General features: G+C 37.9%; 3 protein-coding genes across 7 annotated transcripts; 2 read left to right on the top strand and 1 right to left on the bottom strand.

Annotated features, from left to right (window-relative positions):
- Positions 1-10162: 10162 nt before the first annotated feature.
- Positions 10163-14856, bottom strand: LOC131006824 (phytochromobilin:ferredoxin oxidoreductase, chloroplastic). 2 transcript variants are annotated; one of them, XM_057933983.1, is made up of 8 exons: positions 14566-14856; positions 13654-13773; positions 12540-12634; positions 11704-11797; positions 11471-11602; positions 11252-11356; positions 10620-10670; positions 10163-10502 (listed from the first exon to the last, which is right to left on the bottom strand). In XM_057933983.1, exons 1-8 carry the CDS (start codon positions 14767-14769, stop codon positions 10317-10319), a joined length of 987 nt encoding a protein of 328 aa, XP_057789966.1. In that variant the 5' UTR covers positions 14770-14856; the 3' UTR covers positions 10163-10316. The 2 variants fall into 2 exon arrangements, with proteins under 2 accessions (XP_057789966.1, XP_057789967.1); XM_057933984.1 differs by lacking the exon at positions 10163-10502 and having other exon boundaries at positions 10620-10729.
- A 26269-nt stretch (positions 14857-41125) lies between these two features.
- On the top strand, positions 41126-58916 carry LOC131006823 (protein CHROMATIN REMODELING 5). Of its 3 annotated transcripts, none has more exons than XM_057933982.1 (30): positions 41126-41578; positions 41919-42673; positions 42802-42866; positions 44069-44512; positions 44857-45081; positions 45274-45357; positions 45459-45622; positions 45812-45863; positions 49060-49123; positions 49272-49365; positions 49478-49565; positions 49651-49785; positions 50544-50735; positions 50825-50892; positions 51420-51513; positions 51661-51785; positions 51874-51937; positions 52491-52703; positions 53326-53568; positions 53659-53769; positions 53985-54071; positions 54160-54342; positions 54489-54569; positions 54652-54885; positions 55944-56099; positions 56187-56364; positions 56546-56727; positions 57441-57785; positions 57873-57966; positions 58098-58916. In XM_057933982.1, exons 2-30 carry the CDS (start codon positions 42013-42015, stop codon positions 58490-58492), a joined length of 5121 nt encoding a protein of 1706 aa, XP_057789965.1. In that variant the 5' UTR covers positions 41126-41578; positions 41919-42012; the 3' UTR covers positions 58493-58916. The 3 variants fall into 3 exon arrangements, with proteins under 3 accessions (XP_057789965.1, XP_057789964.1, XP_057789963.1); XM_057933981.1 differs by having other exon boundaries at positions 42799-42866; positions 44860-45081; XM_057933980.1 differs by having other exon boundaries at positions 42799-42866.
- A 3178-nt stretch (positions 58917-62094) lies between these two features.
- LOC131006822 (serine--glyoxylate aminotransferase) lies at positions 62095-66359 on the top strand. Of its 2 annotated transcripts, none has more exons than XM_057933979.1 (5): positions 62095-62596; positions 63041-63260; positions 63632-64283; positions 64356-64566; positions 66095-66359. In XM_057933979.1, exons 2-5 carry the CDS (start codon positions 63056-63058, stop codon positions 66230-66232), a joined length of 1206 nt encoding a protein of 401 aa, XP_057789962.1. In that variant the 5' UTR covers positions 62095-62596; positions 63041-63055; the 3' UTR covers positions 66233-66359. The 2 variants fall into 2 exon arrangements, with proteins under 2 accessions (XP_057789962.1, XP_057789961.1); XM_057933978.1 differs by having other exon boundaries at positions 62434-62596; positions 63041-63355; positions 63604-64283.
- The last annotated feature ends 5730 nt before the right edge of the window (positions 66360-72089 follow it).

Genomic DNA, 72089 nt, shown 5'->3' with positions numbered 1-72089 from the left:
TATATGAGGAGATTGAGTCTTACTCTTATATTCACTCCAGTGAAGAAGAAATTTATACCCATGGCAAATTGGTTATACCCGCGGCAGCAGCAATAGTCTGCAGTGAAGAAGAAACTTAGGGCTCGGTTCCTTATTTCATTTTGAAGCAAAGTTAAATCTACAACAAAACAACCAGCTCACAGATCCAAATTACGTGAAGTGTTTTCCAGCTCCCTCATCAAACCTTCAAATTCTCAACAAATAATATCTCCCACTCCCCACCACAAAATTCACTTTGTACAACACCAACCATTAGAATCCAAAGAAAAAATTAAGGTCAATTACGTTCATAACTGATACACAAAACAAAGCTGCTGATAAGCTAATTCACCTCCTGAAACCCTATAGTCTTCAAAACCCCTGCGTACAAAACAAAGAATTTGAGGTGAAATAGAAATGCTATAAACAACTGGAGCAAACCAAAGCATATCTAAGTTAATAGTTGCAGGGCAAATATTGACTTCTGGACCAAACTAGAATAAGGAAAAATTCACAATCTAGGAATCAGAGATTAGAAACATTGAGAACTCAATTTCTTTCTTAGACACATAACCACTCATCCATGGATGTTTGCTCCTTCACACTCCAGTATACTACTTGCACACACAAACTGAGTGCAAATACAATCGAGGATAATTCGGAGAGAGAGAAAGAATACCGTTTGAGGCGGGCATAAGCGAGGGCACGGCGCTGCTGAACAGCGAGGAATCTAGAAGCTCCAATTAACTGGTAACAAAAGGAAGAAAAAAAAATATTGAATTACCCCAAACCATGGTCGCCTCTCCCTCTTCTCCGGTGGCGTCAGCCGCTGCCGGCTGCCACGGTCACCGCCATCATCGCGCCTCCCATCGTCTCTACCCCCGTATCTCCAGAACGTACTTACGCACACACATGAGCCCTAATTTTTTCCCCAAAATTTCAAATCCGCTGCCACCGCCGCCTCTAACTCCGGCGAGGCTGACAAGGCATAGCCGTCATCTTCGTGAAGCCAGCGACCAGCTGCCGCCGATAACATCCTCCTTTTCCTTGCTTCGCATCGATGTGCCCTAGCCTTCGGTGTTCCCTTGATGGAACCGCCTCATCCGCGTTGCACGCGAGTTCGACGGTGCCATCATCCTTGGCTGACCCGCAGAGGCATGGCGGACTTGGGGAAGGCCGAGAGAGAGAGTTAGGGTTTGGTGGTTTTGGGTGGCGCCGCTGGTTAGGGGGAGGACGAGAGAGAGAGTGACGTTTTGGGGGAATTAGACGAGAGAGAGAAAGAAAGGATTTGGGGGAATTTAATATAAAATAATATGGGTTTAAAAAAAATTAAAAAAAATTAATAAAAATAAATATGATTATACATAACACTTATATAACGTTTTTCTTAACGTCGAAATAACCGTTATAAAAACATGCTCATAGATAACGGTCGGCTTAACGGTTTTGTAGTACCGTTATCTATGGGACTAATAGATAACGTACAAAGATAACGGATTAACTTAAACCGTTGTCTATGAGTATGGATAACACTACATAGATAACGGTTTTTTGTCAAACCGTTATCTATACCTAAAAGTGCGCTCATACATAACGGTTTTTTAAAAAAACCGTTATGTATTGAGTGTTATGTATGTGAAATTTTGTAGTAGTGACCATAAATTGGGCAGTTTGCACTAACCCATCATAGAAGAATTGCATTAACATGACATTTGTGAACTGATGTTGAGGGCATTGACGGAGCAGTTCTTGATATCTATCCCAAGCTTCGTATAGGGGCTCATCCACTCCTTGGGTGAATTCCATGATTTGCGTCCTGAGCTCCTATGTCTTGTGGCTGGGATAGTACTTGAGCATGAAATTTTCACACGCTTCTCCCCAAGTGGTGATGGAGTTGGGCGGCAGAGATAACATCCACGTCCTTGCCCGGTCTTTAAGTGCATAGGGGAAGCACTTGAGCTTGAGTTGGTCCTCCGTGAGACTAAGCAGTGGTATGGTTTGCACTTGGGTGCAAAAATCCCGGATGAATTGCAGGGCGTCCTCACTCGGCATCCCATGAAACACCGGCAGCAAACTTGAGTCATTCGGCTTTAGATTGTAGTTTCTCACTACAGTGGGGAGCACAATCGCCGAAGTGTTGGTGTCTCCAATTACAGGCCTGGTGAAGTCTCCCATATACTCCATATTTTGCGCCATAACCTCTTTCTCCTCGTTTGTATTCTGCTCTACTTGGTCAGATTCAGAGCTGGCTTCTTCCTCCTTCTTTTCTACTGTGTACTCTGCCGTGTCTGTAGTCTGCTCTGTATGGGCAGAGCTGGCTTCCTCCTTCGTGGGCTGCTCTAAAGATTCAGAGTCAGAGCTGGCGGGCGATTCTGGTTCCTCCTCTTCTACGCTCTGCTCTGGTAGTTCAGAGTCAGAGTAGACACCGTCAGTTCTGGCAGAGTCAGACTCAGCGTCGTCTGCTCTGTCCTCTACAAATACTCCCTTGCAGCTGTACTTCCTAAAAATCCCTTCGCTGGTGCTATGTAGCGGAGATACAAGTTTGCCTTTCAGATTACGGCGTCCCTGCATGCACAATACTAAACGAACGGACCAAACGTACCGGCGGGAAGAAAGTTAAAAACAAAACGAGAAAAACTGAAAATTAAATAAAGCAAATAAAAACGACACAACTAAAACGCCTAAAACCTTCCCCGGCAACGTCGCCAAAATTTGACTCAACCTAAACACTACTCTAGATTGACTCGCAATAGTACGAGATCTATTGGAGCGTGTAAGTTAACCCAAGTCGTCTCTCAAGGAAGATCTTTAAGGGCTTCTAATTGTATCGCAGGAAAAACAGTAAAGAATTTGATTTAAAAACTTGTAAAATAAACTTAAACGTGAATTTAAACTTAAACTTGAATTTAAACTTAATCTAGGCGAAAGCTATAAAAACCCTAGGCAATAATTAAACAACTTAAATTAAATCTAACTTAAGAAATTAAATACTTGTAAATTAAAGACTTCTAATCTAGGCGTGAAACTAAAGTGCATAATTTAAATTGCATAATTGAAAAGAAAACATAAACGTAAAAGCACGGTAAAGACATGATGAAACGAATTAAATTGAACTGAAATACTAAATACCGTAAAATCCTTGAATATGCAATCGTGTCACTCAATCACAATCCAAGAATAAACTAAAAAACTGAATCGAAACCTATCTAAGAGCAATGAAAATTCGAACACTATGAAAGCACTAAGGAAGCAAGTAAATTCCTAAGTTTCGGCTGTCAACGAAAGAAGATCTCAAAGGCGACAAAAACTAGGGCAAAGGATGATTTTACAATGAATAACTAAGCCCTATTTATAGACTTCAAACCACTCTTGATAACCATGAAAGTTGCCATGCAAAGATGAACTCTAAAGGCAATAGAATCGTGTAATAGAAGGCAACTCCAGCTGGCAACGCACTCTGCAAAACACCTCCACTCTGGCGACAATTGCAGCTCTGGCAGCATACGCGAACTCTGGAGAGTCGGCTCTGCGAAGGCATAGTGCAAAGCTAAAAGTCAGCTCTGACAGTAGCGAGCTCTGGAAGGTGCAGAGCTGAAAAGTCAGCTCTGCATAAGTTGACTCTGAAGGTCCTTAGCTCTGCTCTGTCAATCTTTACTCTGCTCTGTCAAGTTATACTCTGGCGCGTAAGTTAGCTTTGCTCTGATACGTTTGTTCTGCTCTGGAGATTTCAGCTCTGATAGGAAAGTTCAGCTCTGAAGACTTCGGCTCTGACTCTGCAAGTTGGCTCTGCTCTGCTACAGAGCTATCCTCGCAGCTCTGCTCTGACGAGCTTCTTTGCTCTGCTTTGCAGCGCGGGCTTTTCTACTCTGGCGCGGGCTTTTCAGCTCTGCAGCCCAGAGTACGCCTAAAAACACAATTCTTAGCCCAAAATCTCCAAAATTACACTCTTCCATCCATAAAACCTAAATCTCCTGCAAAGCATAAAACAACACATAAAACGCACCAATTTCCAGAAGATTTGACTTAAATTATGCACTTGCAAACCCCAAAATTCAGAACAATTAAGCATAAATCAAAGCCAACCCTTTTAACTGGGAGCATGCCTACCTCGAGTTGCTTTGCGGCTAACCACGCAACTCCAAACCTGTCAATTTGCTCCGACAAGGCAACAGGGTCTCGCATATCATCATTTATGGCATCAGACATCTACCTCATATCTTCTGGTCGGAGACCTCGGAAGTAACTAATCAAATCCGCCTCTTCAAAGTAGCGAAGGGAGGACCCAAACCCTCCAAGAAGTCAAAGGTAATTGACATCTCGTCACCTAAATCTGTGGAGATTGAGCCTATTGAATCTCCAACTGAACCAAGTCTCATTCCTTCTCCCTCTGCCACTCAAATACCATCCCATGCTCTCTCTCTCACTTTAACAAACTTTCCTCGTCATCCCCGCTCATCACCCAAAAAGACAGTTTCAAAACCTGCCTCTCAGACTATCTCCAAAAACCCCTCCAAAGCTCAGCCTAAACTTAAATCCAAGGGCAAAGTAGTCCAACAATCATCCTCTGTGCCAACTCGGTATGGCACTTCAGAACAATTGAAAGTTGTTGCAGCAATGCAAGCTGAAGCCAAGAATAATGCTACTCAGCATTTGAATCACCTTCTTGGTGAATTCAATTCATCTCTAGAAGTCTACAAGAATCTTCATAGACTTCTCACTTATACTTTTCTCAAAACTGCTCCCTGCTTAGACATCAATGAGCTTCAACTTGTTGAGACTGATGACTCTTTTGCGCTTGAAGAAGCGACACTGTTCAGTATCTTCAACTTTTCCCGAGTGTGGGATGTTATTTACAGGTTTGACAAGTTTTCTCTGGACTACCTTGAGTCCCAAGGCAACACCAAGAGTACCATGATCTTTGATGCAGGTGCTGGCACCTACTCCTCTAAGGTTGTTGAAGAGACCACTGAAGTTGTTGTTTATGGCTATGTTGCTCCTGTGTCTCCTGATCATCAAAGTCCGATCCCTGCAGCCACAATTCAGGAAACACCTGTTCCTAACTCTGTTCTTCAGGAAAGCCATGTTTCTGTGCCGGCTCCATAGGACACTCCGGTCTTTACATCATCCGATCGACAGATGACTGATTCCATTAGTCATCCAACTGCAAATGAAACCACTGTTGCTTCTGCTTCAGATCATCATTCACCCCGAACGACTGAACCCATCAGTTGTCCTTCTTTTGAAGACACACATCTCTTGGATACTGATCCAACTGAAGTCTCCAATGTCTCTCCCATGCTGGATATTCCAACAGTGACTGTTGAAGATCCTTCAACTCCGGAAGGACTTGTAGAGGACATCACTGCAGATTCGTTGCCATCATCCTTCCCACCGGCATCTTCTATTGATCCTTCTCAAACTGAGAATGTCAACCTCAGACCTTCTTTTGCTCCTCACTTTCCAGCAAATGATAAACAGGTCCTTCCCTCAGCTCCAACCACTGTAACTGATCCTTCCACCTCTCTTCAAGGAGCTTCTTCCTCACAACAGCCACACATGGCACCTCATGTTCCTCCTGAGCTCCCTGTTGAATTTATTGAGATTCCACGTAAGCCCAGAATTATCAGATACGATTCTGATGTAGACACAGATGGCATGATCACTGAGTGGAAAGGAAGACAACCTCACAAGGTTACCTTCAAAATCCCCGAAGGCGCGGAAGATCCAATTCAAGCTTTACTAGATATCATCTCTGAACAGCAAACGGAGATTGCGACACTCAAGCATGAGCGGGAACGTTAAGACATCTATGGCGCAAAATTCCTCAAGCATCTAATCGCCGTTGAAAAATAGGCAACTGATGACATGATCGACCATGATGTTCGCATCAAGGCTCTTGCCCGCAAGCTCGACGAACAACGTGTCATGCATATCGAATATGTTCAGGAAATGGTTCCCGTTCAAGTCTCCTTCCCAATATTGAAACAGAACCACAAGGATCTTCATACTCACGTGCTAGAAGTATAAATCCAGTTTAAGCAACAGTTTCTGGAATTACACCAACAACTTGGTAGTCTTCGCATTGAATTCATGAAGGAATTCATGACTGAAACAGATGCCAAACTGATGGTGGCAGAAGCACTTCTTCCAGTCAATGTTCGGCTTACCCAACTCAAAGGTAAACTTCGCACAGTTCGAAATTCCTTCGACTCTGCTCTGATTCAGTCCATGCTCATCGACACCCAAAAGCTCCAACTTCAAGTCAACTCTCTCCCTTATGATGATACCAAAAAGGGGGAAGAGAATTTGGATGATCGTTCCTCTGATGCTCTCCTTGAAGAACTGGCACACGCCTTTGCCCAATCCCAAGCTCTCATCTCACGCACTGCTCCTACTCCCTCTGTATCAGGAGAGTACAAAAGAAAGAGATCCAGATAAGAAAGCTCGACCAGAGATCTCGAGCCTAAAGCCAAGAAGGCTCTCCAACTCGGCAACATTGCTCTTCCTCCACCTCCAACTATTAATCTGCAAGAAGAACAAAGATTAAAACCATATGTTCCAGAAGGTCTCTTGGTATCCCATCTGGACAGATATGATAGAATTGATATTTGGGTACTTGCTGACATAAACGACTGGTGGGAAAAGTTAAAGGAATGCTACACCAAGTGGGTAATCTTTGCAAATCTGGATCGGGCCCCTATTTTTCAAAGACAAGCATGGAGTTACTTCATGGTCAATTAGGTTGAACGCCGCTTGATCGAAAGACTCTGGGATGCTCAAAAGGAAGCTAAGATTTAAATTATTCCTTATCCACTGAAGAAGAGTGTCTGCCCTCTGAGATTTAGAAATGGTGTCAACAAAGACATCATCAAAAGGGAAGCAAATTACATACGTAGAATATGGAATGTTACCAAGGACAATAACCCCAAGGATTACGAAGAGATCTGGAAGACAGTCTTCGCTTTGTATGGTCAAAAACCTTAGCTGTTAAGTTTGTCTTCTCATGTAAGTTCTGTCTTGTACTTTAACGGATTTCTCATCAATTCTCATGAAATGAAAAGAACTTCTTTTGATCTCAACCTGAAGACAATTCATTTTTGTCCAGGCTCTGATTATTTACTTCAATTTTGTCTTCGTTCAGTTCATTTGAACTGTCATGTTTTTCCTTCGAGAATGCAAGTTTATAGGTTATCTTGTTAAGGGGGAATAGTATTCACCCTGTTTAGCAACTTGTTGTTCTTACTCTGTCTTTTCTTGTCTTAGAACTACTGTGTGGTTTTGGCATCATCAAAAAGGGAAAAATTGTTGGGAACTTAATGAAATATCATAATCCTAGTTTTGATGATACCAAAATCAATAGGTTTCACTTGTAATAGATTAGAACTGTTCGAACTCAAGTGTTAGAGTTCTTTTTCTAGTTTAGTTGCTGTTATGAAAACTGAAGACTGAAGCCGGAGGACTGAAGACTGAAGTTGCCAACTGATGTAACGATTAAGGCAAAGTCAAATACTGATATTTGACTAACCAGTCCAATAATCAATTACGACTGATTATTTAATGCGAGCCACGTGGATTCAGCGGACTAATACTAAAGTCAAGTATCAGTTAAAAATTCTTCATCGGACTGAACCTCTAAAGTTTAAAGAAAGCCACGCACTCCAGAAGTACAGCCGCATTAAATGCAGAGATCTCAGGATCGTCCTTTCTCTGCAGAGGCCATTCCTTTTTGGTGACTACCTCTTCAGAGATGTCCTATCTCCTGCTCTGTAGTAGCCGTTCTCACCAAACAAAGGAACTTCAAAGATTGAAGCCTCAGTCCAAGTTCAAATTACTCTTTAACGGAATAGTTCTTGAAGACCATTTCAGCCAACGGATCTATTCAAGACGTTTCCTATAAATAGAGCTCGATGATCACTTTAATCTTCACCGATTCAACTACATAAGCTGAAACACTGCCGAATTCGTTGCTCAACATTCAAAGCCCTTCCAAAGTTTGAATCGAAGAAGAGAATCACAAAGCCAAAAATCAGTCACTGCTGATTACATATATTCTCTTAGAACTTAGGCAAATATTGTATATCCAAAGCCTAGGTATAACTGATTACATAGAACTTGTTCTTTGTAATCTAGTTGGCAAGTTTTCGAATCTCTTTTCAATCGAGCGAATCGAGAGTTTGAGTTGTTAGGAGTTCAGACCAGTGCTCTGTCTCCGAAGAAATCTTAGTGCCCAGTGTGCGCTAAGAGTGAGAAATCCAACCAGGTGTGTTGGTACTGAAGATAGGATCTTCAGTTGTCCAGGTTTGCTGTGCACCCGTAAGCACACGCCCAGGTTTGTTGTGCACCCATAAGCACATGCCCAGTGAAGTTGTCGGTCTAATCAACTGACCGTAGATGTAGGAAGTGTTTTCCGAACCACGTAAAAATTTCTGTGTTATTTACAGCTTTCAGTATTTACCTTCTTACTTGTGTTCGTACTTTCTTAAACTGAAAACTGATTAACTGCAAAGAGAAACTTAACTGCTGACAATATGATTAATCTCACAGGCTATTTCGAAACAAAGTTTTCCGCTGCATGTGTTATTAGTATAATTGATCTATCTTGAGATAGTCAGTAAGATTCATAACATCTCTTTGTTTAACAAACTCGACTGAAGCCTTACGTGTATCAGTTAAAGTCTTTGACTTAACTGGTAACTCTTTACTGAAGAGTATTCAGTATCAGTCGTCAACCTTGTTTTGATAAAACTCTTTTAACTAAAAGGTTGAGTCTGTTTGTGTTTCAAGTTTCATTTTCAAAAATAGCCTATATGTGTATTCCCCCTCCCCCCATACACCTATTCGAGACCCTCTGGACCTAACAACGATATTTAGAAAATAATTAAAATATTAAAAAATAAATTGAAAAAACAGTACAAATTGGTGGAAGAAGAGAAAAAAAATAGAGGGAAAAACTCTTTATATATATATATAAGGTAGGGCTAAGAGCATTTCTTAAGATATAAAATAAGAATAATTTTCAGCCCTTAGATCATCAAGATCTACGGTTAATTCATAATCCTGTTGGATGGATTTATGGTCCTGAGTTTGAATCCCAAAGGTAGCAAAAATTTATTTTTCACAATTCATATCTTTATAAAGCGAATTCATACATGTTCTACATAAAATTCATACATTAAAAATTGCTCTTATTTCTTATTTTAAAATGTGCTCTCACGGTAGCCCACCCCTATATATATATATATATATATATATATATATATATATATTAAGTTAATTGTTATTGGGCTGATTTGTAGATAGTTGAATATGTGTTTGATTTTTGTAGTTATGATTTTAGTGGGTTAATGGTGTTGGTTAGTGGGATGCGCCAATGATGTGGGATGTGGAGTATGTGAATTCTATAAATTGTCGTTAAATATCAGTAAGTTACTGTTAAAAGTTTAATGTTAAAAAATTTGTTATTAAACTGATTCTTCATATAATATATAGATACCAAAACTAAAGCTCGTGTGCAATTTAGGAATTATGCATTATAATTTTGTTACTCCGATCATTTTCAAACCATCATTTTTATAACACTAAGGTCGAGTGGAACAAAATCCACTACAAAACTTCGACTGTAATTCATTGGATAATCGTTCGTCGGCAATAAAAAATACCAACGAACTAGCGATAAACTCCAACCGCTGCTGATAAACATGTCGGTAAGTACCGACAAGTTACCGTTGGAAACATGTAAAAAATTAACATATTTCGCAAAGACAACATAGAAATTGTGCATGAGGATATGAAAACATAACATAGGACGACTTTGCTAGCACCTTTTCATGCCTAATATAATCAGAATGCTCATACGTATATTCCCACAAAAGTCCAACATTATACATAATAAGAAACCAATAAATTGCTCTTGCTCTATTGATATTACAAAAATGTGGAAGGAATAGGATGCTCTCCCTCTAGATCAGAAGTCATACACGAGCCATGAACACGTTATCATACGGAAGATAGTGAAAGTCAAGGTCGTGTGTGCATGTGTAGGCCGAGTAGTAGAGTGATTAATGTCTGGAGCCAAAGGTTCTCATATTCGAGTCGACCGTTACGAGGTCTTTAAAAATTTATTTATTCAACAACAACAAAAATGTGGAAGTCACTTTGAAGAGGTCTTTAAAAATTTATTTATTCAACAACAACAACAACAACAACAAAAATGTAAAAGTCACTAATCTACACAAGTAGGAGATGAGAAAAGCTCTGATATACAAGGAAGCTAAGAGAAGTGTAATACATAATGCTCTCTAGCTTAATCTGTCACCAATGAACTCTCCTTGTGTATCCCACGGGCGACTCTCAAATGATTTTCCGATCATACTGCGCTTCTGATTTACAGTCCCATCATCACATTTGTACTCGGGGAAGTAATCAACAAATGTTCTGCTACCCAGTTCATCAACTCCAGAGAAGAGAAAACTCTTAATTATTTCCTACAGAAAAATCAAAAGGTCAACTAGACTGACAATTTCATCGTGTTCAAAGATGATAAAGTGTACTGAATTCTCAATCTAACAGACACTTTGAAGCTTAGCAAACAAGATATTTACCTTTGCTTGAGTCTCTCCTACTAATCTTCTCAGAACTTGATGGCCAGGATCCTGTATGTACGAGTTTTCGACTTTTCATCAGAAACTTTCAAAGTTGAAAAGGCTTTGGCCTGCAATGTTATGAGTTCTTCGACAAATATGCAGCATGGATCTTAAGCCAAATAAAGACGGATGTAACCCACAAAATTAAACCATGCAGGTTTATTTTACTCGAGCTAAGAGCACATGTAAGAGAAACCATATTCCTTATCATACTAAAAATATTCGAGCTACATGTTATTTTCTGGTTATATGAACAAAGAGAGCCTTGCCTTTGGATTTTTCTTGCTGTTAATATGAAATACATGTCATAACTAATAAGATTACTCTTCTTTTATAGCACAGCTCCTGGGAAATAGTTTATTGACAAGATGTCCAGGATTAACTTAACATGGTATAGAATTGATTAATATGAAACCTTACTGATTATACAAAAATTATAAGGGCTTCATGATTTAATTTCATCCATAATGTAGTTTTTTCTATGGAGACAAATCTACAAACTGCTCAATCACACACACTCAGTTGTTCCGAGCCCACAATAATGGCCAGGGCAATTTGGAAGTAACAGAACAAAAAACATTTCCACCTACCTTTTCAGCTCTCCAAGTGAGATACTTGTGTTGCGCTTCAAGATTGACCATAATCCGAGAAACATCAGTTTCTCCCGATGCCTGGTCCATCAGTTCAAGCCATGACTGTGAGATAAAAATTGGAGGGGAAAACAAGAAGTCAAATGCATGTCTGAGGTTGTTGCATTTATAGTCAAAAGAAAAGGAAAGAAAACAATTCTTTGCATCTACTAAACCTACCTTGAGATAATCCATGAAAGCAGAATATAAAAGATGATGCTTATGCTCACTTGGAGGAAACTTGGTCCATATTACAATTGGTGAGAAGAATTTCATAGATTCGGCAGTAATCTTTCCTCCCCATGGTAATAGCTGCATAATATCCATGTCAAACCACCATACTTGGTTTATATGCCAGCAAGCACATCTCTGGAGATACATTGTAGTGCTGAAAATACTAAAACTTTGCTTACCTCTCCATACTTAAGTCCAAGAGGAATCAAGTGTGTGTAATATTTTTTCTTGTAATCCTGTTGACTTATGACGTCATGTAATGGATTGAGGTCCCTGAAAATGTTATAGAATCATTGATTAGCAACCAAAAGTTAAATGATTAAAACCAGATCAGACTTGATTCTTCTATGAAAGGTTATGTAATAGTTTAAAGCAGATTGCACTAATCCTATAACAGCAGATTAATACTGAGAAGCAAATTTCAAGTGAAACTAATAAATCTTTCATTGAGTTTTATTGATGATTTCCTTTTCAATTTGTTTATTTCATAGAAAGAAATGCATTTTGAGTAATTTTTTAGTCAGAGTTGTCTGATTCTTTTAATAATGCAACTGAAGGAATTACTACAACCCAAGATCAGTATTTAGAACAGCAACAGATTATACTTGATCTTTATTTCAGTAGCAGTTCTATCTTTTGATAAATTTATATATTTTAGCTAATCATGAAAACTACTGAAACCAGGAAAAGAAGGAAGAGATAAAAAGAGAATTGGATAGCATGTCATACAAACATATGTAGTCTCTGAGAGTATTGGAAAGATTAAGACAAGAAATTTGTAATAGCAATTCATAAATATTTCTTTCATATGTGCATACAGGATTTTCTGGTTTATTTCAAGCATGCCAAGAATCCATATATACTTTACTTTTATTTCTTCAAATATGTAGTTTATAAGTATCCATTTCATTTCACAAACATGAATCAGGACTGAGGAGCTAACTGGTCCATTATACACCAGAGAAAGGAAAATGCAATTTCATTCAAAATATATTAGGGAAAGAAGGCGGCGTACAATACGACTATGTTGATGACTGCAGTTGTAAAGAAGTTAGCACAGAAAATCGGAAGATCAAATTCTGCTCTGGGAAAGATGGCAAAATCCAAGACCTGCACATAGTACATGTGAACAAGAGTTAGTGTACACGAGGGGGCAAGAAAGTGTAACAGAACAATTCATCCAGTTTTCATTATTTTAAATTGAGCTAACAAAATTTGGTATGTTTTAGCAAAATGTTGGTTTCAGTAATACAAGTAGCGTAAATAGAAAAATTTGAACTCTCATTTCCCGACCTCTACCAGGTCTTGTAATTTTCCCTTCCATCCCTTTGCTTTGGTAAAGATATGTAAGATGCAGAGATAATAACAGTCTAACGCAGGGAGTAGAAACAGTGACAATAAAGAAGAAGTGAAGAACGAAGGGAAGCAATATTAAACAGCTAGTAAATAAGACCAGAAAATGACTAAAAAGGGAAGAAAGACAAACAGCTGATGTGACCGAAGTGGAGTAGTTGGCTAAAACCTTGAAAGGGATGTATCAGGAGCTTTGTGAATATTTATGTGATATAGTAATTGAATCACATGAAAACAGTAGTAAGAAATTTGATCAGAATATAAATATGAAAACAAATATTGTAGAACATTTGAGAAATAAGAGAATGGATCTAGTTATTAGTCATGATGCTCGTAGTTATTACATAGAAATGCTTGTTTACAACATAGTATATTTTCTCCAGAAGTCTCATTAAACAGAACGTTAATGGCACCTGTGAGATAGAAAGTTGGTTTGTACGATAACATAATGATCCAACAAATAATCCAGTACCAATAAAATAAGTGATCTAGTAAAAATAGATAAATAGCGGTCACAATAACAAAGAGCAAGGAAACTTAAATTGAATGCTCATAAAAAAGTATACAATTTGCGGGCGTAAATACAATGAAATCGAAAACATGATGTAAATGTATAAATGAGACATCATAAAGCCCCCATTCCAATAGGGTTTTCTATATATCTACTTAGGGGGTGGGGGCGTGGAGGCAACTTGTTTTGCAAGCCATTAGATAAGTTCATTGGTCATCTGTAGCCAAAAGCAGCACCAGGATGTGAGAAACTTGAGAGACCTAACCTGCATTCCATCACTCCCTTCTATAGACAAACTTCGAAGTAGCCTAATTTTTGGTGATTCAAAAGAATGCACTTGAATTTGTGTTCTCCCATCCATGGAAGACAAGCAACCAAATCTTTCCTGCATAAGGTTAGTGAATGATACGAGTGTAATGTGCCCAATTTAAAGTGCTGAAAACAATTTCACATACTCAATTCAATTCCCTACAGACGTGGTTTATATTCGTCAAAATACCATAAAGTTCTCTATGATAATAGTCTACTAAAAGCAGCATCTTAGAGGGTGTATGGATGAGCTTAGAAGCTTTTTAAAACAACTTATAAGCTATAAAAATAAGCTCCAACAGCCTATAAGCTCCCCTAGAAATAAGTTTTTCAACCCCAACATAGTTTTTCATAATCTTATAAGCAACAATCATTTTAAAATTACAAACATACTATGATATGTTATTTTACATCATATACCCTCGCAATTTCATCTCTCCTCAATTTTCTCTCTTTAACTAGGATTTTCTGTCTTTAACTCACAATTATCGCTCTCTAGCTTATAAGCTCAATTATTCAAACACTTTGACAACTTATATACTCTTGAGCCATTACATCTTAAAAACTCTTGAAAAATCTTATAAGTTATAAGCTCTCTAAAACAAGCGCAAATCTTGATACATAACCTCCACAAAAATCCGAGTGGCGCACACACAAATTCATCGAAATCCGAAGCACATACACAGCATGCTTGAATGTGGGCCACCTTCCTATCTAAAATAGTACAGAAGCTATAAACCACAACCTACATCTTACTCTTACTTCAAAGTAGCAAAAAAAAGATTCAATTTTTTTTAAAACCCAAGTACCCAAGAAGGGAACTTTGAACATAAATTTCTCAAACACCACAAGAAGTTGAAACAGTTACCTGTAATGTAGAAGGGGCTAAGTGGGTGTGCTTTCTGGTTTCTTCCAGAGCGAAATGAACAAATTTCTGGTAAGTGAGAGAAGAAGTTGCTTCGGCCATTGCGGGCCTCATCCTACTGCTAATACTGAACCATTTTCTGCTAGAGAAATTAATGGGAGATGTATTCGTAGGTTGTAAGGGATTATTATTGACAGTTGAGATCATTCTGAATGAGGTAAGATGATACCATTCGATGAAGCTCCAAGGAATTGGACTTTCTGATTATAGAAGGATGGGATTGTACGGACAGATTCTATGCGGAGAAAAAGGCAAAACGCGACTTCGACTGTTTTAGAGAAGGCAATGCGATTTCCATAGAAAAGGCTCAAGGGCATTTACTTTCGAGTATTAGTCTTGAAAGATAAAAATAGTAATATTAATTTTCTTATTTATTTTGATGGATTGATATTCGAATGGCCTTAATTATTTCTATCATTTAGTCATTGAAGGGATGAAATTAGAGAAATCTTACTTTTGAGGATAAAAATATTCAATCATGCAAAGTAAACGTCCCCTCAGATACTTTTCCTTTAATACTTGAATAAAGGCCTTGTTTGGTAGCCCCGAATAGCCCAAGATAAGAAAATTATCTAGACTAATACATTGTTTGGTATCGTGGATACATTGTCATGAAGGGCCGATATATGAACCGAGCGCATGAAAAAAAACATTGTTCCTATTTTGTTAAAAATCAGTTCATCACCCTCCGATAGCTATTGCGCCTCCAAGCAGGGTTCATGATTAGATTATTCTCAATCCAAATTATCCTTTCATCTTAACCAGTGCTCGCCCAAAATTCGAATAGCAACATACAAGAGTACACGATTCTTTCATTGTCTTCAAAGTCAAACTGGTGTCAAAGAACGTGGAGAATAAGATCAAGGAAGTTGGCGGTGCCGTCATGCTCATTGGTAATTAGGGTTCGCTTTTACTTTTTATGTATTCATGACTTGTGATATTTTAAAAGGAATTTGAATATAAGGATTTTGATTTATTAAAAAAAAAAAAAAAACCTTGCTGAATGAGTGTTTCGAATTTTGTTATAACAATGGCGATGGATTGTAATTGATGAAACATTGGTTGAAATTCAGTATAACAATGGCGGTAGGTTGTAATTGAGGAAATAAAAGAAAAATCGTCGAAAAATATGTGACGATAGACGATGAGGAGAGTTCAGGAATTGATGAGACGATGATTGGAGATGTGTTCAGCAAGGAAGAAGGGGGGGCCGGGTGGGGAAGAGACGTAAAGAAACATAAGAGGTAGCGAATAGACCATACATGCTCGAACTTGAATCATTTCTTATATTTTGCGTCTAGCGCCATCAATTCTTTTGAACGAGTAAAGTGCATAATGAATAAAAAAATGTTAGAATAAGTAAGATAAATAAATTTAAAGAAATGTATATGTAACTCCTTACAATATCATTGTTTAGCCCTATTTTGTGATGAATCTCTGGGTGTTTACGTGTTATATTGACTTTTATTTTGGTCTCTTTCACTTAAGAGTTGAATGATTTGAGCTTTTGTGCTAATTTTGTTGTCTCAGGATTTTGTGCTCACATTGATTGATATGTGAACAAAATTAAAGTCAGATTTTAGTTGAATGGTCTGAAGAAGAATCAAAGTTCGTCTCGATACGAGTTCGTAGGCGAAAACGGATCTAAAATCCGACTTGAAATGAGGGAGAACGGACCAAAACAAAAACGCTGCGCATTGCAGTCTGCGAAAGGCATACACGGCGGCGCCGTGCACGGCGGCCGCCGTCCCACGGCGCCGCCGCCTCTGTTCAGATCCGAAAGTACGATTTTTCGATTAAAAACCCCTTTCTAGGGTTTTACTTTATCATTCTCGTCTCCAGCAGCCTCCATAGGCGATTTTCACCTCTTTCTTAAGGTTTTTAGAGTTCCACAACACTTACTTTCAATCTTGGATTCATTGGATTGCTTTGGATGTCAATTAACACTTCATCGGATTGGTTTTCCTTGGATTGCTATGTTTTGTAAGAACTCCCTTTGATTCTCTTTGTTTATGAATCCCTTGGTTATTTAAGTCTTTGTTTCTTGTCTTTAATGAATATGATGATTGAAGATTATTGTTGTTGATTCTATATTCTCTTGGTTTTATGAATCTTTTGGTTAATTGAGTTTTGTGTTTTATGTATTTGATGAATGTGAAGATTGAAGTTCATTGTTGTTGATTCTAGATTCTCTTGGTTTTCTAAATCCTTTGGTTTATTTGAATCTTTATTTTGTGTTTTGATTAATATGATGATTGGAGATAATTGTTGTTGAGTTTAGATAATCTACGTGATTCGTAGTTTGTTGCTATTGTTTACCCTTTTCCTTTCTTGTTGATGAATATTTAGAGATTTCTTTTATGGAGATTAAGATTTTCTTGCATTCGAATCTTATGCTTGATTGAGTTTCTTGCCTAGGTAGTTATTAATCTTTGATGTTTACAAGTTTATGATCGTTTGGTTTAGTGTTGGAGTTGGAAACTCTAGTTGATTTCGTTAATGTTCAAATGCCATGTTCTAGTTAGTTCGTCGTTGAGTTGCTTGTGAAATTCTCTTTGATTGTGTGTGTTTGCTTAACATTCATTTGATTAAATGTTAATATGTTATTTCGCCTAGATAATCGTTGTTTATGGTGTTGAATTGATGATTGCTTTCTAGATTGCTAGTTTAGAACCCTAGCTTTGTTTGCCTTTTTGCATTCTTATTGGCTTTCTATCTTTTGCCTAGTTAACTTTATATGATTTATTTTAATTACGCATTAGTTAATTGGAGAGAAAGTGTCAGACCCAAACTTCTGATTAGAGTGTTTAGATTTCTTTTAAGTTTCTTGTGAGCAATACGATTAGAGCCCTGCTAAGTCTTCCTTGTGAGACGACTTGAGTCACCTTACCACCCTAGGACGACCTTGTATAAATTCGAGTCCATCCGTTAGGTGTTTTAGGATGAGTCAAATTTTGGCGCCGTTGCCGGGGAAGGCTTTAGGCATTTGATTGTGTTGCATTGTTTTCCGTGTTTATTTTTGTTTATTTCTTTTGACTCGGTTATTTTCTCCCTCCGGTGCGTTTGATTTGTTTGTTCGTGTTGTGTATGCAAGGACGTAGAAGCTTGAAGAGAAAGCTTGCACCTTACTACGACAACATTCATCGACCTCGGGAGGTTCTTTCAAGCCTGGAGAAGGAGTCCGAGTCCAGTTCGAGAAGCCTTGTGGAATCACAGTTTAGTGAGGAAAACTGTGAAGAGAGAATTGCTTCCAATCCCATTCTGGAAGCCGTTGAGGAGACACTTTCCGTGCATTCTGAAGAAGAAGAAGAAGCTCGGCCCAATCCTGACCAAGAAGCAATGGCGGAGCAGAATGTCCAGTACATGGGAGATTTTTCCAGGCCAGTTATTGGGACCACTAGCACTTCTGCGATAGTGTTTCCCACGGCGGTCCGGAATTATAATCTGAAGCCCAACGACTCAAACCTGCTGCCGCTCTTTCACGGGATGCCCAGTGAGGACGCCTTGCAGTTCATCCGTGATTTCTGCACCCAAGTGCAGACCTTCCCACTGCTGGAGCTCACCGAGGATCAGTTGAGACTCAAGTGCTTACCTTATGCACTCAAGGACCGGGCGAGAACGTGGTTATTGTCCTTGCCGCCGAACTCCATCACCACATGGGGAGAGGCAAGTGAGAAGTTCATGCTCAAGTACTACCCTAATCACAAGACTCAAGAGATTAGGAGCCAAATAATGAACTTCATGCAAGGAGCTGACGAGCCTTTCCACGAGGCTTGGGAGAGATTCCAAGAGCTCCTCCGCCAGTGCCCACAGCACCAGTTACCACCTGTCATGTTGATGCAGTTCTTCTATGACGGATTGATTCAGACGGCACAGTTTATGGTGGACAGTACAGCAGGGGGCAACATTGCCCGGAAGACAGCTGATGAGCTCAAGGAGATTTTCAACACACTTGCAGCGAGTTCTCAACAGAAATCAGCTAGAGGAAGGAGGGTTGAAGCCAATGCAGTAGCTCCCAACAATGAGCTTCAGAAGCAAGTAGCAGAATTGATGAGGCAAGTTCAGCACCTCAAGATGAACCAGGCAGAAGCCCCACCAGTTCACGCGCCACCAGCAGAAGGATGTGGAATTTGTGGCGATTTTGGTCATGGAACCAACGCGTGCCATCGCATGGGGGGATTCACACCTGAAGGAGAAGCAGAGGTCTATGCTGCTCAGAGCTATCCGGGGAGGCCTCAATTTGAACAGAGGCCTATCTTTAATCAAGGGCAACAAAGCTCCAATTCGGGTTGGAGAGCTCAGCAGCAGAACTACACTCAAGCTTATCAGCAGCAGCAGCCCCCGCAGTATCAGCAGTATCAACAGTTCCCTATGCAACAAGGGAATTTTCAGCAGCAGCAGCAATACCAGAATGCCTCCCAACAGTGTCAGAAGCAAGCTCAACCGCAGAAGCCGTCTCTCGAGGACACCATGCAGTCCTTCATGGAGATGACCAAACAGAACATGGAGTCTCAGAGTGCTACCATCAAGCGCCTCGAGACTACAGTTGGGCAACTTACAGGAGCCCTAAATCAGCTGCAGCAAGAACAGCCAACTGGGAAGTTCCTAAACCAGGACAAACAGCCGCGTCAAGCTCATGCCGTGGCGGTAATCAAGGAAACTACCCCAATAACCACGGGGAAATGGAGAAGCAGAACCGTGCAAGCAATCAAGGCAACCCAATGCCCCAGTGAGCCACTGCCACCTGTCACTGTTGCACCAGACCAACCACCACCCAAGCAAGGAGATCCAGGTAGCTTTATCGTTGATATTAGCTTAGGAGGGGTTGAAAAGGTCTTGGGAATGCTTGATTTGGGCGCGGCAGTCAATTTGATGCCGCTTGATATTTTTGAGAGGTTGGGAAATAAAGAGCTGAAATGCACGAACATTAAGATAGAACTAGCTGACGGCTCCATTAGCAGCCCACGAGGCCTTGTCGAGGATGTTGAGGTAGTCGTGAGGGGGATTAGTGTTTTAGCTGACTTTGTTGTACTTGATGTGGGAAAAGGGATTAGAGGCGAGAATGGGCATCTCGTGCTACTTGGCCGACCCTTTATGGCTACCACCCATACTCGCATCGATGTGGGTACGGGAACTGTAAGTATGGTAGGGGCAGGTAGAGCGGTAACATTCTCAGTTTTTGATAAAAAACCTACTACCCCCACTTCCTTAATTCAAATCTGCTCTTATGTTGAAACATTTGATGCTTTGGATGAGGATTGTATTGTGCAGGAATTCCTTAATAAGTTTCAGGAGGAGGACGAGATTGTGGAGGAATTCCTTGCTACCTTGCAGGATGAAGCTGACATTGAGCAGGAATCTCTGGATAAGCTGCACGAGGAAGGTGATATTGAGCAAGGCTTTCTGTGTGCCTTGCTCCTAGAAGAGAAGCTTGATGAGGTTGGGTCATTCAATCTCGTGGGATGTGTGGATAGAGGGCCATCCCAGGATACGAGCATGGAGGACTCATTTGGAGGACCCGCAGCTGCAATTCAAGAAGATGTGTTTACAAGGGCGCTAAGGCAGCTGGATCTTCAATCGGATTTTGGTTAAGGGGTTCTCTTAGTCGGGCTGGCGACTTAAAAACTAGCGCTGCATGGGAGGCAACCCATGTTTTCTTGCTTTTTCTTGTTTCGTTTTTCTTTCGTTTTGTTTGTGTTGTGTTTTGTTGCTTCTGCTGTTTGGTGCAGGTTGTTGCATTGGAGACTGCTTGTTCTATGGATGAGAGAGAGGCAGACATCGTGGGACACTACAGACTCACCACTGGATCGGTATTTAGGGAAGTTTCCTCTTTCACCTCTCTTTTTGTTTGCACTGAGGACAGTGCCAGATTTTAAGTGGGGGGGGTGTTTGTTGGTAGTTGTGAATCCTGTGGGTGTCTTTTTGTTGTGTTCTTGGGCTTTCTTGTGTGGGGCAAATGGTCTCCTTTATCTTGATTGTTGTTTGGCTTCAAGTAATAATGCACACTTTGATGATTTGTTCACAAGTAAATTTCATGCTTTGTGTTGGCTTGGTTGCTATCTTTGTCTCTCAGGCTATGCATATTCCTCTCTTGATGTAAGTTGTTTAATGTTTTGGATGCAACACCCTTATGAGCTATTCTTGACGTGATTTGTCCGGTAGATGCTAGAGGGAGTGTTTTCATTGTGATAGCCTACGATCTTATCCCTTGAGTTTGAATGTTGGTTTGTTGTGAAGTTTTCTATAGCTTTGGGTCTCTGCTCCTCTGACAGTAGTGTTATGAGCATGGAAAACCACGTGAGAACATTTTGGATTACCTCCAAAAGTGTTGATCTCACGAAAGTTGGCCCATCTATTGAGAATGGAATAACATCACCTTTAAAAGAAAGATGTATAAAATTTGATTTGGTTTGATTGTTTATCATCTTCAAGGAAAATGGGATTTGATTATAAAGGCAATCACATTAGGGAATTCACCTCTAGCGGAGAATTGGGTCTGATCGGATTGAATTGTATCATGTGGTTGTTGCTTCTTAAAATCTTAACAATGAACATCTCGTGAGGAATGTGAAAGGCTAAGAGACTTAGATTGGTTGGAGATGTGAATGGTGAGGAAGTTTTCTTGTGAACTATCTTTTGGTGTCGTGATTTTGCTTGAGGACAAGCAAAGGATCAAGTGTGGGGGGGTTGTTTAGCCCTATTTTGTGATGAATCTCTGGGTGTTTACGTGTTATATTGACTTTTATTTTGGTCTCTTTCACTTAAGAGTTGAATGATTTGAGCTTTTGTGCTAATTTTGTTGTCTCAGGATTTTGTGCTCACATTGATTGATATGTGAACAAAATTAAAGTCAGATTTTAGTTGAATGGTCTGAAGAATAATCAAAGTTCGTCTCGATACGAGTTCGTAGGCGAAAACGGATCTAAAATCCGACTTGAAACGAGGGAGAACGGACCAAAACAAAAACGCTGCGCATTGCAGTCTGCGAAAGGCATACACGGCGGCGCCGTGGCACGGCGCGCGCCGTGCACGGCGGCCGCCGTCCCACGGCGCCGCCGCCTCTGTTCAGATCCGAAAGTACGATTTTTCGATTAAAAACCCCTTTCTAGGGTTTTACTTTATCATTCTCGTCTCCAGCAGCCTCCATAGGCGATTTTCACCTCTTTCTTAAGGTTTTTAGAGTTCCACAACACTTACTTTCAATCTTGGATTCATTGGATTGCTTTGGATGTCAATTAACACTTCATCGGATTGGTTTTCCTTGGATTGCTATGTTTTGTAAGAACTCCCTTTGATTCTCTTTGTTTATGAATCCCTTGGTTATTTAAGTCTTTGTTTCTTGTCTTTAATGAATATGCTGATTGAAGATTATTGTTGTTGATTCTATATTCTCTTGGTTTTATGAATCTTTTGGTTAATTGAGTTTTGTGTTTTATGTATTTGATGAATGTGAAGATTGAAGTTCATTGTTGTTGATTCTAGATTCTCTTGGTTTTCTAAATCCTTTGGTTTATTTGAATCTTTATTTTGTGTTTTGATTAATATGATGATTGGAGATAATTGTTGTTGAGTTTAGATAATCTACGTGATTCGTAGTTTGTTGCTATTGTTTACCCTTTTCCTTTCTTGTTGATGAATATTTAGAGATTTCTTTTATGGAGATTAAGATTTTCTTGCATTCGAATCTTATGCTTGATTGAGTTTCTTGCCTAGGTAGTTATTAATCTTTGATGTTTACAAGTTTATGATCGTTTGGTTTAGTGTTGGAGTTGGAAACTCTAGTTGATTTCGTTAATGTTCAAATGCCATGTTCTAGTTAGTTCGTCGTTGAGTTGCTTGTGAAATTCTCTTTGATTGTGTGTGTTTGCTTAACATTCATTTGATTAAATGTTAATATGTTATTTCGCCTAGATAATCGTTGTTTATGGTGTTGAATTGATGATTGCTTTCTAGATTGCTAGTTTAGAACCCTAGCTTTGTTTGCCTTTTTGCATTCTTATTGGCTTTCTATCTTTTGCCTAGTTAACTTTATATGCTTTATTTTAATTACGCATTAGTTAATTGGAGAGAAAGTGTCAGACCCAAACTTCTGATTAGAGTGTTTAGATTTCTTTTAAGTTTCTTGTGAGCAATACGATTAGAGCCCTGCTAAGTCTTCCTTGTGAGACGACTTGAGTCACCTTACCACCCTAGGACGACCTTGTATAAATTCGAGTCCATCCGTTAGGTGTTTTAGGATGAGTCAATCATTTTCAGAACTGCCACTTGAATTCAGATATTCCACTTATTGTATACACCCTTTGAATTTTGAAAGAGAACTCAACTGCTGCTGAAATAGAAATTTTATTGAAGAAAAACAAAACCCTTGAGAGCACAGGCGCAAACAAGGAAAGTTCGGAAAAACCCAAACCAAAAAACAAAAAAGACAAAAAACCCAAGCGAAAAAGAAAGAAAAAACAAGAACAAACAAGAGACGGGACCGCAAAGGGTCACAACCGAGGCCAAGCAAAGTCCACGCCAGAGCCGTCCCGGGTAGAGCACGACACAAGAACGCGCACCAGAGAAAACAAGCACCAAAGGAATCAAGCGCCAGAGAGAACAAGCGCCAGAGGAATCAAGCGCCAGAGGGATCAAGCGCCAGAGGGATCAAGGGCCAGAGTAACCAAGCGCCAGGGGAGACAAGCGCCAGAGGGATCAAGCGCCAGAGGGAACAATCCCCAGAGGAAACAAGTGCCAGAGGAAACAAGCGCCAGGGGGATCAAGCGCCAGAGAGATCAAGCGCCAGAGGGATCAAGCGCCAGATAGATCAAGCGCCAGAGGAAACAAGCGCCAGAGGAGTCAAGCGCCAGAGGAACCATGCGCCAGAGGAGTTGGGCGCCAGAGGTATCAAGCGCCAGAGGAAACAAGCGCCGGAGGGATCAATCCCCAGAGGAATCAAGTGCCAGAGGAGACAAGCGCCAGGGGGATCAAGCGCCAGAGAGATCAAGCGCCAGAGAGATCAAGCGCCAGGGAGATCAAGCGCCAGAGGAATCAAGCGCCAGAGGAATCAAGCGCCAGAGGAACCAAGCGCCAGAAGGATCAAGCGCCAGAGGAATCAAGCAACCTTTTCCAAGAATTCCGCATCTGGGGAACAACCCCGCCGCGCTGTCATCAAAGGCTTGTTACCCCCTTTCTTCCCAGGGAGGTCAATAGAAACTCCACCTGTCGGGGAGGAACTTCGAAAAGAAACATAGCTAAATCTTCCCGAGTCGGTGGTGGACGGGGTCCGCCCACCTCTCCCCCCACGACCCTGGGGTAGCGGGGGACGAGCTGCCAGAACTTTCTTCGGATGGGGGGATGAAGGACCCCAAAATAACTTGCATGCGAGTTTCAAGTGATCTTAGACTTCGATCACACATATTTGGACTAGGTTTTTCATGGTTGTGAACATCCTTAACCCGATCCCAGAATTTTTTCTTTTTTTGGGGCTTATTCCGTTGGACGATGGTGATTCAAATGTGTAGATTTTGAGATAAAATTGATTAAAGGGATTCTGCGTTGGTAAGACAAATGCTTTATCAGATGTAGGACCGAATGCTTTAATATTTGTAGGACCAATCTGCATCAATCAAGTCTTTTGTACGGTAAGGGAGTGATAAGGTGGATGGTGTAGATTTAGTGAAATCTGGTTGGACGGTGGTGATTCAAATGTGTAGATTTTGAGATAAGATTAATTAAAGGGAATCTGCATTATTTCTGCATTGGTAAGACAAATGCTTTAGCAGATGTAGGACCGAATGCTTTAATATTTGTAGAATCAATCTGCATCAATCAAGTCTTTTGTACAGTAGGAGAGTGATAATGTGGATGGTGTAAATTTAATGAAATCTGGATGGATGATGGATATTCAATATTTAAGATTTTCAGATAAGATAGTATTGGAGAATTTTTATTATTTAAGAAGTATACTTTCCCATAATCAACACACCTACTTCTTTTCTTTTACTCATAAAATAGAAAAGTAAAAAATATGAATCATCATAATATTGGTACTTCTTCTCTATTTTCTCAACAAGTTCAAGCTCATCTGATGATGAGCTTGAACAATTAATCAATAAATGTGATGTTGAACATCAATTGATGGGTCAACATATTTTGAATAGCAATCTTATTGTAGCACAACTGGCTGAATGCCAAAATGCTACAAGAATTCATGGAGGTTCAGTTCTTGGTCACAAGGTAATCCACCATGATCGAGAAGCAGCAGCTCATAGTCTCTTCAACGACTATTATTCTGAAAATCTAACATTCAACGAATGAATGTTCCGTAGACGCTTCCGAATGTCTCGAAGTCTATTCCTCCGCATTGTTGATGCTGTTAAAAATCATAATGGTTTTTTCGAGCAACGCTATCACGACCGGACTTAACTAAGGATAGGTAAGCCGGGAAACCGTGACTAGGGAAGGGAAATTAGGAGAGGGGACAGAAAGGGGTGATAAATAATTATAAAGGAATTAAATTAAGATTAAGATATAATATGAGAATAAGTCACACATATATAGATAATAGCGAGTAATCGGTCATGAGTATCCGAATTAAGTGTTTATACAATAACTTGATTTGACAATCCAACATAATAGAATAAACTGCATCATAACTAAGTGTTCGCAGCGGAAATGAGAACGTGATACATGTATGAAGACATGTATCGCCAAGAGTTTATTTAGTAAATATGACAAAGCTCCGCACGACACCCCTTCATCACTCATCACTGCTCAACCTGCATATTTAGAAATACATGCAGGGCTGAGTACAAAGTACTCAGTAGACATATGTCGAAAATCATATACATACTTAATAACTGTAAATTGTCATGCCATTTCAAAAGTATAGCCAGGGATTTTTACTTATAAAGGCCCAAGCATACTAAATTCATTTGTGATTCTAAAGTTCGACTGATCAGTCTAAGTTCTTTTGTATTCTATCATATCTGAAGCTGTGTGCCGGAGAGGTGGCCACCTCTCACGGACACTTGACCGGCCAACCCGCTCGATGACTCACGGCCCTGGGTGTACACTAGCCCTGGCAGGATAGCTATCAACTGCTCAGGACCCGAATTCGATTACATAACATGGCAAAGCCACATCAGATAGATATCATACTGAAATTTAAACATTTTATGGCAAGACAATACTTAAAATAACTTTCAGTTCAAGGATTTTGCAATGAAATAATTGTTCAACTGTAAATGAAACTCATTTGATATATATGAAAGTAATGCCTACCTGGTTGCAGTGTTTCGCTACTAAGGCAGTGATTCTTTCGATAGCACTGACTCCCACGCTTGACCTTTTATTATGAGAATTCAAGGTAAGACATTCAGGAATCTTCAATTAATGAGAATGCATTTTTACTATGAAGTCCTTATTAATGGAGAACTTATTATTCTAAGGTACTAACCAAAGTAGTTTTATTAATAATCCAGAAGATTAAATAATGAAACTAAGTTAAAGACTTTGATTAATGAGCTGGATTTAAAATTCTCATTAATCATACCAACTTAGGATATTTAATAAACTGGTAAAACAAAGTCTCAAACGTATAGTAAAACCAATAAATTTAATTATTGGTTTCATTCATGACTGAATATTAAATCGCAACTCTGTATCTCTTATACAGGTTTTTGCTGAAATAATATTATCTAGATAAAATTATCTCCATTAATAATTATATATGCACAAGAAATATAGTAATTATGCACATATTTAATCTAATATGTATTTAAAAGAGCGGGGCATCACATACTACCCCCCTTAAAATAAATTTCGTCCCGAAATTTGCATACCTTCGTTAAACAACTCTGGATATTTTTCTTTCATCTTGTCTTCGAGCTCCCACGTAGCTTCTTCTTGTCCATGGTGCCTGCAAAGAACTTTCACTGAGGTGATTGATTTATTTCGGAGTTGTTGAACCTTTTTATCTAAAATCGCTTCGGGTCTTTCTTCATAGCTCAGGTCTGGATTAAGGATCATCTCATTTTGGTGTATCACGTGCTTTGGATCGAAAACGTACTTCCTAAGTTGTGATACGTGGAAAACATTATGGACATTTCCTAGGCTTGGCGGTAATGCCAGCCTGTAAGCCACTGGGCCTATTCTTTCTAGGATCTCATAGGGTCCTATAAATCGGGGTCTAAGTTTTCCTTTAACTCCGAACCTAATGATCCCTTTTGATGGAGAAACTTTCAGAAAGACTTTTTCTCCATTCTCAAATTGTAAGTCAGTTCGGCGTTTATCAGCATATGACTTTTGTCTATCCTGGGCCTCCTTAATCCTCTGTCGGATTTGGCGAACGATTTCAATCATTTCACCTATTGTGTCTGGCCCTAGGATTTTTCTCTCGCCCACTTCATCCCAATAAAGTGGCGATCTACACTTTCTCCCATACAGTGCTTCGTAGGGTGCCATAGCGATAGTCGCTTGATGACTATTATTATATGCAAACTCGATGAGTGGCAAAATGTGCTCCCAGTTTTCACCCTGGTCTAGCACTACTGTCCTCAGCATATCCTCCAATGTTTGAATCATTCTTTCAGACTGACCATCTGTCTGTGGGTGAAAAGCTGTACTAAAATTCAATCTTGTGCCCAGTTCTTTTTGTAAACTGATCCAGAATCTGGATGTGAACTTAGAATCTCTGTCCGATGTAATTGACTTTGGCACTCCGTGCAAACGCACAATTTCTCTAACATAAAGTTGAGCTAACTTGTCGGATCCATGGGTGATTGGGATTGGTATAAAGTGCGCACACTTCGTAAGTCTGTCCACAATGACCCATATAGCCGTGTTACCTCGCTTGGATCTTGGCAATCCTGTGACGAAGTCCATTGCTATATCATCCCATTTCCATTCTGGTATCTCCAAGGATTGTAGTTCCCCGTAAGGCCTTTGGTGTAAGGCTTTCACTTGCGGGCAAGCAAGACATCGTTCAACAAACGAGGCTACATCTCGTTTCATTCCTTCCCACCAGAAATTCTCTTTTAGGTCTTGATACATCTTAGTACTTCCCGGGTGGGCAGTATAAGGGGTATCATGGGCTTCGCTCAAGATTTTATTCTTAAGTTCTTCATCTTGAGGAATGCATATCCTTCCTTCAAAGAGTATGGCATTGTCTGGTGCTTCTTGGAAATCTTTGAGATCTCCTAATCTTATCTTTTCCCGTAATTTTTCCATCTTCTCATCCTTTCTTTGTGCTTCTACCACCATTTTTCTTAAACTAGGTATTGTCTCAACAACGCCTGCTATAGTTCCAGGTGGTTTAATCACTTCTATCTTCATCTTGTCAAATTCTTTTATAAGCTCAACTTCTCTCGTGAGAAGATGTCCTAATTTTGACGAGACTTTTCGGCTTAATGCGTCGGCTACTACATTAGCCTTGCCTGGGTGGTAGTTAATACCACAGTCATAGTCCTTTACTAATTCGAGCCATCTCCTTTGTCTCATGTTTAGATCTTTTTGCTCGAAAAAGTACTTCAGACTTTTGTGATCAGTAAAAATCTCACACCTAACTCCATATAGGTGATGTCTCCAGATTTTTAATGCATGTACTACTGCAGCTAGTTCCAGATCATGAGTCGGATAATTCAACTCATGAGGTCTAAGTTGTCGTGATGCATATGCTATTACCTTGCCATCTTGCATCAACACGCAACCTAGTCCATTTTTGGATGCATCCGTGTAGATTACATATTCTTTGTCGGGTTCGGGGACTGCTAAAATCGGCGCAGTAGTTAGCATCTTCTTGAGTTTTTGGAAACTCTCCTCACACTCGTCCGTCCAAGTATACTTGATCCCCTTCTTGAGCAGTTGCGTCATTGGCCTTGCTATTTTCGAAAATCCTTCAATAAACCTTCGATAATAGCCAGCCAATCCTAAGAAACTCCTGATCTCGTTTGGATTTGTTGGCGACTTCCATTCTTGTACTGCTTCCACTTTAGCAGGATCTACCTTGATTCCTTCTGATGATACGATGTGTCCTAGAAATGTGACTTCTCTCAGCCAAAACTCGCATTTGCTGAATTTGGCGTAGAGTCGTTCATTCCTTAGCGTTTGTAGAGTGGTCCTCAAATGCTCTTTATGTTCTTCTTCATTTTTGGAGTAGATGAGGACGTCATCTATGAACACTAAGACGAACTTGTCCAAGTAGGGGTGAAAAACCCTATTCATGAGATCCATGAATACAGCTGGTGCATTTGTCAGCCCGAATGGCATAACTACGAACTCGTAGTGGCCATACCTTGTTCGAAAAGCTGTTTTGGGTATATCTTCTTGTCTGACCTTCAGTTGATGATAGCCAGATCTCAAGTCGATTTTTGAAAATACACTCGCACCCCTAAGTTGGTCAAACAAATCATCTATCCTTGGCAAAGGATATTTGTTCTTGAGTGTTAGCTTGTTCAGCTCTCTATAGTCAATGCACATTCTCAAGGTGCCATCTTTCTTTTTGACAAACAAAACTGGTGCTCCCCATGGGGATACACTAGGTCTGATGAAACCTAGGTCCAGTAGTTCCTGCAATTGAATTTTTAGTTCCTCCAATTCTTTTGGAGCCATCCTATACGGTGCCTTTGATACTGGCGCCGCTCCCGGTTCTAAGTCTATGGTAAATTCCACTTGCCTATTAGGTGGCAATCCTGGCAAGTCTTCTGGAAACACATCACGGAATTCTCGTACGATATCCACATCTTCAATTGCTCTTTTTGTCTCAGCTTTCCCGTTTAGGTACACGAGGAATGCCTGAGAGTCCTTCTTATTCATCATCTTTCTTGCTTGTAGGGTGGATATAATTGGTATTCTCCTACCCATTCTTATCCCATGAAATTCCCAAGCATTTTTTTCTGGAAATTTGAAAGAGATCTTCCGCTCCTTGCATAAGATTGTAGCGTAGTTTTCAGCTAGCCAATCCATTCCTAGGATTATATCTACGTCCGACATCGGTATAACATATACGTTGTTTGCTATGACCTCTAGTGATCCTATGTTCAATTCTAAGTTCGAGCAAACATGCGTTACTGTCATTGTTCCTCCTATTGGTGAAGAGATACTCATGTCCTGATTAGATCTTTCTATTTTGAGTCCTAGGGTGTCCACACATGCACTTGCAATGAAAGAATGTGAAGCACCCGTATCAAACAGAAGTACAACAGGTGTGTTGAGTAGCATGCCCATACCTGCCAGGTTTCCCTGGTTTTTCTCGGGCTGGTTCTGTTTGATAGCATAGGCTCTTGCGTGATACGGTTGCATCTTTTGTTGCTGCTGACGTGGCTGTGGTTGTGGCAGTTGTGGTTGATGTGATTGTTGAGGCTGCGGCAATTGCAGATGACGTGGCTGGGGTAGCGCTTGGATAGCTCTCAGATGTGGGGCTTGGAATGGTGGGTTTGGCCTTAAGCTCATCCCGTGTTGCTTATTTGGGCAACGATTTGCATAATGCCCCTTCTGGTTACAGATGTAACAACTATCACTGCCAGCCTTGCAGATTCCACCATGGTTTTTGTTGCACTTTGGGCAGGGTGAAGTTTTCTGTTGGTTGTTCCCCGCCTGATTAGGAGCAACTTGCCTTCCAAAGCCCTGTTGCTGGGGTGGTTGTCCCTGCCATGGTTTCTTCTCAGTTTGGCTATTGTAATTGCCTTCCCATTTTCGTTTCCCTTTGTAGTTCTGGGATTGGGCTTGTGGGGGTGGTGGCATAGGTGTTGCCACTGGTCTTTCCCATGGCATTGCTGCCTCAATGTCTAGAGCTCTACTAAGGGATTCAGTATACGACAACCCTCCATGACTAGCCAAAGCCATCCTGATTTCATGCCTCAGACCGGCACAAAATTTTTCAGCCATTTTCTCGTCTGTATCAACTAGTTCTGGGGCATATCTGGATATGTCGCAAAACATCCTATCATACTGTGTAACCGTCATCCTCCCCTGTTTTAGGTTATAGAATTCCATCTCTTTCTTCTTTCGGTAACTTTTGGGTATATATTTATCATATATCCCAATCTTGAACTGCTCCCAGGTGAGGTTTTCTAGTTGATCAGCTGTCATTGTCTTCATTCTGGCTTCCCACCAGAAGTCAGCCGATCCCGTCAGTTGGAAAGATACACAGGTTAAACGTTCTTGGTCGGTGCAGCGCAGAAAGTTGAAGATGCGTTCGATTGCACGCACCCAAGTTTCAGCCTCAGCTGGATCTCCTGTACCGCTGAATACAGGTGGGTTTTGACGTAAAAACAATTCCTCTATTCTACGTTCTGGCCGTATTGGTTGTGGAGCTATTTCTGGTTCTGGCCCTGGTTCTGGACCTCTTTCATTATTTTGTGGGATTCTTCTCCCACCTCTTGGACGTCCTCTCTTTGGTGGCATTCTGATAAGTCAATATAATATGTTTATTAGTACATGGTAGATGTATTCTAACACTCGTTCATTGCTTCTTCAATTCCTTGTACTAGCTATGTCGTATGCAAAACTTTTAAATCAACAAAATATAATAAGTACTTAACACACGAATTTACTGAAGGCGTGAATTTATATATATAAGTACTTAAAGATTCTGCCTCCTAGAGGCCTCTTCGAATAATATGGAGTTATAGAACGGTCCATAGGTAGTTACCGTTCCTGTAGTAACAACTTCCTAGATAGATGAATATTACAACCCACGAGTTCGAGATATATCATACAAGCAAATACAACTGCCCTAGACTATCGATCCATGGGAGCTAGCAGACTTGCTCTTCTCCAGATCCTCTTCTGGGTCTTCCTCCGGATCCTCTTCTGGGTCTTCCTCCGGATCCTCTTCGGAGTCGATATCCAGGTAGTAGTCCTCTGTTTCCTCACCCTCTGCCCCGAGCTGAACACGACCACCGAGAAGTCGGATTTTCACCACATCCTTGCAGGGCGTTCCTGCATCGGAGGTCGTAGCACCCTTCTTAAGGGAAAGAGGCTGAGCAGGTAGTGGCTTCCAACTCGCCTTGCCTGGAGTTTTCTTCCTACTTCCCCCAGTGTCATCGTGGGCTGGAGCTTTCCCCTTTTCAGCAGTCTTGAGTGCCTGGCGCAAGATCTCACCTTCATCGTTGTCAGTGCATGCCAGGGCTTTGCCCTTATCAATAAGTTCGCGTGCTTGACGCAAGACTTCTTCTAATTGTTTCATGGCTGCACTGTAAATGGGGTCCTCTTCCCCTGGTGGAGGTGGCTGTATCGGGGGTGTACCGACTGGTGATTGGGGTGGTGGCGTCTCTTTCCTTCGGGTTTTTGGACGTGATGTCCCGGCCTCGAAGTCGTTTCGGCATCGACGACCGAGAACAGACAGTTGTGGGGAAACACTCTGCACTGGGATGGGTGGATCTGCTGTTATAGGAGCTTGAGTAGGCATAAGTGGGGTCCTTTCTTCCGGACGAATTCCAATAGGAGCAAGGTCTCCTGGCCTCATATATGGTCCCCTGAATGCTCTGCCAAAGGCATCATAGGTGTAGTGAATTGCTGCGATGAACCGTGGAAAATCGCCTTCTGGATCAAATGACTCTTCTGCAGTGTATACGTAGTCACATGCGAGCTCTGTAGCCCATCCCTGCCAGTCTGGTGGAAGTAATAAGATCAAGCGCATGATCCCGTCATAACCAGTGGCTCCATGGGGATGTGCAGCTTTCCACAGTCGATAATAATGGGCGAGGAACTCTCCTAGGTCATCTCTCCAACAACGTGTGTAGGTTCGGTATTCCCTGAGGATACTTTCAGGACTTGGTCGCCTCGTCATTTGCTTTCTAGCGGTGCGTCGTGTTCTTGCCATCTTTGAAAGAATGACGTTCTATAATTAAACTCATAATAAGTTATTATAGCAGTAGGTTTCTAATTACTCTCATGTATTAACAACACAAGTCGTAATCATATCATAAGTAATATTGGTCTTAATCTCTGACTTATGCATAATTAATAATTCACAAGTCCTAGATCGTGCAGTCATAATCCCAATACTTACATATGTATTGAAATTTTAAGGGTTGAAAGAGATTCAACTCATTGCACAAATAGTAAATCATTCAATGCACTTTTGTCACTACGAGCTATATAATAAATAAATTTATTGGGTAAGGCAATAGTTGATATGTTTGAACAATTCGAACTATGCCCGTATCATCATGAGTGACACGCTCCGTCATGTCTCTATCTTTATACATCCTCGAGTGACGCCTGATTTTCTTTCTTCTATTGTGTTTTTCACTTCAACTGTAGTGAATGATAACTAAACTCATGTATATGTTTTGCTATTATGTTCTTTGTAAGAGTGATCAAACATTTCTAACGTATCTAAGTTCATCAAGGAATCTACTCAATCATATAGCATGAGATTTAAGCACTTGTACAAACATTTGAAAATACAACTTTCTCAACATTTAATAAATATTTACCTCTGTTTCTCTGTTGAGCAGGATGTTGTGATGAGGTGCTGAGCTTTTGTCAACTGACCTTTCTAACACTAGTATTCAGTAAAGAATAAATTTTGGGATAACTCTTGGGTTCAGAGCAAACGAACTGCTCTGATACCATTTTGTCACGACCGGACTTAACTAAGGATAGGTAAGCCGGGAAACCGTGACTAGGGAAGGGAAATTAGGAGAGGGGACAGAAAGGGGTGATAAATAATTATAAAGGAATTAAATTAAGATTAAGATATAATATGAGAATAAGTCACACATATATAGATAATAGCGAGTAATCGGTCATGAGTATCCGAATTAAGTGTTTATACAATAACTTGATTTGACAATCCAACATAATAGAATAAACTGCATCATAACTAAGTGTTCGCAGCGGAAATGAGAACGTGATACATGTATGAAGACATGTATCGCCAAGAGTTTATTTAGTAAATATGACAAAGCTCCGCACGACACCCCTTCATCACTCATCACTGCTCAACCTGCACATTTAGAAATACATGCAGGGCTGAGTACAAAGTACTCAGTAGACATATGCCGAAAATCATATACATACTTAATAACTGTAAATTGTCATGCCATTTCAAAAGTATAGCCAGGGATTTTTACTTATAAAGGCCCAAGCATACTAAATTCATTTGTGATTCTAAAGTTCGACTGATCAGTCTAAGTTCTTTTGTATTCTATCATATCTGAAGCTGTGTGCCGGAGAGGTGGCCACCTCTCACGGACACTTGACCGGCCAACCCGCTCGATGACTCACGGCCCTGGGTGTACACTAGCCCTGGCAGGATAGCTATCAACTGCTCAGGACCCGAATTCGATTACATAACATGGCAAAGCCACATCAGATAGATATCATACTGAAATTTAAACATTTTATGGCAAGACAATACTTAAAATAACTTTCAGTTCAAGGATTTTGCAATGAAATAATTGTTCAACTGTAAATGAAACTCATTTGATATATATGAAAGTAATGCCTACCTGGTTGCAGTGTTTCGCTACTAAGGCAGTGATTCTTTCGATAGCACTGACTCCCACGCTTGACCTTTTATTATGAGAATTCAAGGTAAGACATTCAGGAATCTTCAATTAATGAGAATGCATTTTTACTATGAAGTCCTTATTAATGGAGAACTTATTATTCTAAGGTACTAACCAAAGTAGTTTTATTAATAATCCAGAAGATTAAATAATGAAACTAAGTTAAAGACTTTGATTAATGAGCTGGATTTAAAATTCTCATTAATCATACCAACTTAGGATATTTAATACCTTCGTAGATAATTTAGAGTTAATCCAATTAACTCCAAAAGCTAAGTTAATAAATTAAATTAATAACTCAATATATTCAATCCAAATAAATACTAATTTGATTTATTCATAAAATCCATTTAAGAAAATAGTTAATGAGCTAAGAAATTTGATTTAAGAAAATGATTTCATTTATAAATAATTCTCATCTAGATTAATCCATAATAAAGACAATAAGTCTCATTAATGGATTAATCCATTCTAATTAACACCATAATTCAGATTAACAGTTTAATCAATTAAAACTTGTCTAATTAAAAACTTGAGCCCATTTCATTTTTTTTTAAATCGGCCCAAATCAGTTTTTGTTTTTAAAAAAAATACTAGCCCAAAGTTGGGGGCCCAATTAGCAATTAAACTCTTCTCTCTCTTATACCTCACGCCTCTCTCTCATTTCTCCTCACCAACTCACGCACACACACAAAAAAAACGCACACCTCTCTCACTCTCGTTCAAGATCTGCCGCCTCTGTCTGCGGCCGGCGAAGGATCCGGCGCAACCGCCGTCAGTTGCCAGTGAAGCCGCCGCCGCCTGGAGTTATTGCTTCTTCGCCTGAGGTCGACGGATCTGGCCTTCAGCCGTTCGTCTCGCTCGGAGCTCCCGCCGCCGTTGGCTTGCCCGGAGTCGCCGCCGACTGCAGCTGCTTCGCCGGAGTCGCGGCCTGGAGTTGCTGCAGGCTCGTCCGGTGGTCAGTGGCTCGCTGGAGGAGCGTCGCCGCCGGCCGCTGCTGTTGGCAGCAAGAGCCCGGCAGCCGCCTCTCCCGGAGCCGCCGTCGCCGTGAGTCGCAGAGCTCCGACAATCCACCATCCTTTATCTCTCGTTTTATCACTCACGATAGGTTCGTAAATTTGAATAATTTTCAGAAAACTCAACTGTAAAGACTTGATTTTGAAATGAAAACTTGGTTTTCTGTATTCCTAGTGAGATACAAATTCTAATTCTGATTTCTTGTGAAAGCTTTGATGCGTATACAAATTCTGTAAATTGTAAACAAAATCATATGTGATCTCATTCTTGTTGAATTTCTGGATAATGCTATGTATGAAAAGGAAGAAAGTTGCGAGTAATACCTTCACCGAATCTTGTCAAAAGAAAACTCTGCGTTTAAGAATTTGCTTGTTTTAGAGCTGAAGTGTTTGGATGAATTTATAGATGGGTCTCTGCGACAATGAAATCTATGACTATGGAAAATTTTGTAGGAGTAGGTGAGTGAACGTCGGCTGATTTTGAAAATGTAGGATTTGCTGCGGCTAGATTGAAAATGTAAGATTTGCTGCGGCTAGATTGAAAATGTAAGATTTGCTGAAATCTTCACTTTAGAAAAAACATCTTCTGCAGTAATGGTGAGTTGGAGGGAAAGGTGGAATAGTGTAGGATTTTGATGTGACTATACATCGTGTTCTAATTTTTTCATAGTTCGTCTGTAGTAATTATCCAGTTCTCGCTAATTAAATACTCGTCGTATAAATTAAACCCTTAACTTGAGATTTAATACATGAAAGTCGGAATTAATTCGCGACTTAATACTAAACACATATAGCGTGAAATAATAAAATTATTATGCATATGATCTCAAATTAAAAATTCTAGCAATTTGATTTAAATAACACGATTTATAAAATCGGTTATAAATCTAAAATTCTAACATTATTGATTAAATCAATAAACTGGTAAAACAAAGTCTCAAACGTATAGTAAAACCAATAAATTTAATTATTGGTTTCATTCATGACTGAATATTAAATCGCAACTCTGTATCTCTTATACAGGTTTTTGCTGAAATAATATTATCTAGATAAAATTATCTCCATTAATAATTATATATGCACAAGAAATATAGTAATTATGCACATATTTAATCTAATATGTATTTAAAAGAGCGGGGCATCACAAACGCAAGGATTGCACAGGAAGATGGGGCTTGTCCACACTACAATAAACAACAGCTGCCTTTCGAATATTGGCGTACGGGATACCAGCAAATGCTACTGACGAATACATAAATATTGGGGAATCCACTGCTATTAAATGTGTCAAGAAATTATGTCGTGCAATTGTGGAAATATTTTCAGATCAATATCTAAGATCTCCTAATGTTAGTGATGTTGCTAGACTACTTTATATTGGTAAACAACGTAGCTTTCTAGGAATGTTAGGTAGTCTAGATTGTACGCATTGGAAGTGAAAAAATTGTCCAACAGGTTTGACAGGCTTGTATGCAGGTCGTAGTGGATCTCCAACGATTATTCTTGAAATAGTTGCTGATTATGACCTTTGGATATGACATGCGTTTTTTGGTGTATGCCAGGATCCAATAATGATATTAATGTGGGCCTTGCTAGAGGTATCACTCCATCCGCACATTATATCATTCAAGGGAAAAAGTATAACGTAGGCTATTACTTAACCATTTTTTTTTTTTGCAACTAGACAAGAATCATGTAGGAAACATGTGGAGCGTGCATTCAGAGTTATTCAAAGTCGATTTGCAATTATTACAAATCCAGCCAGATACTGAAAAAAGAAACATTTGCATAATATAATGAAAGCGTGCATTATTATGTATAATATGATTGTTGAGGATGAACGTGACCTGTCTGCACCGATTGAAATTGCAAGAGAAGTGGCTCACTTTGCGCTTCGTGATGCATTAGTCGATCATATGTAGGAGGAGTTTTCTAATTTAGAAAATTAGTTGCTATTATCATGTAATTTATTATGCTTTTGTCAAGTATCATGTAATGTTTAATTCTAGGAGTATTATGTAATGAAAATTTTAATTTATGTTGTTGAAATAAATTAATCGTTCCGCAATATTTAAATATAACACTTTATTAATTAATTTTTATAAAAAATATTTAAATTAAACTATATTTAATTATAATTATAATTAAAATTAAATATGATTGAATTAAATACAATTATTTATAATTATATATGATATATAATAATTAAATTGATAAAATAATTTAATAATAAAAAGCATAAAAATGGAATATTCAATTGTAGAGGGAAATGTATAGTTGATTGTTGGAGATGAAAATCCAAAAACTTTACATTTCAACTCTATAATAGAGTGAAGGACCCTCTACAATAGAGGCACCATTGGATGCTCTAAATAGATGTGTCGAGCCTCCACTAGTAAAGTGGGACAACCATGCCAATCCAAGCAGAGCAAAAGTTCGCTTATCATATTCAACATGAGCAAGTTTGACTATTTATTTTAAATTGATAATGAATCAAGTTTATTCATCAACGAAATTGATTGATAATCAGACATAAATTAAAAGAATTTGATACATATGTATCCTTTCCATACACATGTTAAACTTGTATCGAAACCAACATCAAGTGACTTCATTTTAATTGTCTCAACCTTACACTTGCTTCGACACATCATAATTGGTAAAGTTGAGTAATCATTTCCATAAGCCTTGTCAGCAATCAGGCCAATCCATTTGATTTCACGTTGACCAATCTACGATTTTTTTTCAATCAATAAATTCCCTAGTAACCATATTCTTGTAACAAAAATCAGGTCGTGTTTTCTCAATTAAAACATTTGACCTTATATTATATGAAAAAAATGAATGCAATTAATTAAACCTCAAATGATAATAATAATAATAATAATAATAATAATAATAATAATAATAATACGGGTTAATTACGCCAAAAACCATGAACTATATATACCTCCATTTCCAACTTTTCCATAAACTTTTTTTTAATAAAAAATTCCCTGAATTTAAAGGGTTGAACAATTTTTCCATGCTTTTTTGCTCCGGTGAAGCTCCGAGCTGACATGGCAATTACAAGCTGACATGGCGCCGACATGGTGCCTACTATGACTGAAAATTGACACATGACAATTACGAGCTGACATGGCGCCGACATGGCACTGCCCATTGACTCCCGCCTCTGCCGTCGCCCTCTGCCGCCGCCCTGCCGCCCTTCTCCAACACCATTACCAGATCCGTCACCCTCTATCGCCCCCTCCGCTGCCTTCCCCCACCACCACACCAGATCCGCCGCCGTTGTCTTTCCCCACCACCACCAGATCCGCCACCCTCTGTCGCCCCCTCCGCAGCCTTCCCCCACCACCACACCAGATCCGCCACCCTCTGTCGCCCCCTCCGCTGCCTTCCCCCACTACCACACCATATCCGCCGCCGTTGCCTTCCCCCACCACCACACCAGATCCGCTACCTTCATCTTCCCCCTCGCGCCACCGACCTAGGGTTTGTGCCGCCTAGGGTCTTTATCCCCCTTGCACCACCGCCTTCATCCGGCTACCGCCGTGCCGCTCTTCTCTAGGGTTTGCGCTGCCTAGGGTCTTCTTCTCCCACAGACCTCGTGCCCTAGCTTCTCCATTAAAGACGTCGCCGCTGCCTTGGCCTTCGAACACCGGCGCCATCGTCGCCTTCCTCCGCCTCCCACACCCAAATCGAAACCCTAGGACCGTGAAGGCGGCGGCGGGCGACCTGGTGGTGAAAAGAAGAGGCCGATATGTGCGACCTGGCATTTAGAATCGCGGCAGTGGCGGCGTTGCAACAGACCCGAGGCTGGAAATCTGATTCCGGCGACGTCTAGTGAGTTTTCCGGCTAGGAGGCATGGTTGGGGCTCAAAACGACGTCGTTTTATCCCCCAACTAAACGACGTCATTATGATTCACTGTCGGCGACGCCATGTCAGTGTCGGCAACACCATGTCAGCATTCAATTTGGGGATTCTTGAAAGTCATGGAAAAATTGTTCAACCCTTTAAATTCAGAGAATTTTTGATAAAAAAAATTCATGGAAAAGTTGAAAATGGAGGTATAGTTCATGATTTTTGGCGTAATTAACCCTAATAATAATAATAATAAGTGACTACGTGAGAGATAAAAAATGGACAAACAATTTCCATAAATGATTGTTTCATATCAAAACGTTTTTCATTAGGCATATAAAAATGAGGAGATGAATTGATACATAGAAATGAAAACACATTTCACAATTATGTGAAACAAGACTCAAATTCAAAATTAAATTAATGATGTTTAAAAATAAAGTAACGAGCAAAAATTCAATTAAGCGGGCCAATCCATTTAGTTTTCAAGTCAGTCCTAAGGACTAATGCTATTTAGGGTTTATGCTAATTAATTTGATAGAGTTTTTTTCACTTTAGAAAATTTTGATCCCAACTGTATTTTTTCGGTCCATTCACACCAATCTATTGAGATTGACATATTTAACTGGGGCCTTATAAATAGAATGGGACGTTGAGATAAATGACGAGCACATTTCTATAAGATAACTTAAAAAATGTGACTTTAAAGGCGTCTTTAGAATGTGACATAACTTTTTAAAAAAACACATAACTTTATACAAGATTTCTTTTGCATAAACTCATCACAAACATTTGGTTGTGGCAAATTGCATGTAGGTGTTTGGGGCTCCGTGCACTAGATTCGACCCGACCTATGTTCAAATTTTGCGTTCAAATTCACACACTCAAAAGTCTCATTTGTTTTTAAGAAAAGTGTTATTGCATTGTGGAAAGTCTCATTTATGTAATGCAACTCCGACTTTGTGTGCATAATTTTAATTTTATTTTATAGAATGTTTTTATTTGCTTTTAATAAAATCTTCATTTACATTTAAAGTTTAATTTTCTTTTAAACAAAGTCTCATTTGTGTAATTAATATAAATCATGTTTTGTGTGCATAATCTTATTTGTTGTTTTTCAAAAAAGTTTCATTTGCTTTTATGAAAATTCTCATTTACTTTTGTGAAAAGTCTCATTTGAATAATACAGCTCTTGCTTTATGTATATATATATATATATATATATATATATATATATATATTTTTAAAAAAGTCTTAATTATTTACTTTTAATAAAAGTAAATAAATTTTAAAAGTAAACGAGGCTTTTATTAAAAACAAATACCCTCAAATATTTCATTCGTAAATTCTGATACAATATAATTTATGGATTTAGATGAGTTCAATTAGGCTTTCTCAAGAAACTTTAAAACTCAAGTAATGACATTTCACTATGTTGGTTGATGTGAAGTTCCTAGATTTAGATGAGTTTAATTAATTTTTCTCAAAGCGTCATAAAATTCATAGACCCACGTTCGACTACGTATATCAACATGGAATTTATGCATTAAGATGAACTGAACTAGATTTTTTTTTAAAAAGCGCTCTAAAACTCACATAATCATGTTCCATTACATTTGTCCATGCACAAAAGATGAGTTTAATTATATTTTCTCAAGACGCCTAAAGTTCACAAAACCACTTTCGATCACGTTTGTCAACATAGAATTTATGCTTATAAACAAATTCAACTAGAGTTTTGAAGATGCCCTGAAAGTCATATATTCACGGTCCATTACGTTTGTCCATGCTAAAAAGATTGACTAATAAATAATGCGGATCAGTCACATATTCTAATAGCACATACTGTGCGAATCACCCATATATTTTAATAAAACACTTATAAATATCTTATTATCATATCTAACAAGACACTTACAACATCCACACATAAAAATTTGTGATAAATAGTACTTGCCCATAATTCAAGTAGTACGTAGTTATCTTCTCAAAGAAAAAGAAAGTAAAAAAGAGTTGGTTCTCAAATAATGGCACATGAATATGATAAAATACGAAGACTCCCAAAATCACAAATTTGCCCAAATTTTTAACCACCCCATCTGTATCTATATATCACTTACGTCTAAGGAAAAAATAACCTCTCACAAATCCAAATTTTCTCCCTGATTCTCTCTCTACATAAAACTCCCAAATACACATATACGCGCACCCCTCTCTCTATTTTTTTTTTCTTTTCATTCTTCTTTCCTCTTCTGTGCATCATCGGACAATAACACTGGTAGATAAATCCAATCGAGGTTTCCGATTCGTGGATTTTGCTCTCCCTCAAACCCGCTTCACCCTGCGCGATAGTAAATTAGCGGTTTTTCAACACGACCCGTATTTTGTTCACAAAAAGCCCCTGAAACGGTATCGTTTTTGAAACCTATATTTCCCGCCGCCGCCGGCTTCACTGAGGTAGCCGCAGCCGGTGAATCGGGGGTTTAGGCCTCCCTATCCACTGGATTTACGAAAATACCCTTGACCGAATTTCGTGATTTTCCCTCCGGTTTTGCTCTCTGTGTGCGCTAAGGTTTGTTTCCTGAAAAACACCTGAACAATCAGCTTCTGTTGCAACCAATTGGCCAATTATCAGTTTGATTAGGGTTTTCTTCAATGTGGATTTAGGGTTTTCTAAAATATTGCTGAATAAGAGGAAATTGTGGACTTCATTCTAGTTTACTGGACGTGTTCTGACTGCTGAGTAACCGATCCATATGCTTCACAGAAAAAAATTGTTCACTTATTGAAACTAATTCAACGGCCCCATAACAATATAGTAAATCAAATTTTCAAGTGCGAGAAGTGTTTATTATCAATTTTAGTTGGTCTTAACTTCTTTCTTGTCCAACTTACCTGTATGCTTGTGGCAGAGACTTTTGGAGGGAGCGGTGATTGGAATTACACGCCTGGTTGTTGCTTTCTTATTTTGGAAGTCCATGATTAATTCAATGTGAAGAACATAACATGGCGTTTTCCAGAAATTCCTCAGATGAAGCAGTGGAACAGATTGCATTGAATGAGAGAAGTCATTTGCATCAGCTGGCCATTGATAGCAGTAGGCTTAAGGAGAATGCTATGATCAATAATGAAGAAATGACAGATCTTACACCAGATAACAATGCGGGTGAAGATAGTAGAAGTAATCTCAGGATAGGACATGACCAGCCTCCTGTTAGGGGAACGACTATGGGGGGGAAGTGGGGTTCAACTTTTTGGAAGGACTACCCGCCGGCAAGGACGTCCCATGGACCATTGGAGTCAGGGGAGGAGTCGAAGAGTGGGTCAGAGTATAAAGGCTCTGAAGTGGAGGAGGAGTCTGATGGAGTAGAGGATAGAATGGAGTCTGAATACGATGACATCACACATAAAGATTTGACAGGGAAAGGACATCAGACTGTTCCTGCTGATGAGATGTTGTCTGATGAGTACTATGAGCAGGATGGCGATGAGCCACCAAATGAGTCTGTGAATCATTATAGGGCAATGAACCATTCACATGGATATAGTTCGAAGCCGCCATCTCGGCCTGCTCCCAGCAATATTTCACGGAAATTAAAGGGATCGAAAGCCAACAAATACAGTGATGAAGATGCAGATTATGAAGATGACGATGATGATGAAGATGGTATCTGTTATTTTATCTCTTTCACTATTGTTTGACCAGCACAAATTTAGCGCATTTCATATATTATGTCAGCTTGCCCTTGTTCTGCAATCTCATCTTGTGTCAATACCTTTTTGTGGTTGTAGAAGATGACCCTGATGATGCTGACTTCAATCCTGATTATGGGGCAAGAAGCAGGGAGAGACGGATCAAGGTCTTTCTTTTCCCCCCCTTGTATTTTCTAATAATACACAGTGGTGTTCAATGAATTTTTGGTGGCTTGTTTGGATCGTAATCCGTATCAGAATTTTGAGTTAGTGCATGTGTATTGCAGCTACCAATGTCTAGGGTTTGAGTTACTAAATCATACCTGTTTTATTTCCGGTCATTCTGGCGAGATTTTTCATGTATAATGCATTTTAATTATGGGATTAATGAGTTTGAAAGGAATGAAAATGTGTAGATGTTTGTTGGAGAAAATTTGTGATTTTATTTTATCAGGAGATATTCTTAATAACTGTTTGGAATTGAAACTTGCATCTCTATGGGTGGTATTGGTTTGACAATGTTGGTTATGTAAATTGGTTCTGTTGGGATTGAACTGCATATGTCTGAATATGAGGTCTAGTTATGATTTGTAAGTATGTGACTTATGCATGCTAACTGAGATTGCTCTGTAATTCTTACCTCCATGATTGCCGTCATTTCTTGTCATCTCTGTAGTTTTGACTAGTATGAATTTATTCAAGTCTTCAAAGGCATTGCCATATGTCCTAGCCTCCAAAGACGTGAGCTGGTGACTTTAAATGAATGATCTCTCTCTCTCTCTCAATTCTTTTATTTTTTGGAGAAGGTATATAATGTGTGCTTAAAAGTCTTTTATTTCTGAAATCAATAACGAATGTATCGCATCAAACTTATATGCTTTTCTTAGTGCCTTTTTGGTTCAACAAAATATATTAGTGCACACGTTCTGTGTGTATAAACTTTTGGTAGTCACAGAATTAAAGTTTGTTTGGTTTTTCGTGTAATAGTAGATCCAGGAGCATGCTCCCTTTTCTTGGTCCATGCCTGTGTTTGTGTGGCTCAGTTTGTGAAAACTAGTTTTCCTTCATGATGACACATGCATTTGTACCCTGTATATGGATTATGGACACACAAAAATACTTGTAGGTGTGCTGGCTTCTGAACTTTGATGTTGCCTTAGTTGAGTTGTTTCCTTATCTGTCTATTTATATCTTGATTTTTTGTTTTTATTTTTGGTTTAGCTAGTGAAGAAGATAGTCTGCATTTAGTAATGTTTTAGCCATTTGAATTTTTGTTTTGATGTTCTAATTTTCAGAGTTTAGTTTAAGTGTTATATGGTTACACAATATGCAATGTGAACTAAGTGGATTAGCTTCTGTCAATTTGCAGGATAAAGATGATGGTTGGGATGCTGAAGAATCTGATGAGGAGGATAATGTTGATGATGACGATTTGGATGTCTCAGATGAAGATGATCCCTACTTTAAGAAAAGTAGGGCAAAACAATCAAGTAAAAGTGGCCGAAATTTGAAGTCAACCCGAGAATTTAAGTCAATTGCATCATCCACTCGGAGAAAGAAAGGTAGAGCTTCTTTTGAGGATGATGACGAAGAATCTTCTGCTGATGACTCAGAAAATGTTAGTGATGAGGATTTTAGAAGTTCAAGGAGAGGTGCACAAGCACACAGAAAGAATGGTGGTCGATCTGCTGCTGTTAGCCTTTCTAGTAGGAGAAATGAACTACGAACATCAGGTCGTTCAGTGCGGAAAGTATCATATGTTGAAAGTGATGGAAGTGAAGATATTGATGAAGTAAAGAAAAAGAATCAAAAGGTCTGTTTGCTTCCTTGGATTATTATTTATGCTTTAGCGTGTACGAGTGATTGTTGTTGTCATCCATCCCATGGCTTTTTCTTCTTTATATTTGATAACTAGCTCATGGTTTAAACTTTCAGAAACTTAAATCTTTGCCAATTATAGCAAATGTGCATATCTTGCATTGTCAGTCATATTTTAAAGTCATTCTGATTTGGTCAGTGTGTATCTGCAGTTCATTGACGCCTTCTTTTTAATGATTTCACTGTCACTTCTTTCACATGTTATAGAAAGTCTTGATTTCATAGTTATTCTAGTACTGCTTTTCTTGATCTTGAGTTGTTTCTAATGTTTTTCTCAAGAAGGAAGATGAAGAAGAAGATGGAGATGCAATTGAGAAGGTGTTATGGCATCAACGAAGGGGCACTGCTGAAGAAGCTTTGAGGAATAATAAATCAACAGACCCTGTTCTTTTGAGCTATTTGTTTGATTCCGAACTAGATTGGAGCGAGATGGAATTTCTGATAAAGTGGAAAGGCCAGTCACATTTACATTGTCAATGGAAATCATTTTCTGAGTTGCAGAATGTAAGTTCTGCAAACATCAATTCTTAGGTCAAAATATCAGTTAGCTTATACTGGAGATCAACTTTATGGTGTCTTTGTTTACAGCAGTACTAGAGATTGATAAGGATATGTATGTTTTTTGAGAAATGATAAGGATAATTTGACTTATTCTACAATATAAGAAGGAAATTGATATTTTCTGTGATTTTTCAGCTCAGTGGTTTTAAGAAGGTTTTGAATTATACCAAAAAAGTAATGGAAGATGTGAAGTACCGGAGGATGGTGTCCCGGGAGGAGGTAATCTGAAGATTAATTTTGTGGATAATATTTTATTTGTAGTTGATGCTTCAATTCTCTTATTTCATTCTCTTGTTCTCACTTCTTCACATGTGTTTTAGATTGAGGTAAATGATGTCAGCAAGGAGATGGACCTGGATATTATCAAACAAAACAGTCAGGTGGAGAGAGTAATAGCGGAGCGAGTTGTTAACGATAGTTCGGGTGATGTAGTTTCAGAATATTTGGTCAAGTGGCAGGGACTGTCGTATGCTGAAGCTACTTGGTAATGATATTTGAATCTAATGATTTAGATATGCTTTCGTTTATACTGTTTTGTTCTTAGATTGTGGTGAACCTGTAGAGATCTTTGGCTTATTATATTATTTCATGCTGTATAACGTTAAATTGGAAGCAGAATTTAATTTGTTGACATTGGTTAGTATTAAGGTCCATTTTTTGTTTTGTCTTGTAGGGAAAAGGACATAGATATTTCATTTGCCCAAGATGCTATTGATGAGTACAAGGTATCGGTTTTAAGACCTCATGCTTTGTCCAATGGATGTTTGATGATCTTTGTACCAAGCTGACTTCAGTTTTCTAATAAGTGCCAACTGACTTTAGTTATTCACCTTTTCAGGAATGCTCTAAAATTTAGTTTTCTAATAAGTGCCAACTGACTTTAATTTATTTTGGAATGTTGACTGATCAGTCCAATGGCATCAGGTCGTGACTCGTGTGAAATCTTCTTTGGACATACTGTTATTCACCTTTTCAGGAATGCTCTAAAATTTAGTTTTCTAATAGGTGCCAACTGACTTTAATTTATTTTGGAATGTTGACTGATAGTCCAATGGTATCAGGTCATGTGAAATCTTCTTTGAACATACAACATAGTTAGTGTAGCGCGATCAGTTCATGAAGCAACAAGATTAGAAAGCTATAATGTCCTTAATTATTTAGAAAAATGAATATCTCACACTCTGTAGTTTTATTACTCCCTCCGTCCACAATAAATTTGCCACAATTTCCTTTTTGGTCCGTGCACAAAAAATTTGCCACTTCCATTTATGGTAGTAGGGTCCACACATCTCCACTCTCATTTAAAGTGGAACCCTCACTCCACTAACAACTTTCCTCATATTTTATTAAAACCCGTGCCATCCAAAATGTGGCAAATATATTGTGGACAGAGAGAGTATTATTTACTTTGATCTCTGCATTTTAGTGTCTGCGCTATGTGCTTTGTACTTTTATCATTATCAACTTTTGCTCTTTCATAATAGAGCATAGGGTAAAAGTGTCAAAAAAAGAAAATGAGAGCAAGAGGCAAAAACCACCAAAATACTATATCAAGTGACATGGGAAAAAGTAAAAATTAAAAATAAAATATAATGAAAGTGTAAGGTGTATGTGTGTACAGATGTCGTTTGTGTTTGTCAGGTGTACAAAGAATTTAATCATTCACTTAGTTCTGCAGTAGCTTAGTTACATAGTTGTGATATACAACAAATGTTACTTATTTAAAAAATTCTGTTTATATCCTTCACTTTCCTTATTTGGGCAATTTGCAGTTTCAATTGAAAAACTGTCTCACAAAAACTAGAATTTTTTTGGCATTTTCTTTTCAGAATGGCTTTTTAGAAGATGGTGAAATGATTTAGATTTTGCAACTAAATAAGTTGTACTTTAATAGGTAGGGCTATTCATCATCCATCGATTCTTGTATATAGAGATGTCAATCCTGCCTGAAATCAATGGGCTAGCCTGAATAGTTAGAGCGAGAGAAAAAGAGGGTTAGGGCCAACAAGTTATATCCAAAATGAATTCTGGCTTCGGGCTAGATTAGTTGGGTTGGCGTGCTTTTCGGGCTTCAGATTTTAGGTTGGCCCGTGGCAATTTTCAATGTTTTGGTCATAACTTTTTCTAGAAAATTCCAATTCATGAGCAATAAGGTATTAGTAAGCTAACTCAATTATCTTTCCAACCACGTATACTCATTCTCATATTCAAAGTATTGCAAAAGTTATGGGCATTTGGAGTTATGGACAGTAGTAGAGGAGTCACATTTAAGGATGTTGATTTTCATTAGGTGTTATATTTCATTTACTACATAAATTCATAAATATATCAATTATGATGTGTATACTGTAATGAAACTTATGTGACATTTGATAATTTGTTAAGTTTGAGAATATTACCTGTTTATCAATTTGTCCTTATTTGGAAGTCAAATTTGACAATTTTTTTGTTGTTGTTTTCTTCTCCTTTAGTTATTCCTGCCTTGGCTACTATTCTTTATATGATAATATATATTCTTTATCAAAATTTAAATTATTCAATTGTACTATTATACTATAACGTAATCATTTGCAATAGATGAAGAAGAATATAATTATAAAATCCATAATGAAGTTGAAATCAGATCTTCAAGGATAGGAGATGAGGATAATTATCTTCTATTATCTTTTTTTTGGGTCTCTTTTTGTATTTATTTATTTATGTAAGAATAAGAGATGAGCATAATTTATGGGATCATCAATAGGCAATTTGCATCACATGTCAAAATACTTTTCTATATTTATCACTAGACCAAAAACTGAAGGTTTAGGGTTAGGGCCAAAATTTTATAGCCTGAAAGATTGGCCCTGACCAAGTAGCCCGACAACCTGATAAGGTTGACCTGATTAGCATCCCTCCTTGTGTCTTATCTAGAATTTCTATTGCTCTCTTCTGTGTGTTTCAACCGAATTTGTGTGTGTAATATACTCAAACATGGCAGTGTAAATTACTCCACTAGAATAATTGTGAATTTGTAATTACTTTTATACAGTCAATTATAATTGGGCAAATGCCATATTCTCTCCTGCCCTTTAGGGTCCCAACATTTACAAAATAACAATGTAGTACTGACCTGTTTAACTTATCACAAATCTAACACCAGATTAAATTTTTGGTTCATGGGAAAGGACATGAGTTCAAATTTGTGGTATATATTAATGCAGTAGTTTATCTAAGTATCCCTCTCACACTGTATATCTGACACTCCGCGTCATTTTTCTGGTACTGAGATCTTGACCTGAGGTTTGATTTGTAATAAGCGAAATGTGTCTCATGCTTAATTGTTATTTTGTAAAGGTTGGGGCAATTTTGAGAATGGTCCTAAAGGTCAATTTGAAATATGGTATTTGCGTATTATAGTTAGCATCTTTCCTACGAGTCCAAGAACAACCAGTTGTATCTCAGCCATAGTGAGTGGGTTGGGTACTTTTAGATGGGGGCATTTTATCTGTGCTTGGTTTTTCGAGCTAAAAGTTTCTAATGGTGGGTATAATGACAATGCTTGCTAAGGGGCTACTTGATAAGGGATAATGATTCCAAGAACTTGTTATTTGGAGGTATCCTGTTATTTCCTTGGGGGATGGGATGTAGCCTATAATATTGATTATAAGCAGAATGTAAGAATGAAGATGCTTATGCTGATATGGACAATTAAGGAGGTTAACTGTTTTGTGTTCGGTATGAAATGATCATTTGGAATTCTTTCATTGCTTCACATGTTTGATCAGAACTTTGTTATTTCTTCCTTCACAAATTTTACATACTAATGTGATCTTGATCAGTTGATCTGTTTCTACCTGGCTTGGCCTTTGTAAAAGATATATTGTAGTTTAATGTCATGTACGTTAGTTTATCAATGCCATGACCCCTTCATGATTGCAGTCTCGAGAGGCCGCGTCAATGGTTCCAGGGAAGACTGTTGATTTTCAGCGCAAGAAAATCAAAGGTCAGTAGCTCGTCATAGGTGTCCTCATTTAGCTAATTAGCTTCCCAGAACTTATATGAACATTATAAAAAAATCCTAGATTGAAATGGGGGATAATTCCTTAATTTTTCTTTGCTTACCTGGCTTTGTATGCCTTTCACTCCCTCAGGAAGTCTCAGGAAGCTTGACGAGCAGCCTGAGTGGCTGAAAGGGGGCAAACTTCGAGACTATCAGCTTGAAGGTCTTAACTTTCTTGTTAACAGGTGCGGACATGGTTCGAAGTGGATTTATTCTGAACAAATTATCTTCTTAAACTTTTATCATTTGCTTTCTACTTGAGAAGCAGTGCTGATCAGTGACTCTTTTGCAGCACAGCTGGAGAAATGATACCAATGTAATTTTAGCTGATGAAATGGGTCTTGGTAAAACTGTTCAGTCAGTTTCAATGCTTGGTTTTCTGCAGGTACATAATGTTGCAAGTCAGCTTTGAAAAATTTCCAATGTTTTCATGTTTTGATAGCATTGCTGATTCATAATCATTTCTGCAGAATTCTCAGCAAATTCAAGGACCATTTCTTGTTGTTGTTCCTTTATCTACCTTGTCTAATTGGGCAAAAGAGTTTAGAAAGTGGTTGCCTGAGATGAATGTTATTATATATGTTGGAACTCGTGCTAGCCGTGAGGTGGGTTGAGATATTGTTTCTGTTACATTTTGTTTTATATTAGATTTTATGTTCTTATGTTATTGATTTCACTCTTCGTATGCAGCTGCTCTGTATTTTTTCTGTTTTCTTGTCTGCTTGTGTTGAAATGCAATACTTGTCCATAAATAAGTCTTGAACTTTCACATTTTTCTAATCAGGGTCTTGAATATTGTCAATTCAGTTGTTGAACTTTGTATTTTGTTGTAATTGAGTCCTTGAACATTCATTTGGTTCAGTTATCTCCTTAAACTTTATATTATGTTATAATTAGGTCCTATGGAAGGTGGCCATTTGAGGATATAATAATAACATAACACAAAGTTTTCAGTTGGACCAGATGAATGTTTGAGGACTCAAGTACAACTAAATGCGAAGGTCAGGCCCAGTGGAACCAAATAATGTTAAAGGATCCAATATGAAAGTTCAATAAGCCATTTATGTAATATTCTTTTTCCTTCTGAAAAAGTTCATTTGAAGGAACCATGACATAACCATAGACAAATTTTACATTTTGTTTGAAAGGAGTGATTCTCCTTTATTCACATCAATCAGATTTGCATTTATCTTTAGTACGATGCTACCCTTTTTCTCAATTAATTAATTAGTTGGAAACTGCAGCGAGTGTGCATGTGAACTGCAAAAACTTCTAATTGGTTTTTTGCGAGAAGGTTTGATGAGCCCTAATTTTAGTATTGATTTGGTATCTATTCTTTAATAATTTTCTCCATTCAATGCAGGTCTGCCAGCAATATGAGTTTTACAATGACAAAAAAGCAGGCAGGAGTACTAATTTTGATACTCTTTTGACTACCTATGAAGTATTATTGAAGGATAAAGCCATTCTCTCAAAAATTAGGTGGAGCTACCTGATGGTTGATGAAGCACATAGGTTAAAGAATAGCGAGGCATCTTTGTATATGGCATTATCAGTATGTTGTTTTTTTTTTTTTCCAGTTAAGTTCTGCTTTGCTATACATGTAAGTTTATCGGATTCTAAGCACTTTGTATACATTCTCAGGAATTTAGCACAAAGAACAAGTTGCTAATTACTGGCACTCCCCTGCAAAACAGTGTTGAAGAGCTATGGTGATATATTACTTGCTTTTGTGAATTATTATTATGTATTTGCAGAATATCCTGATTAGTAATTGATTATCTTATGATTTTAAATGTTCATATATTAATTGGATTTTTAACATTCTAGTGGAATTTATGGTCCTCTCACCCCAGGAATTTTCTGATGGAACTATGAGAATTGATAGTTGCTTCTTATAATTTATGTTAATCACTTAATTGATGCAATTGATGCCGTTGTACCTCCTAGATGTCTTTTATTCAATTCACCTTCAATTCCTTTTATATTTCTTGCTTCTGACATATCTTCTGGTTCTCCTGAGTCCTGAGCATTAGGATTAGTCTGGAAATCTTTTCATTGATGATGAAGTGTCTTCTTCTGTTTATGGTCCCTCAAATTTTGATTATTTCTTCTCGTAGTATGAATTTCTAAATTTGCAAATTTGTTCTCAATATGCTCAAGCCTTTATTTATTATTATGATTTTTGGGTGTGGTAGATGCTGTTCAATGTCTGAATTTTTATAATGGATTATTACAGGGCTTTGCTTCATTTTCTCGATCCTGATAAGTTTAGGAGCAAGGACGACTTTGTTCAAAAGTACAAGAATCTTAGCTCCTTCAATGAAACAGAGGTATTTCTTTGATCTATTTTTTCTTTTTCTTGGTCACCACCGCACTTCATCTGTTCTTTTTTCTAAAATATGGTTTATGGGTATTGGGTAAAATACATTTTTTCCATCCTCCAAGGTAGTATTGAGTAGTCTTATAATTCTCTGTAGCTTACAAATCTTCACATGGAATTGAGACCTCACATTCTTCGAAGAGTTATAAAAGATGTGGAGAAGTCTTTGCCTCCTAAGATTGAACGCATCCTGAGGGTTGAGATGTCTCCACTTCAGAAACAGTGAGTTTTAATTTAAATAGGAACTATTGGTTGGTCTTCAATAGCAGTTCCTTAATTTTTAATTTTTGTTTTGAATTACTTCTAATAGGTATTATAAGTGGATTTTAGAACGTAACTTCCAAGATTTGAATAAAGGAGTTCGGGGAAATCAGGTATCTATCTGTTGTTCATTTGAAAATTTGTAGATCTATTTTTCAACTTGCATGTAAGATCGCTGCTGAGTTTCATTGTACCCATATTCTGCTCTATTGCTTTCATTTGGTGCTTCAATGGCACAATCTCCACACACTATTCCCTTTGGATTTGCTATGTGCAGATCACTTTTGTTCCAGTATTACAGAATAAATTGAAGTATACATTCCAGCAAATAGATCTCGCTAATGTAGCTCTTACTTACTGATTGAAGTATGCACGCCATCAATTTATTGAAGTTCACTGCTAGTTTCCATGAAGCCATTATATTGTGTTCCCGCTCTTATTCTATTCTAGTATTTTCACTTGGTACTTCAATTTCACAATGTCCACATCTTGTTCTCTTAGTATTTGCAATGTGCAGCTGTTTTACCATGTACAATAAATTGAAGTATAGGTACCAGCAAATAGATCTCGTTAATGTGGTTCTTGCTGATTTTGGGAATGTTCTTATTGTGTAAAGAAACAAGCAAAATTACTTCAATCTCATTATTTTTTTTTAAAATATTGCAGGTTTCACTTTTAAATATTGTGGTGGAGCTGAAGAAATGCTGTAATCACCCATTTTTGTTTGAGAGTGCAGACCATGGTTATGGTGGGGATACGAATTCCCTAGGCAGCACAAAACTCGAACGTGTTATTTTGAGTAGTGGAAAGCTGGTCATACTAGATAAACTGCTGACTAGATTGCATGAGACCAACCACCGTGTTCTAATATTTTCTCAGGTTTGCCACGTTTTACCTTTCTTTGTGGTTGTAGCTGGATAGCAATTCGGTAATTTCCATATAAGCAAGTTTGGGTGATGTCGCCTTTGTGGAAATTGTATCCAACCGGGTGGCTGATGGATCTTGAGTTCATATCTAACTTTAATATTAATATTCATGTTCTACGCTACAAGTTGAGTGTATACATTCTCCCCATTTTGCTTTGTCATCTTTAGCTGGGTGGATAAAATTTCTTGGTAACATCAGCTTATATGATGTCTTGCGTACACATTCGTTAAGATGTCCTTTATGGCATTTACCATAAGCTTGTGTTCTTAATCGTTGTAGATGTAAAGTAGCCCTGGTGCTCTTTATGTGAGCTTGAAACCCATGATAGATTTCCAGAAGTGAGTCGAGTGGCTCCGACTGAGAACTGCACTGGTTAAATAAGCTGTTATTTCGTTGTCTACTTTTGCCATCTCATATTGGTCTGCAATGTAGAATAGTTTGGTTTCACAATTACCTGGTATCTCTGTCAGTAACCTTCTTGAACGTTAGATGCTAGTTACGTCCTTGAAAGAGCCTTAATTTTCTTACTTTATTGTTAGCATATGGAATGAATCTCTCTTATATATGTCCACAGATGGTTAGGATGTTGGATTTACTTGCCGAGTATCTTTCTCTCAAAGGGTTCCAATACCAAAGACTTGATGGTAGTACAAAGGCTGAGTTACGTCAGCAGGCTATGGAACATTTTAATGCTCCGGGGAGTGAGGACTTCTGTTTTCTTCTTTCGACTCGTGCTGGTGGCTTGGGCATTAATCTTGCAACTGCAGACACGGTTATCATATTTGATTCAGACTGGAATCCGCAAAATGACTTACAGGTTCATGGCAGACGATTCTAATGGCACAATTTATTAAGTTTCCGTAGAGTATGTATTGCCTTACCTTGTTTATGGTCTTTTTTATGCAAGGCGATGAGCCGAGCTCATAGAATTGGGCAGCAAGAAGTAGTTAACATTTACCGGTTTGTTACTAGCAAGAGCGTTGAGGAAGATATTTTGGAGCGGGCTAAAAAGAAGATGGTATGCTATATTGCCAGAACTTCGGTCATCTTTTTCTTGTTCCTTTTTTCACGATTACAATATTGTAATAACTCTAGTGGTTGTTTGCATGTTTATACGTGAAAGCATAAAAATGTCTCAAGTCAAAATCTAATTTTCTTTTATAGAGTAATGTTCATCAGACACTGTTGGGTGGATCTTGTCTGAGTTCTCACTACTTGAAGTTATCCTCTTAGGTTCTGGACCATTTGGTTATTCAAAAACTGAATGCAGAGGGCAGACTGGAGAAAAAAGAAACGAAAAAAGGAAGTACTTTTGATAAAGTAAGTTCACTTAGGAGCTAGTTTTGTGAGTTTGAACATTCTGCTGTTGTTTTAATATATGTTTCCTACTTCCTTTTATGTTATACAGAATGAGCTTTCAGCAATTCTGAGGTTTGGGGCTGAAGAACTCTTTAAGGAAGAAAAGAATGACGAGGAAAGCAAGAAAAGGCTTCTTGGTATGGATATTGATGAGATTCTTGAAAGGGCAGAGAAGGTTGAAGACAAAGCCACAGAAGGAGAGGAAGGTCATGAACTGTTGAGTGCTTTTAAGGTTAGCATACTCTAATTCTTCTTGTAGTAAAGTTTACATTTTTTTTATTTACTTTATAGCTGTATTATTTTCTACGTGATACTTGTGGTCTTTCATTTCTAAATATTGCCTTAACAAGCTCAATTATTCTTTCTCATTATTTGCAGGTTGCCAATTTCGGTAGTACTGAAGATGATGGAACTTTCTGGAGCCGGATGATAAAGCCAGAAGCTGTTTCACAAGCTGAAGTATGCATTTTACTTTAGATTGAAAGCAATCTTTTGAAAGTTTGCTGTCTCACATGTTTATTTGTTGTCCTGTTTCCCCCAGGATGCTTTAGCTCCTCGAGCAGCACGGAATATTAAAAGTTATGCAGAGGCTATACCCTCTGAAAGGACTAATAAGAGGAAAAAGAAAGGAGTTGAAACTCAGGAAAGAATGTCAAAGAGACGAAGGGCAGATTCTGTTTACTCTCCTCCTGTGCTTGAAGGTGCTACTGCCCAAGTGAGAGGATGGTCTTATGGGAATTTACCTAAAAGAGATGCAACTCGGTTCTTTCGTGCGGTAAAGTTTTTTTCATTTGATCTTTTTAAATAAAGAGGCTAATATGCTCACATGAGATGACTAAGAAAACTGTATGCTGTATCTCTTACCTATGTCCTCGAGATCTTTGTTGTCTCTTTGTGTTGCCTGCCATAAATAATTTACCTCTCATATATTCAATTCTGGTCAGCATAAATGGTAAAGTAAACTACTAAAGAGTACTGAAAAGAGAAGCATAGCTGCTGCTTCATCAATCCAGATGATAAAATCATCACAATTCCATTCTGCTGAATTATTCTTTGCCGAAATTGTAGGTTAAATTCCTTCTCCCCTAGAGGAATGTTGGAGTATTGTCTAGGATATTAGTATTTTATATTACTAAAGCAGTGCTGTAGATAATCTGGTTATGCATCTTTTGGATTCACACTGATGAAGTAAAATGAACATCTCTGGAGAACATGCTTGATGCATCTTTTGACAATTACACAGACGAAGTCAAATGAACATCTCCCCACAACATGTCGTCTCAAGTGACGTTATGAGATCAGTTCTGTTTTTTCTCTTCTTCTATGTCCTACTTGACAAACATTTATGTGCCTTGATAATTCTGTTAGGAAAAAAGAGATGTTTCAATGGAGGAAAACAGAGAAAAATGGAAAAGAAAAAAGAAAAAAAAGGTGGTAAATAGCCAACCCCCAAAACAACTAGACTTTTCTCCCTTAAATTGGTCTGTAAGAATCTCAGGAGATGTCTGATATTAAAGATGATCTATTCCACATGGTTAAGTAATTGGCTACTGTAGGAAAACATCTAGGTAGGTGTAATTCCTGGAATTTGTTCTCATAGATAATGGCTTCAAGTAAAGATGGATTATAATGGACATCTTGTAAAAGATTCTTGGACATCACTCCAGGATTTTATGCCAGTTCTATATTTCATCTAATGTATTTTGACAAGACATTTTAAATAATATCTTGGAAGTGGTCTCCTCTGGAATCATTAAAAGCTTTTCAAGAGTTTAGTTTATTTTGTTTCTCCATTTTTTTTAATTTTCTGAATCTATAATGGATTTAAATTAGGTCAAGAAGTTTGGAAATGATAGCCAGATAAGCTTGATAGCTGCAGAAGTTGGTGGAACGGTTGAAGCTGCTCCCACTGAAGCTCAAATTGAGCTTTATGATGCTTTAATTGATGGTTGTAGAGAAGCAATCAAAGGAGAGATTCTGGATCCCAAGGTTTGTTTCTTTGTTGTAAATGTCATTGTCTGTATAATGGTTTGGAACTCTGTCGTGTTGCAACTGAATGCTTTATTATTCCTTTAGGGTCCACTTTTGGATTTCTTCGGTGTACCTGTGAAGGCTGATGACCTCTTAGGGCGTGTTGAAGAACTTCAGTTGCTTGCCAAGCGGATTAACCGGTATGAAGATCCTCTGTCTCAATTCAGAGCACTAGCATATCTCAAACCATCCACGTGGTCTAAAGGTTGTGGCTGGAACCAGAGTAAGTAAACTGGTTTTCGCTTTTATGTGAGCCCTTTATTCTCCTGTTTCAAATGTTTTATCTTTTGCAAACTAGTTTTTGTGTTACTGTATGGATGAGCATGGTGTCATATTGTGGGACAAAGATTACTTTGCTTGTATGTTATATTGGTTACATAACTTATTCCTCCTGGTACCATCAGAGGATGATGCAAGGCTGCTGCTTGGAGTTTACTATCATGGTTTTGGCAACTGGGAAAAGATAAGGTTGGATGAAAGACTTGGTCTTACAAAGAAGATTGCTCCAGTGGAACTTCTGCATCATGAAACATTCCTACCTCGAGCCCCACAACTGAAAGAGCGAGCTTCACAACTTCTGGAAATGGTAGGTTGAATGCATTCCTATAAACCAGAAAAGCCCATGGAGTGGTCAATCTCCTGTGTTTTCATAAATTGAGCACTACTTTTGTTTGAATGAAAAGTTCATAGAATGGATACTCTTTGATTTTGCCAAATTTCTGATCTGGATTCACTACCTCCATTCTTTAGTTTAGAACTTCTCTTCTTCTGTCGATGGAAATTTCATTTACATAGTACGGGTAAATAAGCAAAAAACTTGACACTTTCCAGAGTGCAAACAACATTCATTTTTCAGCATGAATATGTCTGTTCAAGTATCCCTGGCTTCTGCTTGTTGGGTCCAAGTATGCAGGATGAAATGTGTTGTTTAATTTTATTATATGCTTGCTGGCTTATTGGGTTCAAGTATGTATTGAATGATGCACCTTTTCATGTAAAGGAGGCAGATTCTAAATCACCGTAAAGATATACGTTTAGAGTCAAATTGACTTTAGTACAAACTTCAACTTTGTTGATCCTTCGTGTAATCCCTGTGGAGTATTCTAGATATTTTCTGTTTCTTTTCTATTTTTTGATCTTTCCCTTTTGTTTTTTTTACCCTGGTGTCTTTCTTTTGTCCTTTTTCTTTATTGTTGGGGAAGGGGTGTGTGTTAGATTCGATTTTGTCTGGATTATGTTTTGCCTGTTTTATCTATGATTCTCTGCAAATCTATCAGCTAGCTTCAATTAATATGCCAGGAAGTTGTGGCTGTTGGTGGAAAGAATTCTACTTTGAAAGTTAGCCGCAAGAATGGAAAAAAGCAGAAAGATGCTCTTATTGTATCAGGCGGAAAGGGAAGACAAGGGAAGCCTACTTCTCCTAGGGGGAATGTTCAAATGAACAAAAGAAGAGCTCCCAAATCCCAGAAGATGGAGCCTTTAGTCAAAGAGGAAGGCGAAATGTCCGATAATGAGGAAGTTTATGAGCAGTTCAAGGAAGTAAAGTGGAGGGAGTGGTGTGAAGATGTCATGGTAGATGAGGAAAAGACTCTTAAACGTCTCCAAAAGCTGCAGTCGACTAGTGCAGATTTGCCCAAGGAGAAGGTAGATTTAAGTATCAGTGATCACTTCTCTGTTCATTTGGATGTGTCAACAGATTTGAAATTTGCGTTTAATTTGGTACAATGTCAGGTGCTTTCCAAAATTCGGAATTATTTGCAGCTTATCGGTCGGAGGGTTGACCAAATTGTTTCAGAGTATGAGCAGGAGTCTTATAGGCAAGAAAGTATGTGTTTTCATTTATCTGTCGATCATTTTTTCATGTTATGCCATTCCTTCGCTATTTGTTTCGAGGGGAGTAGGGATTGCAATTCTTTTGGGGCAAAATGGTTTATATTTTATATTTTCCTTTTGCAGGGATGACCACAAGATTGTGGAATTATGTATCTACGTTTTCAAACTTGTCCGGTGAGAGACTTCAGCAAATTTATTCTAAACTTAAACAGGAGCAAGGCATAGGACCATCCCATATCAACGGCTCTGCTACTGGGCAAACGACAGCGTTTATGCATAGGGATCTTGATGTGGAGAAATTTGAAGCTTGGAAACGAAAAAAAAGAGCGGAAGCCGATTCTTCTCATATTCAGCAGCATCCGTACCAAAGACCTCCAAATAACGGGACCTGGTTACCCGATCCCACTTCTTCTGGGATTCTCGGGCCGCCACCATCTGACAACAGCAGACAGTTAAATAACGGGAGGCCTTACAGGATGCAGCAATCAAGACAGGGTTTCTCATCTGGTATCAAGTAGCTGCTTGACGAATTTTTCAGTGTAACCAAAGACTGCTGCTTGCTTTGAGATGACGACGTCGCCAATTTTGCCATGCCCATTCAGTGTTATTAAGATACCAGACTGCATCTGTTGAAACAGGCGCTGAAGAAAAATCTGTGCATCACCAGATGTTGGAGAGAGGCTGACATGAAAGATGCATATACTTGGAAATCCTCTTGAAACACAAATTCTTTTTGTCTTTTGTTTTCTTTATAAGTTAATTTAGATTCAATTTTCGCTAGGTATATAGAGGATAGTTGAAAAGGATGCGCGATTATCCTTTGTGATACACGACGCCGAAATACATTTTTGTATGTATAATGGCTTTATAAAATGTAAATGACACAATTTTGCTCACGAGACTTTCGAAAGTTATAAATGCAATTTGCCAATGTTCTGTTTATTTATCTTCGTAAAATTCAAGTGGTCTCTCCTTCTCTCTGTTTTCTAAGTTTTTAGAATTTTCAGTTTATTGACAAGGTTGTCCCTTCCTCTGTGTGTGTGTGTGTGTGTTACAGGAAAACTTATTGTGTGCTGGGATCGATACTTCGTGTGTTAGTTGATCCAGTATTTATGATGCTTTTTTGGTGTATGAGACAAGAGATGAAGCCCTCTAATCTAGTTATTGTGCCGACTTGTATTCCAAAAGTAAAATTAATTATCTCCAGTAATAATAAATTGAGATAGTTGCTAAATTAAATTCCAAATGTTGATCATTGTTGTAAATTAGTTTCATTTTTTGAACTACTGAAAATGATTAATCGACGTGCCAAGACTTAGCTAATGACGCGGGGTGTGAAAATAACCGAAAAATTTAGTCATGTGTAAATGAGTCGTGTCATATCTATATAATATATAAAAAGGCAGTTTAACGGCTATTTTTTCCCACCAAATTTTAAAAATCAGTTTTTTTTTAACTGCTTCCTATTTTTCAACAAGTATGCAAAAATCGCGTTCCACTCATTTTTCTTTATACTCCACCTTTTTCTTTTATGTTTTGATTTATTTTATTTTCTACATCTTTCTAATCTTTTGATTTTATTTAATTAGCTTTACTTTAATTTCTTTTGTTCATAGCAAATATATGACATCAATTTATATCTATATTTATATAATATACAACTAGATAATTTTTTCGGATACTTTTTAGTGTAACTTTTTTAAAATAATTTTTTTAATACTCCAGAATACCTATTTTTTTCACAATTCACACTCAATCCTGCATGTTTTTTTTCCATTTCTCTTTTTTCGTTTCAATTGTAATTTAATTTGATTAATGTTAAATATTTAATATACATATCAAATTAAAGATTATGAAAATAGCTTTAATTTGATATAAAAAAATGGCTTTTTCCCTCCATTTATTCCCTCTTTTTTTTTTCTCTCTTCTCCCACCATTTTTTCACTATTTTTTTTATATTTTAATCCTTTTCTAAACATTATCACATTATTTTATTTTTTAAAAAATATGCTCATTTTAAATTTAATACAGTATAAAAATCATGAAAAATGAAGTTAAAACGATTAAGTTATGAAATAAATTAAAAGTTAAAATATTTTACTTTATCTCTTAGTTAAAATTTTACAATTTTATATATATGTTTGTGTATGAAAATACTTATTTATTTATTATGACGCATATACTACTCGATGATAATAATGCCTAATGCTAATTTTTATTATTGATTTTTTTTATTTAATAACTTTAATTATCATTACGCTTTATACAAAGTTGAAAATTTATATTTTTAAATTTAGGATTTTATTAAATAATTGACGGGCGTGGATTGTTTTAGTTTATTTATATTAAAATATATTTTATCTTTATATATTTTAATTTTATTTAATATTTATATTTATTTATTTAAATATATTGTTTAGTTTAAATGTTCGTCGTGCATCGCACGAATGGTAATACTAGTTAGTTAGTTAATGACCAAAAAAATTTAGACATCTGCAAATGAGTCGTGTCGGTCGGTTAATTAATGATAAAAAAATTAGGAGGGCACTAATTGGTTACACTCTTAAACAAATTAAATTAATGTTGAACTCGATAATGTGACGACATTATACAAGTTATGTGATTATGGTTCAATTCCACAGATAAAGTTTATTATTTTATGCAAGAGATAATTTTTCAAAAGAAAGGCGCCTGTTTCCCTTCTCTTAATGATGTGTTTCGCCTCAGTCCACACACACTTCTCTTGTGAAGTAGTCATACAAAATCTTGGATATGTTATATTTTGGCAGATTAATTTCCTATAACTTCAATTACCTCACTGCTAAGCTCGTGTCAGGCACTGATGTAACTGTAAATACTGAATATATAGCTAAGTTCAACCTTTTTCCGTTTGCTAGTTTTAGCAGTAATTATTAGAGTTAATATATTAAAATATTCATTTTATTACTATAAATATAAAAATAATCGTAAAAATAAAAAAGATAAAAAAATAGTCATTTTCCGGGTTAATGTACTAATTTGCCTTTAATTCACATAAATTAGTTTTATCTCACGATTAAGAAACTCTGATTATGAATTGTAAGTAAAATTAACCAATTCATGATTATTAGAAAAGCATTTTAATCTTGAATATAGGCAAAACAGTGTTAATTCACAACTAAAAGATAGAGTTAATCCACTTTGCAGTTTTCAACGCGTGAGATATCTGTGCCTTCAATTATCTTCAATAATTAAAACAGAAAATAGCATGTACAAGAAGACTAAGAAAACATATATTGTGTATATATTTTTTTTAAACCATATATATTGTGTATGTTATTATAAGGAGAAGGCTATGTATTATAGATGATGTATGTGTGTGTGTGTGTGTAGCACATTAGTATCTTTATCTATCAATAGTAGATTAAGCACCCAATGGAATAATTTGTGATGCTAGATTACAAAAAACAAGACCCAGAAAATTGCTGTTTGCATATTTAAACAAAAGAGTCTTGAAAAGAAAAGCAAGATAAAAACAAAATGCAGAAACCATAGTTGTGTGGCTTTGGTTTCCATAGAGAATGGTGTGGCTGAAAACCCCTTTATCACTTTATCCCTTACCATATTGTTTTCCACCTCAATCTTTCCAACTCTTTCTATGGTGTGAGTATTTCATGCATTTTTTTCTATGATTTCCATTTTTCAGTTTGAATTATTAATTTCGTTATTATATGTTATTATACTTGTGACCTCATACTTCTGTTGTATTTATAGATTAAGCACAAATGTTTATATTTATAGTCGATTTATGTATATTTTGTATCTTGATCAAAATCCATTGGTTCTAAGTTTCTAAGTACTACTACTTTTTTTTCTTCAAAATTCGAGATGAAGTGTTACTCGAGCCTATAGATCGATTCTAATCTAAAACACAATGAAAAAGTGGATTTAGGATATTAACTTTTAGGATTGACCTAAATAGATAAAAATACAAATTGGAATTTTGAAATATCTCAAAATCTAAGCAAAATAAAGAAAAAAAGACCTTACTCCTTGGCCCTTGCACTCAACACTTGAATTCTATTAAATTTTCGAACCTCAAAAGATAAATACGCTCATCGATTGTTAAAAGAACCATGAGAGCTTCTAATATTTTTTTATTAATTCAAATTTATAGGGAGCCTTCGGATAAGGAAAAAAAAAAAAAGGATTCAATTTTTTTTTCAATGTAACAGTAATTATATTTTGGGGCTACGCACACAAGCACTCCTTAATTAATTATCTCACTCCGTGTCACAATTGTTGGATTGTTATGTAATTCATTTATTATTTAATTTAGAAATAGTGGAGGCCGATTTGGAATATAAGAAGAAAATGAGGGTATGAGTAGAAAGGGAGAAGAAGCTATAATAATAATACAAGAGTGCCTGAGTTTTCTAAGTATTTTTGTGGTGAAGTCAGTCATCCTTAGCCGCAAGATTAACAATGGTGTGCCTCTTATCTGCCACGTAAGAGGTTCGATGTGGGACCCGCGTGATTAGTCTCCCGCCTCTTATAAAATTTTATACTAACTCTCTCTGTCCTTCATTTTTGGGTTCTCTCCCTCTCTCTCTCTCTGCAGATTTTCCCACTTTCGCACACAGGTAATCTTGCTGCTTTTTTCCTTTTCATATAATCTCATCCTTTTTGTTTTTGTTTTTGTTTTTATTGACATGCATGCATGTAGTTACTAATTATAAGAGTATCTGTGATTGGGGAATTTCCAAAGACGAATTGAATCGTTGTTTGTGAAAGTGGAGGATCTCATGCCGATCATGTGGAAAAATATACTGAAATTGTTTGTTTTTTGGTAGGCTCACAAACAAGAATTTATCTAAAGAAGAATGATGAGTTATTTTTGTTTAATTATTCGCACACAATACTTTCTACCTGAAGCTGATGCATTTGATGTAAATAGTAATAGCTCTGTTTTCTTGGTTTTTTACTCAAATATGAGTTGGTGCATATCATATGTGAGCAACTTTCAGTTGGTGTGATATAAGAAATTATAAGTGGTTGTTTGATTGTGTAAAGGTAATATTTGGTAGGGAGAGTTTAGAAAGATGGATTACGTGAATGGGCCGGGAAGGAACCACCTGTTCGTTCCGGGGCCTGTGAATATCCCCGATCAGGTGATTCGAGCAATGAGCAGAAACAACGAGGACTACCGCTCTCCGGCCATCCCAGCTCTCACTAAAACATTGCTCGAGGACGTCAAGAAGATCTTCAAGACCACCTCTGGAACTCCTTTTCTCATTCCCACTACAGGTTACTTGCTCTCTCTTTCATGCATATATACTTGTTCTATGCTACAACATATACATATGCATCTCTTTCATTGTGAAATCGGAGCTTCTTATTCTGTGAGTCAATATACATAATTATTTTTCAATCTTTGCCCTTTAGAATCAAACAAATTATCTCGAGTTTCTAATCTTACTAAATACTCCCTCCGTCCACGAAATAAACTTCTACTTATCCTTAAAAATTTGAACATCAAATGAACTCCTAGGCTAATTTTCAATAATAAACATCCCTTAATTGATTAATGGTTAATTGCTCGTAAATACATAAACTATGACCAAATTCCGTTTTCCGAAAGTAGCGTTAGAAAGCTCATATCGAAAACGGAAGTGCAGGGACGGGTGCATGGGAGAGCGCGCTGACGAACACACTGTCACCGGGCGACCGCATCGTGTCGTTCCTGATCGGGCAGTTCAGCCTGCTGTGGATCGACCAGCAGCAGCGGCTGAACTTCAATGTGGACGTGGTGGAGAGCGAGTGGGGGCGCGGGGCGGACCTGGACGCCCTGGCGGCGAAGATCGCGGAGGACAAGGCCCACACCATCAAGGCCATCTGCATCGTCCACAACGAGACGGCCACGGGCGTCACCAACAACCTGGCCACCGTGAGAAAGATCCTGGACCGGTACCAGCACCCGGCGCTCTTCCTGGTGGACGGCGTGTCCTCGATCTGCGCCCTCGACTTCCGCATGGACGAGTGGGGCGTGGACGTGGCCCTCACGGGGTCGCAGAAGGCGCTGTCGCTGCCCACGGGGATCGGGATCGTGTGCGCCAGCGGCAAGGCGCTGGAGGCCTCCAAGACTGCCAAGTCGGTGCGGGTGTTCTTTGATTGGAAGGACTACTTGAAGTTCTACAAGATGGGGACTTATTGGCCCTACACGCCTTCCATTCAGCTGCTCTATGGCTTGAGGGCCGCGCTCGATCTCTTGTTTGAGGAAGGCCTTGACAATGTTATTGCAAGGCACAATCGCCTTGCCACCGCCACTAGGTATATCTATCTATATTCTCCTTCTCTCCTTCTCCCTGCTATGTAAATCTAATATGTTAATGTATGGTCTAGGCTGGCGGTGGAGGCATGGGGGCTCAAGAACTGCACTCAGAAGGAGGAGTGGTACAGTGACACCGTCACTGCTGTCGTGATTCCGGCCTACATCGACAGCGCCGAGATCGTGCGGAGGGCCTGGAAACGCTACAACTTGAGCTTGGGTCTCGGCCTCAACAAGGTGGCTGGCAAGGTTTTCAGAATAGGGCATCTTGGCAACCTTAACGAGGTGTGTTGTGTGCCATTCATTCATATCTCATCGTCATACAATTTATCACACTATTTGACTAAGCTTTCCAACTACTAATAAAATGTTTTAATAAGACAAAATTGTTGAGTGTATTACAAGTGGTGAAAATGTGTAATAATTAATATTGAAAGTAGTGAAAAAAATATTATTATTAGTATTGAGAGTGATAAAGATCAAAAGTAAAACAAATAGGATATCATTAATGGTGGACTAGTATCCCAACATGAATAGGAAGTTATTTATAGAATGATTCAAAAAAGAAAAGGATAAGAAATTATTTGGGTGGAAGGGGGAGTAATATGTTTAGAGATTATAAATTATTAAAGTGATTGGATAGTTAAATTTATAAATTGGATACAGAATTTTGAGTTAGAACACTTGAAATCCTTTGCCTTCAACTCTTTTATACTCCTTTCGTCCCGTTTCAAATGACCATATTTCTATTTTGGGTTGTCCCACTTCAAATAACTAAACCTAAATTTAGAAATATTTAACACTACTTTTTGGATGGTCTCACCACCACTTTACACCTTTATTACACATTCCTTAATCTCTGTGCCAAAAAATTTACGGTCATTTGAAGCGGGACGGAGGGAGTAACTTTTAATAATTTTCTTTAATTTTATTTTATTATATTATAATATAATTTTAAAATAATTAATTAGAATTCATCAATCCAATTAGAATTTATAATTAATTTTATATTTATTTTCTAAAATTTGAGTTAAAACTTGATTATTATGGTTAATTAATAAAAAATTAGGATATATAACTTAAATGGTAAATATTAATTAGAGTTCATTATATAATAATATTTTTTTATTGTATAGTTATAAAATAGTGAAATTAAGAGTATGATATAGTGGGACACAATAAATTATGTGATTGAAGATCTTATTTGTAAATATAGAAATAAAATTCAAAGTTAAAATGAAAAAGCAGTAAAAATATATGCTGGAAATAACAAATCATAATTAGGTTATTTTTGTAGATTGATTGTTACTTAAAAGATCATGAATAATATGATAAGGTTGAAGTACTTATTTTATAACTTATTTCGCAGCTTATAAGTTGTTTAAATACTTATTTTACCGATACTTGGAATTCCGCTTTTTGTCCCATTTTCAGTTTTATTTATTTTCTTATATATTATTTCTCTAATTTCAAATTTGTATGTTTTAGTTTAATTTTTTGATTATTAACTAGAGTTTATTCCATATAATTAGAAACATAATTAATTTTTATCATTTAAATTAAGTTTTATTAACTAATAATAGGTTAATAGATAAAAAGTTATGGTATATAATTTTTTAAAAAATTAATTTTTTTAAAAAATTTTAAATATAATTCATAGTATTATAATAAATTTTAATTTTCTAAAGAATATTATTAAAATAATATATAGAAGAGTGGGATATTGGATCTCATCATCTCCTAACTCAAGAGTTTATAAGCTGAGCCACACAGCCTGTAAATCGAGATTTGATTGATTTGTCGGTTGGTGCAGTTGCAACTATTGGGGTGTCTTAGTGGGGTGGAGATGGTTCTCAAGGACGTCGGGTATCCGGTGAAGCTCGGGAGCGGCGTCGCCGCTGCGGCGGCATACTTACAGAACACCACTCCTTTGATTCCTTCAAGGATTTGATTTCTCACAAATATTTTGCTTATGTTATATGCTCATACTGTAAAAATTGCAACTTCATTTCGAACTCCTCTATCTTTGTATTCGGTTTAAGTGTTCCGTAATGCAACTTTCTCAATATCTTAATGCATTACTTACCTACACAAAAAGAAGTACAATGATGTATGGACTTTTTTAACGATCGTCACCTTTTTTCCACCCATTGAATTAATAGCAATTAGTGGGAGGTATATTTAGGATTGTTTATAAGAAAAAAGTTAGATTATGGTTCTAGAGCTCGTCAGAGAGCTACATCGCCTCCAATTATTTGTCTCAACAATAAACTGTTACTCAAATTGGTATTGAAAATATTGTAGCACACAATCAATGTAGACAAAAATAAAATAATTAAAACAAAATCAAAATAATAATGTTATCTTAAACAACGAGCTGAAGTAAGAGTTAGGCTCTTTCTCCATAAGACGATCTGCCACAGATGCTCGCAGTCAACAACATTTTTATCCCCAAGATAAAACAGCTAAGGTGAATCGAAATGTTGCACCACACGTCGATATTCCGGTGAACTATTCGAGACTAAGTACTTCCCCCTGACTCGAACTATATGAAAAATATGTCTAAACCAATGTGAGCAGTTGGACCCAAACATAAGCGATCCCAGACCCTAGCTCTAACCGACATGTCGGTTCATCACACTTGGGTCGGGCGCGTGCCACTTGGACGCCAACCGCCGCCACCTATGCGCCATATGGCACAACCGCTGCCACCTTTGCATCGTGCTCATTGCCACCTCACACGTCCACGTACGAGTCAAATCGAACCGCGTCAGGCGTGAGCCACGACCGAACCACCCGGACCATCACCGAGCAGCTTCCAAAGTCACTTTGTCAAAACTAAAGGCTCCTCAGTGCTTCTCACGATGATGCACATATGCGAAATGCGCCTCAAAGCGCCCATTGTGATATTCATGTTCATGTGCACGTGCACGTGCTCAGACTCGAACTTGGATGGTACTATGTGCCATAGACTATAAAAAACAAGATAAAAGTGACAAAATTTTCCATCGCAAAATCTTGCTTTTTCTGTCACAAGTCTAGAGTTACTAAGAATTTTCAATCGACACTACAACAAAAAATGATTTTTCAAATACCAAAAAGTGCCTCAATATGTGCTCTGTTGGGGCACTTCTTATCTTCGGGGCACTTAGTATATGTGCCTCCAAGCATGCGGGTTATGAATAAGGGCGCCGTTCTTGACACGCTGTCGCCGGTGGAGTTCTTGAATAAAGTGCACAATGCTCAGTCTGGAGGAGCGATTATGCAAAATTTTGTGGTTCACTTTTCTTCTTCAGACACAGCTCGAGCTATGTCGGTTGTGGTTTCTAAAAAATGGGGAGATATGCTGGACGACGAAGACTCTTTTGACGAGGACGATCTTATGTTCTCTTAGTCTTGGTTGTTTTTCGGTTACCCGTTGCTTCTCGCGGGTGCTTTCGCTTGTTTTTTCTCTTAAACCTCTTTATTCTTTTTTAATAAACTTTCTACTTCAGCAGCAGTATCGTGTCCCAATAGGGTTAGGGACACTTTTTATGTGCCTCTATATCAATAGATTACCCGAAAATTTAATATGCCCCGAGATTGATTTCTAGAGGCACATAAAAATGCCCTTTAATATGTTTCGAAACATATTGAACAAGTTTATTGGGATATTTATTTGTGCTTTCAAATGAAATATGGGGGCACTTATTTTTGTCCTTTGTTTAAGTATCGAGACAAAAAATGTGTAGCCTTAACATCCGTTTTATGTCCCAATACTAATGTAATGGGCACTTATTTGTGTCTTTTGCTTAAGTATCTAGACACAAAATATGTACCCTTAAAATTCGTTTTATGTCCCTAGATTAATATTATGGGCACTTATTTGTGTCTTTTGATTAAGTATCTTGACAAAAAATGTGTAGGCTCAAAATTTATTTTATGTCACCGGATTAATGTTACAGGGCACTTATTTGTGTGATCTTCTGCTTAAGTATCTGGACACAAAATATGTAGCCTCAAAATTCATTTTATGTCTCAAGATTAATATTATCGGACACTTATGTGTGTCTTAAGATGAACACATCCACTTATTTTGACACTCAAAAGAAATTAGAGACATTATTATCCGTAGTATAAAAAGTTTATGCCGCAAAATTAGTATATAAAGGCACTTAATGTACAATTACAATTATATCATATTTTGTGGTATATCAATAAGTATTATCATCAACATTTCAATAACTAAACAATCCAGATTATAACTTGATATAAATGAAAAGTCCTATCATTCATGTCTAACATCCACAAGAAAAATTAATAGTTACGAAGTTTATTATCTTCTATAAGAATACGAAATGCAAAAATAACACCTCCATGAAGATCCTCTAATCTTGTTCCTACATCAATTTTTATCTTCATCCAAGGCCATCTGAATACAGAAAACAAAATAACATGTTACAACCAGACATTACTCATTGAAAAAGATATATATAACATTTATAGTATTAGAACAAAGTCTAAATAAATCTATTGAAAAAGAATTAACTTATGCATAGACTTTAGTTTATTAAAGTTACTTAGGTAGTTGGCAGCAAGAAAATTACAGACCATATTACCAATAAAGACTTTTCCCCAAATTTGATTCGTTGAGATAATAAATGTAAGCACAACATGTAGTCTCTTCTCAGCTAAGGTCCATTAGCACATACTCTCTCCGTCCCATTATTAATGGCACGTATTCCATTTTGGGGTGTCCCAAGTTAAATGACTTATTTCTATTTTTGGTAATAATTTCATACTACAAATCATATGGGCCCACATACCTTTACGCATTTTTACACTACAATATTAATTTTCTTAATTTCTGTGCCGAAAAGGTATGTGCCATGAATGGGACGGAGGAAGTACAAAATAAGAATACCGTCTATTTTGTGAGGGTATATTAAAGGCTAGAAGAGGTCATTTCTTAGCCGCCTCTTGGCCTCTTCTTATCAATATGACCATTTCTAATTTATCACATTTTACAATACCAACAAGCCACATTGTCTTTCATGCATTAGTAAGATTTTAAATTAACTAACCAACGACAATATTACTTCACCTTCTACATTTCAACCTTGTAATATCATCCATCTAATCCTTTATCTTAGTCATCCATCCAACTCAACACCCCCTCCCAAAAAAAAGAACCCTATACTGTAACACCCCAAATATTTAGATTTATTATATAAGTTTAATTATTAGTATTTTCTTATATACCTTATTATTTTTAGATAATTACATGATAGATTTAGATATGCACCATTAATTTTATCTAGACTATTATTATTATTATTATTATTATTATTATTATTATTATTATTATTATTATTATTATTATTATTATTATTATTATTATTATTATTATTTTATCATCTTTATTCTTTATCCTAGTAGGAGATATACATAGAACATAATTTTTATACTTATCAAATATTCTTTAAAAACTAGTATAAATAAGAGATCTATTTTCAAACCCCAAATCACACACGCATACGCAGAAAATACCTTCCCTATAAGTTTTTCTCGTCTTCAAGATTTCTCATATTTTCTTTGGTTTGATCGCATTGTTTTGGTGCGGTGCAATTAAGATCCTTGTTCCGGTTTTTATTGAATTTATAAGTTTCGACATTAAGGTGAGGGATTTTACGCTTATTCATATTCTTATGTATGTTTTTATTTTCATGCTTGATTACGTGTTTACATGCATCTCTTTCTATGATTATGATTAAGTCATGAGGCTTAGGTCTCTGCCTCATTGACTTAAGTTATGATTAAGATTTATGATTAAGTCATGAGGCTTAGGTCTCTGTAATGGGTAAAATTCGTATGAACCAAAATTATATGGCCTAACGGGCCAGCCCAGCTCGTCTCGACAGACAGAGCAGAGCAGCTCTGGAAGACCAGAACAGAGCAACTCTGGAAGACCAGAATAGACATCTTGGATGACCATAGTAGCTCGGCGGACAGAGCAGAGCAGCTCTGGAAAACCAGAGCAAAGCAGCTCTGATTACCAGAGCAGAGCAGCTCTGGAAGACCAGAGCAGAACAGCTCTGGAAGACCAGAGCAGAATAGCTAGGACGACCAGAGCAGAGCAACTCTGGAAGACCAGAGTAGACATCTCGGAAGCTAGAGCAAACAACTCGAATGACCAGAGCAGAGCAGCTCTGCAAGACCAGAGCAGAGAAACTCTAGAAGACCATCATGTAGCGCAGCCCTGAGTTGCACCACATCTTTAGTCTTAGTTTAACAGCTAAGTCTAAATAGGTGGAAAAATATACAAACACTCGAATATAAAATAGTCATATAGCCGATCCAGGGGGCGAACCCCCCGACGATCCGGACCTGCCGAAAAAGTCATACTCTTAGATACAATAAAAAGTTTAAATCTAGCCCAATGGCGTAGACCTAAACTATGGGAATCCAAGGGTGTACATACAACCGATGCAAAAAAGAAAATAGTCTGAAGGCACGAATGTCTGATTACACAGCAAATATCAAGGGCACATACGTCCAACCGAAGCAGAAATAAGGGAAGTAACAACATCAATCGTCGCTCTCAACGTTGGCCACCCAGAAAGTTTGTCCTGATATGCTTTCCATTGTCGAATGTTCTCAGCATTGTCCCAAGTCTTGTAAGACCATCCAAGACTTGCTGACTCATATCAGCCCGGGACTTGAGCACAGCCTCATGGCAAGCATAAAAAAGCTCTAGCTCCCGATTCACCTCAATCTCAGCCAGTTCAGCCTTCAGACGGCTGATTTCCTCATCTTTCGAAGCTAACTGAGCCTGAAGAGATGCTTCCAAAGACTCCAAGTCCGCCTGGCCCTGCTTAACCAACTTCTGGGCTTCCACAAGCTCATTCTCTATCCTAGCCTTAGCAGCACGAACATCCTGTAATTGTCGTTTGTGCTCAAGCCTAGCCTGCTTCATGAAGATAACATGTTGATAGTGCTACAAAAGTATGAGAAAAAAAATCAAAGTACCACAAGTTAGTCAAAAAGAATAACATGTCAAAGGAAAAATAAAAACAAAAGACGAGTTTTATTACCGCGAAGGCCGAAGATGCAAACACGTCATAGGCTTCATCCTCCCCATAGTTGTTCAAAATAACTCGATCCTCCTCAAGTAATAACTTCTCGAGCTGCCCCGATAACGCGTTGTACTCGGTATGAGCCGAGGCACCAGTGGGCAGAACCACACGAACAGAGCCATCGAATAAGCAGTCATCGTCAGGCATCGGAGTCTGTTTTCATGAGGAGCGACCGGAAGGGACGTCGGCTTGAGGAGCGTCAGTCAGGATAGGCTGCTCTGTCGGCACACTCGAGCTTGATGTCTGTGTCTTCTTCTTCCTCTTCAGTTGTCTAGCCACGAAGGCGTCAGTATCAACCTCATTCGAATTATAGTGGAATTTCAATTCAGCCATCCAACCGTCTGCATATACTCGTTGCTCTGGGGTCAGTTCAGTCAAATTTTTATAAGCTTGTTTCACCCGTAAAATTTCAAAAGAACGGAGACCTACCACGACACTAGTTTTAGCAAGAGTTTTAGGGATGAATGTACCTTCTGAAGGAGCAGGGACTTGAGCCCAAATCGACGACTTCTTAATGTTCAGATCGTGAAGAATAACCCTCCAACTTCGATATGGAGGAGGGTATTGAAGAAACCGGTTGTTCCTTTCAACCAAATTCAACACTACGGGAATAGTTTTTAAGCAACCTGCACACAAAGATAATCAAAGTGTTAGAAAGAACAGTAGAAGGAAGAGAATGAGAAGCATGAAAGA

The sequence above is a fragment of the Salvia miltiorrhiza genome, chromosome 1, assembly GCF_028751815.1.
Source record: "Salvia miltiorrhiza cultivar Shanhuang (shh) chromosome 1, IMPLAD_Smil_shh, whole genome shotgun sequence".
NCBI lineage: Eukaryota > Viridiplantae > Streptophyta > Magnoliopsida > Lamiales > Lamiaceae > Salvia > Salvia miltiorrhiza.
Note: the sequence above shows the minus strand (reverse complement) of the source record. Positions and strands in the feature narration are given on the sequence as shown.

Coding starts and splice junctions, on each gene's coding strand:
- LOC131006824 (XM_057933983.1), bottom strand. CDS start 14,769: ATGATCTCAACTGTCAATAATAATCCCTTACAACCTACGAATACATCT. Junction 12,635..13,653: donor AAGGGAGTGATGGAATGCAG/GTTAGGTCTCTC, acceptor TACTATGTGCAG/GTCTTGGATTTTGCCATCTT. Junction 10,503..10,619: donor TAGGAGAGACTCAAGCAAAG/GTAAATATCTTG, acceptor ATTTTTCTGTAG/GAAATAATTAAGAGTTTTCT.
- LOC131006822 (XM_057933978.1), top strand. CDS start 63,056: ATGGATTACGTGAATGGGCCGGGAAGGAACCACCTGTTCGTTCCGGGG. Junction 63,356..63,603: donor AAATCGGAGCTTCTTATTCT/GTGAGTCAATAT, acceptor AAGTAGCGTTAG/AAAGCTCATATCGAAAACGG. Junction 64,284..64,355: donor CGCCTTGCCACCGCCACTAG/GTATATCTATCT, acceptor TGTATGGTCTAG/GCTGGCGGTGGAGGCATGGG.
- LOC131006823 (XM_057933980.1), top strand. CDS start 42,013: ATGGCGTTTTCCAGAAATTCCTCAGATGAAGCAGTGGAACAGATTGCA. Junction 49,566..49,650: donor CAATGCTTGGTTTTCTGCAG/GTACATAATGTT, acceptor TCATTTCTGCAG/AATTCTCAGCAAATTCAAGG. Junction 54,886..55,943: donor CAACTCGGTTCTTTCGTGCG/GTAAAGTTTTTT, acceptor GATTTAAATTAG/GTCAAGAAGTTTGGAAATGA.